This window comes from Lagopus muta, chromosome 1 (assembly GCF_023343835.1).
Source record: "Lagopus muta isolate bLagMut1 chromosome 1, bLagMut1 primary, whole genome shotgun sequence".
Classification (NCBI taxonomy): Eukaryota; Metazoa; Chordata; class Aves; order Galliformes; family Phasianidae; genus Lagopus; species Lagopus muta.
Window position 1 is genome coordinate 159,268,121 of NC_064433.1, and position 72,089 is coordinate 159,340,209.

Consider the following 72,089-nt stretch of genomic DNA (forward strand, 5'->3'; position numbering starts at 1 on the left):
GCTCACACTGGTTTCCATAAACGTTCATCATGCATCAATGAATGTCAGTGGGTGCAATTTTTTCTGCTGGGAGGAGTTCAACATCATATGTTTTGCTTCATATACACTTCCTTGTCTGATAACATTTTGTCATACTGCCCCTTTATAGCTATCTGTCATATGGCAACAAAATTTAATGGAATATTTGTGGGAAGGTTCAAACTCTACTGTCATGAACCGACATAATAAAAGAAGAAGCATTACTTTTGGAACAGCGTTCATATTTTATGTAGAAAAAAAAGACTTTCCAGAAAATCTAACAATCTTACAAGCTTGTACTTTTATCTTTACTCACCCTCATATGAAAATTACAATTGTATAATACAGTTATACATTACTTGATGTTATTAAAACCTGGTGTGCAATGCTCTGTCTCAGAATTACTGTATATTTTGAGAATGACCCAATATACTAATACAGGTACTTATAAGCCTGCTTTTTAAGTTTGTAGATCCAGTTCAGTTCTGAGATTCCCCTACCTGTAAAATTTTGTTGAAATGTATGGATGTAGGCTGCTACATTTCTTTATTGCAGTGTGAAATCTAACAAAAAATATGCAACATTACTCAAACAATCATCATTTTAATAACTTAAGATAGGAGCCCAAGCCAAGAGTTGAAGTATTTTGAATATTTACTATTTTGAGTGAGAGTGAGGTAATCCTGTGTATATGTCCATTAACTGCTTACAAACACTTATTAAATGATATATCAGTTTCTGTTTTAAAATGCTTGCATTATGCCTACATAAATAGGTTGAGAAGATCTCAAAATCCATCATATGAACTATAAAGTCTCACAAAAAATCATACTGAATATTCTTTATTGTGCTTGATAATGCATGAATGTGAAAGATGAAAAGAAAGGCAATTATCCTTTTCTTCATTAGCATGAATATGTCAGTGATTTGGCAGGGCTTGAATGCATGGAGGTAGTGCACTCTTCAAGGAAAGAAAGGTGACAAAAATCTTTGCAAAAGCTGGATTCCATTTTCACACTGTAGAACACAATGTTGCATGCTAAAACTGTATTTGGTATGGAGATTTTCTTTATATCTTACTTCAGGGACATACACCTAAGGCATGAAATAACCTTATATAGTATGTCCAAATTCCACTATTTGGTCAAGGACCATTGAATGAAAAGATCATAAATGAACATACATAGTAGCTGGGCTGATTTAATGAGGTTTCTGTTTTAGACCCACATTCTCAGGGTATAGAGTTTCATTCAATTGATATTGGAAGGAAGGAAGGAAGGAAGGAAGGAAGGAAGGAAGGAAGGAAGGAAGGAAGGAAGGAAGGAAGGAAGGAAGGAAGGAAGGAAGGAAGGAAGGAAGGAAGGAAGGGAGGGAGGGAGGGAGGGAGGGAGGGAGGGAGGGAGGGAGGGAGGGAGGGAGGGAGGAAGGAAGGAAGGAAGGAAGGAAGGAAGGAAGGAAGGAAGGAAGGAAGGAAGGAAGGAAGGAAGGAAGGAAGGAAGGAAGGAAGGAAGGAAGGAAGGAAGGAAGGAAGGAAGGAAGGAAGGAAGGAAGGAAGGAAGGAAGGAAGGAAGGAAGGAAGGGAGGGAGGGAGGGAGGGAGGGAGGGAGGGAGGGAGGGAGGGAGGGAGGGAGGGAGGGAGGGAGGAAGGGAGGGAGGGAGGGAGGGAGGGAGGGAGGAAGGGAGGAAGGGAGGAAGGGAGGAAGGGAGGAAGGGAGGAAGGGAGGAAGGGAGGAAGGGAGGAAGGAAAAACTTAGCTGAAAACAGTACTATAGAGCTATTTCTTAAAGAATATAAGCAAACAGTGGTCATGTTAGAAAACCCATCTCCATTAGGAAAAGTAACGATGTGTACAGAAGACAGTAATTCATAGATGTGGAAATTCTACAGAAAAACTTCCAGTGTGATGTTTTAATCAGTTGATACATTCATTTTTAATGAAACATTTTGCTTAGTTTTGGTTCATGTTTTGTCATAAAAACTTTCTGGTGTACTAATGTTGTCTATTCTGTTTTTAAACATGAGTGTATTACAGTAATGGCACTAGGACTAAAGAATATACTAGACATTATCACAGAATCCTAAGAAATACAGTGTTATATTCAAAAAACATTTTAATTAAACAGACAATTATTCATTTAATAATTTTACAAAATTAAAATGGATCACTGTGGTTATTGAAGATAAGCTTCTAAATTAGACATTAAAAGAAACAACAATAAAAATAGAAAGTGTCCACCAAAATTCTGCCTACGAAGTCTTGATTTTTAAACTGCATCAAATAGCAAGACAGAATTATCCCTCAGTACTATCTGAAGCTCCTAAGTATATAACAATCACATAATACAATCATATTAAATATGAATTTCAGATGGTACTGAAAATTAAGTATATAAAAGTTGCATATACCTTTGTGATAATCATACATACTGCCTAAAATAGGCAGTCTGCTTTTTCAGTTGGTGGCCACAGATTAATTATAAACTATTTGTTTTGATTTAATGAAGCAGGCAACTGAGCACCACACATGCACTCTCTATCCCCACACAGTGGGATAAGTGAATGATTCAGTAAAAATGTAAAACTCATAGGTTGGGACAAAAACAATTTAGTAAGACAGAAAAGAGAAAGAATCACATTGACAAAAGAATATGCAACAAGTGATGCAAAATGGAATTGCTCACCATTCACTGATGAGTACCCAGCCAGTCCCTGAACAGTGGCAAACACTTCCCTAACCAACTGCCCTCAGTTTTATTGAGGAGCATGACATCATATGGTATGGGATATTCCTTTGTCCACTTCAGGTCATCTGTCCTAGTTCTTTTCCCTTCCAGATTGTGTAAACCCACAGCCTCATTGCTAACAGCGCAGTGTGAGAAGCTGGTAAGTCCTTGATTCTGTTTAAGAACTGCTCACTACAGCTTTAACATCAGTGTGTTATCAAAATTATGTTCATTCTCACTCCAAAACATGACACCATACTGGCTATTTGGAAGAAAATTAACTCTATGCCAGCCAAAACCAGAACAGTATTTCAGTTCTGAAATACTGGTAATGGATTTGGTCAGAGGTATCTTCAGATTTACATCTGAAGACATTTATATAGAAAATGAAATTCTTGTTGACTGGTATTTGTTTCTTCCTTGTTTGCTGTTTTATGTTCATGGATAACATGATTAGCACAGTGTCATTTTTTATTCCTCCACAAAACATCTACATTTCACTAAATGAAACTTCATGGAACATGATCTCAATTTCACAGAAGTTGAATAGTTAATTGTAATCAAAACTCTACAAAACTCTTCAGAAAATATCAAATTGGTCTCTAAATTAAAAAAAAAAAAAAAAAAAAAAAGCAAAAAAAAAAGCAAAGAAACTTAACATGGAAATATATATATACTCAGAAATATCTTTTCCAACTGCTATCTCTGTACATTTTAAAATTAATGTACATATATTCTCATACAATGGAATTCTACAAAACTAAATTAAGAATCAAAACACAGTAAGACTGGAATATTGAGAGAAATATTTCAAAGAGATCTTTTACAGATATATATGTGAGGCTTTTTTCTAAACTGAACATAAATATTCATACAGAACTCCACTATTTGCTCTAATCATAAATAAAAGTTACAAATAATGCTCATGGATAGGATGAAAATTATAAATAATAATGATGATGAATAAAAATTAATTATTCCTCGCATATTATTAAATATCAGTGCATTAATTTGTAAAATAATCACAGAATCACAGAATCACAGAATTGTAGGGGTTGGAAGGGACCTCCAGAGATCATCGAGTCCAACCCCCCTGCCAAAGCAGGTTCCCTACACCAGGTAGCACAGGTAGGCATCCAGGCAGGTCTTGAACATCTCCAGAGAAGGAGACTCCACCACCTCCCTGGGCAGCCTGTTCCAGTGGTCCGTCACCCTCACTGTAAAGAAGTTCTTGCGCATGTTTGTGCGGAACTTCCTATGCTCCAGTTTCTGGCCATTTCCCCTTGTCCTGTCTCCACTCACCACTGAAAAGAGTCCGGCCTCGCCATTCTGCCCCCCACACCTTAGATATTTATAGACCTGGATCAGGTCCCCTCTCAGTCTCCTTTTCTCAAGGCTGAACAGACCCATTTCACTCAGCCTTTCCTCATAGGGGAGATGCTCCAGGCCCTTCACCATCTTTGTGGCCCTCCGCTGGACTCTTTCCAAGAGATCCCTGTCTTTTTTGTACTGGGGAGCCCAGAACTGGACGCAGTACTCCAGATGAGGTCTTACCAGGGCAGAGTAGAGGGGGAGGATCACCTCCTTTGACCTGCTGGCCACGCTCTTTTTAATGCACCCCAGTAAGCCATTGGCCTTTTTGGCCACAAGGGCACACTGCTGGCTCATGGCCAACCTGTCGTCCACCAGGACACCCAGGTCCCTTTCCGCAGAGCTCCCCTCCAGCAGGTCATCCCGCAACCTGTACTGGTGCATGGAATTATTCCTCCCCAGATGCAAGACTCTACACTTGCTTTTGTTAAACCTCATCCGTTTTTTTTTCTGCCCAGCTCTCCAGCCTATCCAGGTCTTGCTGAATGGCAACACAGCCTTCAGGCGTGTCAGCCAATCCTCCCAACTTCGTATCATCGGCAAACTTGCTGAGGGTGGCCATTATCCCCTCATCAAGGTCATTGATGAAGATGTTGAACAAGACCGGACCCAGCACCGACCCCTGAGGAACACCGCTAGTTACAGGCCTCCAACCGGACTCTGCACCACCAACAACGACCCCCTGTGCTCTGCCAGTCAGCCAGTTCTCAACCCACCTCACTGTCCACTCATCTATCCCACACTTCCTCAGCTTTGTTATAAGGACGTCATGGGGGACAGTATCAAATGCCTTGCTGAAATCAAGGTAGACTACATCCACTGCTCTCCCCCTATCCACCCAGCCAGAGACAACATCATAGAAGGCTACCAAGTTGGTCAAGCACGACCTCCGATAATGTGGGCGGTCCTGATAATTTTGGTTATCTGTATGCCAAATCTTTAAGTATTAGATAACGTATTATAGTTCAAGATGAGCTGACATGTTAAAAACATATTGACATAATAAAAATAAATAAAAAATCTATTTTCATTTAAAAACTCAAAAATGAAAGGTAAAGAAGATCATGTATACATTTTAAGTGTACAAAAGGGATTGCACCATGTTTATTACTCAGTAACGAAGATCCTATATAGTAACTGTGTATCTTGTTTCTATTCTCCCCCCGTCTACTTTGATATTTCACTTATTTATTGAGAGAATCTTGGGCAAAGTGACCATGAAATTGTATTGATTGATGCTCTGCTGAACATGAGCCAGCAGTGTGACCAGGTAGCCAAGAAGGCCAATGGCATCCTGGCCTGCATCAGAAACAGTGTTGCCAGCAGGAACAGGGAAGTAATCATCCCAATATACTCAGGACTGATGAGGCCATACCTCAAGTACTGTGTCCAGTTTTGGGCCCCACACTGCAAGAAAGACATTGAGGCCCTGGAGCGTGTTCAGAGAAGGGCACCAAAGCCGGTGAGGGGTCTGGAGCACAGGACTTACGAGGAGCAGCTGAAGGAGCTGGGATTATTTAGTCTGGAGAAGAGGAGGCTCAGAGGAGACCTTATTGCTCTCTATAACTACCTGAAGGGAGGTTGTAGTGAGCTGGGGGTCAGCCTCTTCTCTCATGTAAACTGGTGATAGAACTAGAGGGAATGGATTCAAGCTGCGCCAGGGGAGATTTAGGCTGGATGTTAGGAAATGCTGCTTTTCAGAAAGAGTAGTCAGGCACTGGAATGGGCTGTCTAGGGAGGTGGTGGAGTCACTGACCCTGGAGGTGTTCAAGGAATGTTCGGGTGCTGTGTTGAGGGACATGGTTTAGTGAGAGCTATTGCTGATCAGTGAATGGTTGAACTGGTGATCCTGTGAGTCTTTTCCAACCTTGGAGATTCTATGATTCTATGAAGTCTCACACATACCCATTGCATCCTTTTACTCTAGGTTTTAAGAAAAAAACACAATTCAAGATTGCCAACTAAGGATCAGCCAAAAGAACAGGATAATCCACCTGTCACCAAGTAGTGCATCTGAATATGTAGGCCAGGCAAACCCTGTCTTCTCTCTTTCACTAACCGTAACTTGCAGAGTACATGTGTTCTAAAGAAACAGCACCTAGCAGTACTGGATTTGGGCACATGTGCATGTGCTAAGAGATAGTGAGAATCAGAACATGCTGCATAGAGAAATGGAAAATCCCACATAGATCTTGATGCAGTTCTATACACCTTCTTTTAAAGACTGAAATAAATAACAATCTCCTTTTTATGCTCTTGTATGAATTAATGATTTCTATAATTAAAAGACTTTTTTAATTAAAGAATTTTTATTTTGTAAGTTCTTAGGAAGATTCAGTTGCAAATCTTCTTTAAAGTTTAAATTAGATTTTATTGCTCTTTCTATAGAACTGACCATAAATAATTAACTCTGCTTCATAAGAATTCTTTGACTTTGAATTTAACCCACTTCTCATCCTCCTCTGCATTCACTAGCATGAATAATAATAATAATAATAATAATAATAATAATAATGATAATAATGATAAACAATTCTTTGAATTTTTTTAATTCCAAAACTTTACATGGGAAAAACAAACAAACTGATTAATTTGCTTTGTTGCTGTTATTTTTTTTAAGGTACAATATAGTATATATTTCATATATACTCTATATATGTAGCATATATATTTTATATATATATATGTAGTACTCAATATAGTACTCAAAGAGAAAATAATGTCTGATATTTTATTTTATCTGACATTGTTACAGATAACTATAGCAGTCAGAATTAAGTGACATATGGCCAGTCATTGTTCCTATGGAAAGTCATGAAGGAAATCTGCATTCTTAAGCGTGAGTTGTCAGATATTGCTGTAGATTTTTACTCTCAGAGACGCATATACTTCCCCTCTTGGCAGAAGTACACTGAAGTCCAAGTCTGTAAGCTTGTGTCAATGACAAACTTGTTTCCATAACTTTTAAAGAACTGACTGAAATGAAGTTACTTAGAAGAAGAAAAATTATTTATGTTTCTACCACTATTAATTTGAATAAGAACTTGCTTTGAATAAGCTTTTACCATGTAGATACATAAAAAGTCATAAGGATTTACACAGTATCTTTATGATGCCATCCCTCAGAATTATGTTTGTGAAGATAATTTTATTCCAAGCTGGAATTCTGGATCAAGATACAGGACCATTTTTTTGAAAAATGGAAACCTTCCTACATGCTTTGAGTATCTCTGTCATTTAAGATTCTGAAATAACTACAACATAGCATTTATGAATTAATTATGTAGACCATTATTTTTCTGAATATTTGGAGCAATCTTGTAGTGTTCTCCATGTTTAATCATTAAATTATTTTTATTTCAGCTGATATAGTACTTATAAGACATTTCTACATACATGATGAGGTGTCACCAATCCATTAAGTCTGGAAATCTCAAAATTAAGCAAATTGTGAGAAGAATGAGGTGATTATGGTATGCATTAGTTATCTTCATTGTTTCTTTATTGTTTATTTTACTCTAGAATTACTAAGTCTCTCAAAAATTACTTTATAGCAAAAACACAGAAGTGGCAATATTTCCTTCCTAAACATGAATTGCAAACCAGCAGCTACTGCTTGAGAGCTGTAGAACTGAGAATTTAAGAGTAGATGCAGTCCTCATAGTATTCATATGAGAAAAATAGTCTCTCACCCTTCTTTTTACCTTCCCTCATCAGAGCACTCAAAATTTTCTCTTTTTATCTGTTTGTTTCTTTAAGTTATAATTTTATCACCTTCCAGATTCAGGAGATGTCTTTGTCAGATGAATTCCTGGGGATATAGCTCTTATCAGATGAGTCAGAATTGCTTAAATAACAACTGCAAATATTTTTTTATGTAGTAGAAATCTAGCTTTACCAGTAAATATCTTTTTAAGCAAACATAACAAAACATGTATGCTTGTACATTCATATTCCTGTATTTTATTTTCTATCAAATTAAGGTTTGAATTTATGACAATTGTGATCTGTGTATTTCTCATTGAGAATTAGGATCTTTTCACCCTCAGCTTAGCAATCGTAAGTAGCTAGGCATGACATAAACTCATTTTTCTAAATCAATCTCATTTTTTTACTGTTTCTGAATGTACATACAGCTCTTAGACACATGCAAATGTCCCACGAGTAACAGCATCAATATTTAGCAGTAGCATGTATCAAATTATCTGCACATTTTCCAACTATTTAAAAAAATACCTCAACAAAAATCTCACATGAAAATAAACCCTTACCCCTTTATTTTCATTAGAACCCTTTAAAGCATTCTTATTTAAATGATTGCATGAATGACAGGTGCTGACTAAGGAATGCATGAAGCACAGGAAGAAATAAATACAGAGTTAAAAGCATTCTTTTCTCCCTTCTTTGCTTTATTCTCCTTTATCACCTCTAATAGTAATTATACTAATAATACTTGTACCCTGTAGAGGTAGACAGTCAAAGGACTTGTGATAGGCTCTTAAACTCAGCAACTGCAATATGTGTATATATAGCTAGAGTCATAGAAGTAGGTCGTCTTAGAAAAGACCACCAAGGTCATCAAGTTCAATCTTTAATGTAATACTACCATGTCTATTACTAAATCATATTCTTAAGTTCCATATCTACATATCTTTTAAATACCAATGGGGATAATTACCCAATTACTTCCCTGGGCAGCCTGTCCCAGTGCTTCACAACCCTTCAAGTTAGCAGTTTTTCCTAATATCCAACCTAAACTTTACCTGGCACAACTTGAGGCCATTTCCTCTTTTGCTATTGCTTGTTGCTTGGAAAAAGGGACTGACCCCCACCCCGCTTTGCTACAACCTCCTTTCACGTAGTTGTAGAGAAGAATAAGATCTCCAAATTTATTTTTCTCTATTCACAACTCTGGGCTCAGCCACCCAGCCACTCTTTTTACTCAGCAAAGTATTCATACATTCAATCCACAACAAGCCTGTATTTCCAAGAGAACACTGTGGGAAACAGTGTCAAAAGTTTTACTGATGTCTAGGGAGACAACATGGTCAGATTTTCCCTCATCTACTAATCAGGTTACCATAGATCAGGTTAGTCAAGCATGACCCGCCTTTCACAAACTGGTGCTGTCTAAGCATGATCACTTGACTGTTCTGTATGTGCACTGTGACAGCGTTCAGAAAGATTTGTTCCATAAACGTCCCTGGCACTGAGGTCAGACTGACATGCCGGTAGTACCCTAGGTCATTCTTTCCTTTCTGGTAGGTGGATATCACATTTACTAGCTTCTAGTAAACTTGATAGCTAGTACTGTTGATAGGTGATGAAAAGTGCCTTGGATATTAAGGAGTTTTATCAGTAGTTTCTCGAAGGCCAGTCATCTTTCAGCAGAATTCTATAATTGTCTTTCAGTTTGTCAGTTCTATGGTACTAATTGGTACTAATCACTTGACTTTTACTTCTTCCCTTATCCTTGTTTTATTTTATTACTATTTTTTTTTTTTAGTGTTCTTTACAATAGCTAGCAAGGTGACTTTTTAGATTTAGAATGAAAATTATGTTGATGGTACATTGATATTTCGGTTATTGCTGAGCAATGCCTACAGAGAATTGAAGACTTTTATGCTTTTAATGCTGCCTTTCTAGTAAGGGGGTACAAGAAGCTGGGAGGAGACAGAAGTAGGACAGCAGACCTAAAATGACCAAAGGCATATTCTATATGATGTGATGCCATGCCCAGTAATCAAAGCTGCGATGAGGAAGAACATTTGGAGTCTCATCTCTAGATTTTTATTAATTTATTTATTTTATGTTTCTGCACAGATATGTTCATTGTAGCTCTATTCAGAAACCTGTAACAAAATTTTTCAGTAACAAAAATATTCAGATGCTTGCCTATTTGAAAGAGCATGACAAGCCAACACTAGTCACTGCATGAGCCTGCTGAATGTGGATTATTTTCACCTGCCATTGAGTTTCTGTCTGCTCAAATGCTCTGGGCAGCTCAGTTACACCTTGTCTTTTGCTGATAGGGACTTTCAAAAAAGAATGCAGTCAGATTAAAACAGTTTGCATATCTATTTTATTAATATGCATAAAAGCACTGTCTGCCTGAGCTGTATCTTGATTAAAAAATAAAATAAAATCCTCTAAGGATTACATTCTCTGTTCAGTGTAGTAGTAGGGTGGATGTAGTAGGGTGCATCATAGACATTTATTGAATTCATCTTCATCAAAATGTACTAAGCATAGAGACAAATGATTTTAAATTAAAGAAAAAACACCTTAGCATCACATTTCTTCAGATACATTGTTAGTGTAATTCTGTACATCCCTTACGCTGCTGAAATACTAACCATGAATGGAGGCAGGGATAGAAAATATTAGAAGAAGCAAACAGATAATTTTATTTGCATTCCCCCTTCCACTACAGCATTTTCAAGTTCTTCTCATTTTATTTTTCTCTTGATCATCATACAGTGAAATATAAAACATAGTGGTTGAGGTTCTTTTCTTTTTTTTTTTGTTATTTGCTCTGGGAAGAAAAAGCACCAACCACTGAAAAAAAGAACAAAGCAATTCAGCACCAAAGTTTAGAGTTACTGGCTGTATCATTAAAGTTGCAAAGTAATTTTGTGCATTCTGCTGAGCATGCCCTATTTTGTGAGGCATCGGATATTACCTTGGATATAAAATCTATCCCCTCTGGCGATTTCTGACTGCTTTCATTTTTAATTGTTATAGTCAGCTTTATAGAGGTGTCATGACATTTAGCAAAACCAGTTATAAAACCTGTTTGTTTGTCCTCTGTTGTGTGTGGCTGGAAAGAAATGAGTGCACTGACAGACCTTAATTGTTCTGATCAGTCTCACCCAAAACACCCACCCTTTGCTTATGAGCCTAAGATTGACAGTTAAAGTAAGACTCAAGATCCTGGCCTAGGTTATAATTTAAGTAAGCTATCCAGACCTATTGAATGCATTAAAATTTTTTTATTGGTTTATGCATCCATATATGAAAAAGATATTTGTATGGATAATTAGTACATTAACATTTTTCAGCAACACTTACTACCCATAGTTTATTTTTATTTTGAAGTTCTTCCTTTTCCCACAACAAATAAGTCAGCAATAAAAATCCTTAAAGATTGAAGTTTAAGTTCTTAAGGCAAATAAATCTTTGAAGATGTGTGATAAAGACTTTAAAGCAAAAGAAAAACCTACAACTTTGAAATAGACAAGTGTTTGCTACGGATTGAAAATAAAATCTATAACAATGTTAACATAAAATTAATTAAATAATCAATTTCTAATTGAAATTAACAAGTCAGTAATCACTATCATTAAAGAATCTAGTTATTCTTAATTTTCAATATTGAATAACTAATTTTTGCACATTTTTCCTATTCTTTCAAGCTTTTCTCTTCAAGACACAATAAGAGATACATCTACATAATCTTTGTGGGACATTGACTAGGTTGTCAATGGAAACAAAATTTCTGCACTGTAAAGGTAGATGTAATTCCTTATGCAAAAATTGGTTTGTAATTCAACACATTTTTAATGATTATTTTTCTTGATAAATACACAAAATACTTAAATTACTACTTATTTTAGTGATATTTCCAATAATGTAACGTATTATGATTACAGTGATGTCAGTAAAATAGCAAACACCCAGAACATCATGACTGAATTAAAATCAAAATTTTAAAATCAAAATTTAAAGTTGAATGTTATTTTGATTCTAATGGGACAAATATTTATACTTAGAATTTTGGAAAGTCTTTATGAGTTTCTGTAAAGTCACAGTAATGAAATTCACAACTCACATGTCCATTTCAAAGGTCAATTTAAACAAAGTTTAAAACATAGCATCAACTAGATACTGCAAATATTTGTCCAAATATATATCCAAGTAGTAAAATGCTTTCACTTCTATTTATGCTAGCAGAAGCTCATCTGACAGTACAGATAATATTTTTCTGAAAGTTTAAGACCCTCTATTATTTGCATGGTGTTTCACTCAATGTTCAGACAGACATTCTTTGAATTCTTCTAAAAAGATAGCGTTTCTCTGAAGAGAAATCTGTAGATGCTGACAAATCTTTAAACTCTTTGTTTTGTTTTGTTTTGTTTTTTATGTTTTCATTTCTGTTGCTGAAATTCTACAAGGTGAGTTAAACTGTTCATTTGACATCAACTGAAGCTGAAGATACATAGTCTGGTAAATATATCGCTTTACGCTGCATGATCTCTCACTAAAAATCATGACCAGCAAGGGCAAATAGCAGCATTTAACTTAGAATCATAGAATCATAGAATCACAGAATCACTAAGGTTGGAAAAGACCTAAAAGATCACCCAGTCCAACCTTTCACCTATTCCCAATAGCTCCTACTAAACCATATCCCTCAACACAACATCCAGTCTTTCCAGGGTCCGTTTAGAGTCTCATTTGATACTAAATATAATTATGCGTAGTCTACTACAGCAAGAATGATTCTCAGATCTCAGGTATTGAGATCAATCTAGGTAAAATCGTAAAATCCCTTATCTTCCACTTCTATTAATTTCAATAAAGAGGGAATTCAGATTTTTTTTGTTTGTTTGTTTGTTTTGTTTTGTTTTTTTAAGTCTGATGTGGATTTCTACACAGCCAAACAATCTCAGCAGTCAGCACTGCAGGGTCCAATGTAACTAAGAATCGTCTAAAACTAAGAAAGTAAATGAAGAAGCAGTCTATAAAAAGTCTGCTACTGTAAGCAGAAGTGAACAAATGAATATCTTAATTAATGTGGCTTTTCTTCATAAACTTATGCAGTTTGGAAGAAATTTTCATTTCAGACTACTATAAAATTAGAAACAATGCAGATTGTTTCAATTTATCTTTGTTAGAGTCTATAGAAAAATATTTCAAGATTTACTCCATAAGTATCCATTTATTTAGGTGATTCCATGAAGGAGGAACTCTATTTACCTATATAATTTAAATAAAATTTATTTCTGCCATGGATGTAAGATAAATAAGACTTTTACAGGGAACTTGCCTTTCCTTATGATCAACAAAGAAATTTCTACTGTGTGAAATAAATAACTGAAAAAATCTATACTACAGCTTAGCATGTTTTATAAATATTCAGATGTTAAATTCAAATTTTTTGTCAGCGATATTTTATATTCAGCACTCAATAAAAGTGGTGTAGTTTTATTTGTTTAAATAATTATACTTCATAGTTACAAACTTAATTAGGTAGGATTATTAGCACAGCAGATCATTTGCATAACATAATCTATTTTACACCAGTCCAAATTCCCTTGGTATAAAACAAAACAGAAAAATCTTAGTTTTATTTTGATATTTTGATCAGTTATTCAACACAGCATTCCAGTTACAAGAGAACAAAGAGAAAATGCAAATGCAAAACTAATTTTCTAGCGTAACATAGTCATAAAAAAAGTTGAAAAATGTGGACTCCAACAATAGTAATAATAACACTAATGACAATATACCCGCATGTTCTATTACTGTATTAGCTTTCACCGTATACCTTATCTGTACTTTTTATAGACTGCTTCTTCATTTATTTTCTGGGATGTTTCTTAGTTACATTGGACCCTGCAGTGCTGACTGCTGAGATTGTTTGGCTGTGTAGAAATCCACATCAGACTTCAAAAAATATGTCCATTATTAACAGCAGTGACTTTTTTCAATACCTTTTTTAAAAAACCTGAGTTAGTTATTACATCTTGCTGTGTAGATGTAGTTCAATAATAGAATCACAGAGTGACTGAGGTAGGAAGAGACCTCTGGCTGTCATCTGGTCCAACTGCTATCCTCAAGTAGGACCACCTAAATCGTATGGCCCAGGGTAATCTGTATGCAGTTATTGACTGTCTCCAATGAAGGAGACTCTACAACTTCTCTGAGAAACCTGTGCCAGTGCTTTGGCATCCACACAGTGTTTCTTAATGTCCGGATGGAACCTCTTGTGCTTCAGTTTGTGGCCACTGTCTTTTGCACTCTCACTGGGCACCACTGAACAGATCTTGGCCCCATCCTCTCTGCACCCCCATTTCAGGCATTTATAGACATTGATAAGATACCTTCTGAGCCTACTCTTCTCATGACTGAAAAGTCCCAGATCTTTTCATCTGCCTTCCTAGGAACTGTGCTCCAATCTCTGAAATGTCTTCACAGTCTTTCACTGAACTTTCTCCATCAGATCCATATCCTTCAGAAACTGGGGAATCCAGAATGAGAAGTGAAGCTGAAATTTAGCCTAGCAGTAATTAAAATCAAGTCAAATTTTAAAAAACAGCAGATAAAAGCTAACTTTCAGCGTAGCTCAGGGATAAAAATTAGATTCCTCTTCCTATACCCACACACACTGCTTAAGGCAGCCTTTCCAATAGTGTCAGAAACTTTTGCAATATGGTACAAAGCAAGACCATGACACATTACTTTACTCTGTTGATATTTCCATCTCAGCGTGTATATGTGTAACTTCTGTAGTCAACAGAACAAAATTTAGCATTGTCTGTAATGTATGGCTCAACACAAATACTTAATGTCTGATGGCAAAGAAAAGTTAGTGGGGTTATCCTGTCAACTATGTTCTTATTCAAATTAAGCATATCATAATTATTTGTGAAAAGTGAAAATTTATGTTTCTGACTGATGAATCACAAGACCTGATATGATTCTTTTTGAGAGGATATTTCAAATACTGCCATTTCTCATGCCTCATTGCCTCAATAATCTTGTGTAGTAAACTAAGCAAAACAACATTTTATCTCTGATCTTACTGTTTTTTGAATAGAACATTAAAGGGATGGGTTCATCAGTAGTACACTTAAGCTTTCTTATGTCTTTGTTACGTCTTAATTATGCTACCTGACAGCAAAATTCCTGAGTCCCTAAGTTACATCTCTTTTTAGTTTCCCCAGAGTGCTACAAACACTGTGAACTCTGGATAATGGTGTGGACAAGGAAGTGCCAGAGCCATGGAAAAGGACAAAGGAGATCTGAGTAGCAGCTTCGTGGAAGAGTAGGATATGTCTTTTTCAGAGCATGGGATCAATTTTTTGGCTCATGTAACCCTATTCTGGGTCTCACCACCTGCACTTATCCTGACAATAATCAATCATTTTATTCAGAAATCTTCTTTTCTTCCCCATGCCTGTTGACTAGTAATCTGCATTTTTCTTTAGCTCTTCTTTTGCACAGAAAGTTCATTGCTCTTGTTCAGAAATTGCTGCTTTATAGATGAATATTCGCAGCAGACTATGACTGCTCAGTTGTTAATAGTGCTTCTCTAAGATGCTATATACTCATTCAGTTGACTACAGACTGCTGAGATAGGATTTGATTATTTTTTCAGGATAATTTTGCAATTTCCAGGCAACAGTGATATCAGCATAAAAAATGAAGCTCAGCAAGGTCTTCATGAAACACAAAGAAAACAGTCTGGACAAATTTCTACTTAAATCATTGTATAAACTAACACTAATAGATTCAATCAGCAGCCTCTATGAGAAGGAATGGAAATATTTTTTTTTTTCTCTTAATATTGTTAATCCTGTTATGACTGTGTGTTAATGTCAGTCACATCCCTTTTATTCCTTAAATTTACCTCTGTGTCTTAGTTCTTTCAACCTTCCATCTAAACTAGCTAAATGATACAAGTAAGTACAAATATCTTTATTATTATTTAACTTATTATCTCTACACTTCCTGAGCCTCCAAAATGTTGTCCGCGAAGTAAATATAATCCTTTTTATTGTAGTTATTACACTGAAAAAGATCTTCCAGGAACATATAAGCTTCCAGAAATTGACAAACAACAGTATTATAATTACAGAGGAGGAGAACAAACTGATAGACAATTAGAAAAGCTTTAAAAGCATTTAGAAATGGAGAAGTCATCGCTCTCAGGCTCAGCTATCAATCTTATCCTCCATAAGGCCACAGAATCACCTTTTCCTTCACACTAGGTATGTCAGAAAGCATAAGGAAACTTCTGGCATAATTAGTTTTATTGTCTTTTCTCTCAGTCACTCAAAAGTTTTCCACTTTCTTTCTGGTTTTAGGGTTTTCATGTTTTTCTAGTACAAGTATACAAACAACTCAAGAACTGGAATTAAAAATACATAATAAATAAATAAGAATACATACAAAATAAATTTGTATAATGAATCATTAAATCACAAATTAAGTGATAGATAGGCCACCATTTCACTTGCTGCATTTCATGGTTATTAACAGTTAAAAACATATTCAGCATTTGTCTGCCATAATTTTCTTTGCTGTGAAAATAATTTCTTTCTTAACTATAGGACTTTTTATCTATTTCTTTCAGTGGTGCAGGAAAAACTGAAGGAAACAAAAACAATAATGTTGTCTTGAGAGTCTGAACAAAATGCAGTTTTAAATGAAAGATCACTTCCCTTATAGAGTAAATATTATCATATCTAAGAAGAGTATGGACCTTCAATAATGAATAGGTCTGTAAATCTGTTCTCTGTGTAATAATAATTTTCCTGCTTTTGGATCTGAAGATAAATTGTTAGTTATGGCTGTAATTTTGAATCTATTGATATCCAAAGTGTTAGATCTCGTTTTAGATGCACAATGCCAAAAATCTCTCTGAACAATAAAAATTTGATGGTTTTGTATGTACACTAATCAGTTTAATGAGTTTCAGAAAGCAATCAGTCAAGCAATTCTCTTTATTTATTTATTTAGCAAGTAATAAAATACTGTAATGAATATAATCTGTTAATGTAATTTGAAAAGCATCATTGTTCTTGTGCTGCAAAAAATGCAACATTGTTAAAAATTTTGGTATATGAATTTAGCTTCTAAAGAATGAGAAAGAATGAATTAGAACTACCAGTGAGTCTGGTTAAATAATCATTTCATAGTAACAAATAAAAATGACAGCCTTTTTTATTAAATATATATATATACACATATATGTTCTGTTTAATTTGATTGTCTAAACTTATTACTGTAGATTACAATTTTTTATTATCCCAACTGCAGATTTGGAAAGTAAGGAAATTTCTGCCATGCTGAATGGCATGTGTGTGTCAGTCCTAATTACATCAGCTGAAGAGATAGCAGGAGAGATTCCTGGAGAGATAACATATCTGAGCTAGCAATTCGCCTTACATAGTAGAAATTACCTGACCTGATTATTCACATTAGAGGAAAGTACTTGTTTAAAACAAATTCATTTTGATGGACATAGGACTGGACATGACTAAATCAACTACCTGGAAATGGAGCACTATATCATACCATTCTAGAGAAGTACTGAGGAGTTCTTACAAAAAATAATACATAGAGAGGAGCCTACTCAATATTTCTGACATTCACTGGAAGTAGCAAGACAGGCAAGGGTGTCCCTTTCTCTATTACAAAATGAATGTTATTCTCCAGAAATGATATTAACAGAAACTATGACTGATATTTTGCAGTGATTCAAGAAATTCCTGGTAAGGATCATCTCTCTAGATTATTTGGCTTTTTAAAAAAATCCCATTTCTAGAATGAATGAGATTATTACATGGACAGGAAAAAGAGATTAAAAACAGTCTGGGTATTTGCTATTTCAGAGTATATTTTCTATTTGTCAATTGCTTTTCTGTTTACTATCTTAGAATTGATGAACTTTAGTCCTTTTCAGTTGCCTTTCATTTGCATTGGATCTTCAGGCCTCATTTGTTAATAGTGCTGAAGCTGAAGACCTCAGCTTCAGGTTCATTTGCATTTCATCCTAGATATTGCCAAGAGGTGATCATGAAGAGATGTGCTCTTTGGCCTATGTACATTCAAGAAGAGAAGCAAGAATCTTTATTTGAAGGAATGAAGATTATAAAAGGAGATGGAAAATGCACGGTAAAATATGAATCAAGTCATTGATCATTAATGAATAGATCCACAATAATTTAAAAAATGAGCACTAAAGAAGTAGCTGAGATTTCTCATAATATAGTAGATCTTCAGGTTTGTAGTATCCAAACTCTAATATTTCCTTTCAGATTCCTGAAACAAGTAAAAATGTAATTATGTGAATGACTTGTATCATATGAATATGGTGTATTAAATTGCATGTCATGATTATCAAATGATATAGAAAAATAACCCGCATACTTTAAATTCAGTAAAAATAATTTGCCTTTATGTTGAATTAGATATCATTCTTTTAAAAAATATGTGTTATGTGCTAACTTAGACTAGATGAAACAGTCGGTAATTGTTCAGGTTCTAGACGGATGGATGTGATCAACGTAGCCAACACAATCAAAAGTAGGAGATATCTGAAGAAATGTGCACAACAGCCAGGAATCTTTATTTTGCTATGTCAAAACATAAGGAGAAAAGTCCCTATTCAACTCACTATGGGTTAAATTAAAATAATGTGAGCTGGTCATAGGCTGTTGTAAATATGGCACGCTGAGGAAGTTAATAAGCTCTATAAAATACAACATTGAATTTGAAGGGACAGATTTCTTAAGAATCTGGTAGAGTATTTAACTTTACACTGTGGGAATTAAAAAAAAAAAAAAAGTTTATTTGAGGCTATTTTTTCTCACATGACTACTATTGTTCTTGTCAAATCATTGAAAAAAAAAGTATGAATGAGATGTATCTGACTAAATATAGATGTATACACACAGTCTGATGTGTCTGACGCTGCATTTTGTAAGAAATAGATGTCTCTTTAGAATGTATTTCATTTAGGTTATTATATCTAGTTTATATTAGACATTTTCCTCACAAAAAGATGAATAATACTGTGAAAATATCTCCTAAGGAAAATAAGGGTAGCTAGTATAAATGTCTTCATTTGGTTAGATAAATTCCTTCCAAAAACATGCAAGAACTTCAGAGGGTTTTGTTGGCTATTGTAGAGAGAATAGATACCTATTTTTTTTATAGATCATTTAAATGTCTAACAATGTAACAGTAGTTACATTGAACAGAAACACAAATCTATTTATCTCTCTAATCTATCTAAATATTAAATCAAATCTATCTAAATGTTAAGCATCATCTGCTAAAAGCTTGGGAAATTTGGAGCACCTTGTTTCTACTTTCTTTTGCTCTGTCATAGAATTAATCCGTGCTTGCTTCATTCAGTCAGAGAATAAGAATATAAATGGACATTTGAACATAACAGCCAGGTAGATATTTGTAGGGGATGGCTTACACTTTATTACAGTGTGCAATTTTTTTTCTTCTCCATATTAAAACAGAAAAAAAATAGTGAAGGAATGGTGTGAGGCAAACTAAACCCCCATTAAGTTTTGAAAAATAAACATACAATGACTGTGAAGAGCTAAAGGGACAACTGTGACATTTAGTAATATAATTTCGTTTAAAAGGGATTTGTGTTACTTTTCAGGGTCTCTGTGAAAGTGTACATCATAATTTAAGGAGGGTAAAATGCTTAGTTATTGTATATTTGTATTAAACTTTTAATGAAGCACTATTAATCAGAAAAAAAAAGAATAAAAGGGGAAAAAAAGCAAAAAAGCATTAAGAAAAGCAAAGAATGTAAAACAAGAAGAAAAGAAAAATGGCAAAAAAAAAAAAAAAAAGAAAAGAAGGAAGAAAAATAAAAAATAAAGGAAAAAATAAAAATAGAGGAAAGGGGGGAAAGGAAGAAAAAGTTTAAAAAAAAAAAAAAGTAAAAGAAATAAAGAAAAAGATTAAATATATACAAGAAAAAATAAAGAGGGGAAGAGGAAAGCATGAAAAAAGGAATTAAAAAATCAGAAAAAAAATGGAAAAAAAAAGAAGAAAGAAGTAAAAAGTTGAAAGGGGAAAAAACAGAAAAGAAATAAGAAACAAAAGAAAAAAAAGAAATAATAACATAAGAAAATAGGGGAAAAAAGATAAGAAAGGAAAATAAAACAACAGAAAAAAAGAAAAAAAGTGGAAATAAGTGAACATCCTTTTGTTCATTCATTTGTAAGATCTTTCTTCCATTTGTTCATTTATTCCACTCACTTTCTTTTGTTTTTCTTTACCTTCCTCTAACTTTTCCTTCTCTTCTCTTTCTTTTATTTTTTGCCCATTTTTTCTCTCTCACTGTTTTATGCATTTATTATAAGAATATATACCTGTGTCTAGCCTGCATCACCTGGTTATTCCATTTTTATCTTATGCCAGGAATGTAATCTTCAACCAGACATCCTAAGGAGAATACATACTGTGACAATCTGCTGGGTAAGCAGAGTAATTTCATTATTTTTAACATATATGCAGTGGTAATGAATACTTGATGTTTCCTTTTACTCCTACTTATTTCATCAAATTTGAGTAGAGATCCATGAAAAGTTAACTAGAAAAAGAAAGAAATAGTGATACAGACTCATTAGCTTCTCATTTTTTTTTGGTGTAATTGAAGTTGCTGATAAGAACCTGGGACTCTTTTATGTTGTTGTCCTTAGATTAGTAATGCCTTCTCCTAATTTACTGTGCAACATAAATTTTTGTTTGTTCACTGCTTCTTGTACAACAAAATTATTTCTACATAAGTTACCTTGTCTTTAGAAACTGTGTATTCATGATGGTTTGAAATAGCAAAACTCAGCATCTGAGAGGAGAAAAAAAATCCCTTTTTCTACCCAGTGCTATATTCTGCTCAACATACTTCAATACCAGTAATTTATCATGAACAAGAATATCTTATAACTCAGTAACAATAAAACATTATAACTTTTAGGTGATAACTAATGATTTGGATGTCTACCTAATCTAAAATTCACTTTCTCATGACTTTTTCAGCTAATCTAGAGCAGACAGTGCAGAAAAAATGTAATATAGAAGTAAAGGTATCCCTACAGCATCTGAGTAGCTTGTTACTGCAGTCAGGGTAGATCATCCCTTGTAACTTCATGCAGATAATTACAGACAAATACATTCTGCAGTCTACATAAGTAAAAATGAAGCATATCTTCCTACTCTTGAAAATGTAGTAATTTTTCTTAGTCATTATAGTGTGACAAACCATAGAATTGTAGAGTGCCTTGGGTGGGAAGATGCCTCAAGGACCATCATAGTCTAGTTCCCCTAGAACAGGCAGGACTGCCAGCTGCTAGATCAAATACGAGATCAGGTTGACATCCAACCTGGCCTTAAACACTTCCAGGAATGGGGCACCCACAACCTCTCTGGACAAGCTGTTTCAGCACCTCACCAGTCTCAGTAAAAAACTTCCTCCTGACACCTAATTTAAATCTCCCCTGCTTTAGTTTACAATCATTTCTATCAGTATCTACTCTTGTAAAAAATTGATTTCCCACAAAAACAAATGTTTCGTTTCAAGTTGTTATTGAGCATTACTGATTCCAGAAACTTTGAGAGTAGAAATGGATGTTTGCTGAACATTTGATGTTCGTTGTGTCATTGAGAAATTCTTGTATATATCCGCAATTCCAAAAATTTTCTCATTGAATATGGAACTCATTGGAAGACACATGCTGTCACAATAATTACAAATATTACCTTTAATTTTAAAACTATATACAGTGTTATTTAATAACAGCCAGGTGAAGATACAGTTAAGATTACTTTAAAGCATGCTTTGTTTTCTAAATTTTGTTGCAGAAAAAAATGCTACCAAAAATCTGACTCAAATTAAAATCAGGGGAGTCTTTCCTGTTCTCTTAAAGTTACTGTTTCAAATTCATCCTACAGTTTTATAATTCTTTGCTCCGAGTTAATTTTTATTGTTCAGACAAAAAAAATATATGTATATACATAATTGTTGTGTATATTTTTTGTGTGTTTATAACCTTTTTGCTATGAATATTGCATTAAGAACAATTAAATCAGTGACCAAAAATTTCAGTTGAAATTTTCCCAAGAGAAAATTACAATTCCATTTCAGTTTTGGTTTCTTCTTTTATTTCATTTCCTGATTTTTTTTTATTTTTTATTTTTAACTCCTTTAAGGAGGTTGTTGAAGTGGATCAGAATGACAAATTCAGGTGAAAATAATTTTTGAATAATAGCTCACTGTCACTCCTAGGAAATGGAAGTTTTGGAGGAAACCAACAAATGAAATTTTCAGAACAAACAAATGGGCATACTTGTCTATACAATTGTATGGTTTTATGATTTTTGGTTATCGGTATTCCACATCATAACATCACATAGTGCACTGGGATTTAAAGAATTAATGCTCCAGTTCCAGGTACCTGTCCCAGAAGAGAAGAAGAATTGAATACCTCAGAGGTCTTAGCATTCAGAGAGGAGATACAATGCTTGGCAAGGCCACCTGACGTCCCTTTTTTGTCTCTTTCCTATCCCTGCTGCTTGATTCGACTGCACATCACACCTCAGCATTATGGTGAGGCCTTTCAACTTTTCAGACACTCTCTCATTATATTTGATTTTTTAGCTTTAATTCTAATTATATTGCACTATAGTGTGTTATCTTGCATTCCAATACCATATTTAGTAAATTAATTTGTTTCTCCTCAGAACAGTGCCGCTGTATTTAATTATTTGGAGTCCCCTCTTTCCCTTTTCTGGAGGCACAGATTTGTGAATCCCTCTGCCTCACTAGTCACAGAACCGGGCCAAACCAGCTGGTAAACTGTTGACAACAATATAAAGTTACTTAGACACTGGAAACTAAAATTCCGCATGGACATATAGAAGCAGCCTAGTATGTCATCAGAAATTCACTGAGATGGTTTGAGTAAAAAGATAAATATAGTTTAAGAAATCTCTAAACAGCAAGCTATAGAAAGTGGGAAAAGTATTTAGGGATATGTAGCTTTGTATTTTCTGTGTCCTTATATTTTTCCTTAGACATTGATTTAGATGGACATTTGGGTAGAATTAGCAGAATGCTATTCATTTCTAGCAGGAAATTATTAATAAAGCAGTTGATTTCTCTACTGAAAATATCATTTTTAATAGCTCAAGTTCTTCAGTTTATTTGAATTTTACTATTCCAAATTTCTGCCATCTTTGCCGAAAAGTTGTGCCCTTGCTACTAAGAAGGCTGAGTGATTTTGGCTGCATCAAGTAAGTAGTGTCAGCAAATCTAAAGAGGTGATCCTTCTCTTCTACTCAGCATTGCCGAAGACACAACTGTAGTACTGAGTCCAGCCATGGGACTGCCATTACAAGAGAGAAATGGACATGCTGGAAAGAGTCCGATTTACGGCTACCACCATGATTAAAAGACTGAAGCACATATGAGGATAGGCTGAGAGAATTAGGACTGTTCAGCATGAAGAGGAGAAGGCTCAAGAGTGAGTTAATTAATGTATATAAATACTTAAAGGGAGGGTGCATAGATGATAGATCTGTGCTATTTCTAGTGGTGTCCACTGACTAGTGATGGGCACAATCTGAAATACAGAGGTTCTGTCTAAATGTCAGGAAGCACTTCACTGTGCAGGTGACATAGGACTTGTACAGGTTTCCCAGAGAGGCTGTGGAGTCTCCCTCCTTGTAGATCTTCAAAAGCTGCCTGGAAATGGTTCTAAGCAATTTGCTCTAGGCATTCCTGCTTGAGAAAGGAGTTAGGACAAGATGATCTCCAGAAGTCACTTTCAACCATTTTGTAGTTCTGTGACATAAATTAAATATGTTTTTAGAACTTTGTGATCTACATTTTTGTAGTAAGTTTCCAACTTCAAGAAGACTTGAAGCCAGCCAGATTAGAATATTTTTCATAGGCACAATGGTATAATGTATTTTCTCATAGGAAGACCAGGCTAAATAAGATGCTAAGTAATTTACAATCCAGATAGGAAATATATATATACATATATATATATATATATATATATATTATATATATATATGTATATATATATATATATACATATATATATATATATATATATATGAGGAAGGAATATATATATATATTTATATATATATATATATATATATATAAAACTCTCTCTCTCTCTCTATATATATATAGTGGAGGGGAGGGGAGGGGAGGGGAGGGGAGGGGAGAGATGAGGCTGAATTGAGGTTTCATGGTGGCCTACAGCTTCCTCATGGGGGGAGTGGAGGGGCAAGCACTGTTCTTTCTCCCTGGTGACAGCTGCAGGACCTGAGGGAAGGGCATTAAATTGTATAGGAGTTGGATCAGGTTGGATATTAGGAAAATGCTCTTCAATTGGATGGTGGTTAACAGATTTCCTAAGGCTGTGTTTACAGTATGAATCCTGCCAGAGTTCAAGAAGCATTTGGACAGTACTCACAGATATATGATTTAAATTTTGAGTTGGACTCAGACGTCAATTTGGGTTCCTTCCAATTCATGAAATTTTATGATTCTATGGTATTTTCAAATGTCTTTTAAGAAACAAATGTCAGCATGCTCTGTGACAATTAAATACTTAAAACATAATCTTTTCCTTTTTGAGAGAAGATATTTCTGATGTAGCAAGAAAAATGCCACCAGTAAAATAGTCATTATTATATAGACAGTGTTCTTCCTCACCACATATGTAAACTGGGAGGATTTTTCTCTCTTAAAAAACACAGAGTACATAATCTCCCTCAGAGTCTTTGCATTACCAAGTGCTGCAAGTAACTCAATTCAAATAACCATATTAAGATACTGAAACATTTATGCATGGTTCATCTTTTTAGTACTTATTCCTAACTTCATTTATCTGCAAGATAATTTTTTTTATCAAAAAGTCTACCTTTAAATAGTTTCCTGAATTTTATCTTAAAAGCTTAGCAATATCAATACACTGCTGCTATACTTTGTATTATCTTTGGTGAATTAATCCTAAACAAATGAAGCATAGTCTTTACATTTAAATATTTCTTAATAAGTGTGAACGTTAAGTTTGATCAGAAAACTGAAGTAATTACTTGGTTTGCCTATATGAAGATTATTTTAATTCCTAACTTTATCCTGTCACACAGTGCCAAAATTTAATTTCAAGAAAGCATTATAACTAGATTAGCTGTCCTCTTTTTATAAATAAGTAGATAGATAGATAGATAATGTAAGTCATAATACATTTTGAAACTATTTTTATTAATACTTATATTCTGAAACATGTAAGAAGAAGCTACACTGCATTTATATGTCTTACAAACTTACCAGCAAATTACTAAAATAATTGCTTGGATTACAAAAGACTAGTAATTTTAGAGGTAGGTATAAATATGAAAACAATGTGAGGAGAAAATACGAGGATTTTACCATGGAACGTTATACACAACATGCTGAGAAAGCAAGTATGGTATTTACTTAGTGATCTGAGATTGGATTATTAAAGCATGCTTGTCCTGTTTTCAACTGTGACAGAGCTGATTTTTTCTTTGTAGTGTCTGGTATAATGCTATATTTCGACTTTAGGAGAAAAATAACGTGACAATATACCAATATTGTAGTTGTTGCTGAGCAGTGCTGTACTGAGCCAAGGGCATTTCTGCTTTTCATCTTTTTGTACTACCCTGCCAGTGAGGAGTGATGAGGGGGCACAAGGAGCTGGGAGGGGACAGAACAAGGACTGCTGACTTAAACTGAAGAAAGAGTTATTTCATATCATATAACATCATGAGAGAAAAACTTGAAAAAATGGTAGCAAGTTGGCTGGGTTGTCAGGTTGGGAACTAGCTGGGCGTTGGTCAGGGGGTGGTAAGGAATTGTGTTGTGCATCATTTGCTTTGTGATTATGTAATTTTTTAATTATATATTTATAATTGTCATTACTGTTATCTATGTTTCCTTTTCCTTTTTCTGTTTAGTAAATTGTTTTAACCTCAGCCTTCAAGTTTTACTATTTTTTTCTCAGTTCTCTTCCCCATCCCACTAGGATGGAGTCAGAAAATGACTCTGGTGCTTAGATACCTACCGGGTTAAACCAGAAGTATGCTTTAATAAGGTATGTTGAAATGATGGTCCACACTACCAAGGAACATTAAAGACAGAAAGACGGAAGGACGGAAGGACGGAAGGACGGAAGGACGGAAGGACGGAAGGACGGAAGGACGGAAGGACGGAAGGACGGAAGGAAGGAAGGAAGGAAGGAAGGAAGGAAGGAAGGAAGGAAGGAAGGAAGGAAGGAAGGAAGGAAGGAAGGAAGGAAGGAAGGAAGGGAGGAAGGGAGGGAGGGAGGGAGGGAGGGAGGGAGGGAGGGAGGGAGGGAGGGAGGGAGGGAGGGAGGGAGGGAGGGAGGGAGGAAGGGAGGAAGGGAGGAAGGGAGGAAGGGAGGAAGGGAGGAAGGGAGGAAGGGAGGAAGGGAGGAAGGGAGGAAGGGAGGAAGGGAGGAAGGGAGGAAGGAAGGAAGGAAGGAAGGAAGGAAGGAAGGAAGGAAGGAAGGAAGGAAGGAAGGAAGGAAGGAAGGAAGGAAGGAAGGAAGGAAGGAAGGAAGGAAGGAAGGAAGGAAGGAAGGGAGGGAGGGAGGGAGGGAGGGAGGGAGGGAGGGAGGGAGGGAGGGAGGGAGGGAGGGAGGGAGGAAGGGAGGAAGGGAGGAAGGGAGGAAGGGAGGAAGGGAGGAAGGGAGGGAGGAAGGGAGGAAGGAAGGGAGGAAGGGAGGAAGGAAGGGAGGAAGGAAGGGAGGGAGGAAGGGAGGGAGGGAGGGAGGGACACCAAAAGCCAGAAGCATAGTTCTATGACATAAATGAAAAAATTTGTTGTGTGATTTGGGCATACCTTCTATATTACCCTTTCACTGTACAAATATCTCACTTTACGTACAAACGTAGCAATAGGTTTCATTTTCAAATCTCACTTAATATTATCTTTCATTTTTCCTTCTGTGTGAAAATACTTTTCTATTTTGGGTCTGCTAAAAAAAAAATTACAATTAGGTTCACTGATTCCAAGTCTTGGAAAATTTCTTCAAAATACATCTATGATATTCATCCCTTTTAGGAGCAAATAACTAAAATGTTGTGAGTTGTCTTCATGATTATTCTATTAAAAGAAAAAGAAAGAAAACAAACCAACAAACAAACGTAGATTCATGTGGGAACAGAGGATTACTTCCAGATTCTCTCGAAAGCTGTATCTTTAAATTTCTCTGTAGCTTTTAGACCTATGCTTTTTTAGTGCTGAATATTTTTACTGCTTCAGCATCAGCACCAATATGAATATTTTAACTCTGATTTTTTGTCTTTAACTGCAAAATCATTTATATAGTTTTTTCTTTTCCATTTTATTTTATTTAAGTTTGTTTTATGTCAGACACATCGGAAATCAAAGATGGAAAGATACTTAACTAATGAGATTGGCAATGAGGTGGTGGTAGCACTTACAGATTAAAAGGCAGAAGGGAAATTTTCAAATGTAGAAAGGAAATTTTCAAATGTGAGTATCTAAGACGATTAACAAACTTTCTCTGGTCTAATAAAAAATAATAATTCTGGCAACCTATTATAGAAAAAATCTGTACTTTATCACTTATCGCTCATTTCTCATTTCACATAAAAAACGTAGCCAGGAAGTCATACTCAAAATCATTATGCAAGTAGAAAATGTATAGACTAAAGAAAATTCAGACAGAAACTGGAGGAACTCCAAGAGCAAGAAAAAAAAAATTAAAAAAACATCACATCTAGTCAAGTGTTGAAATTCTGTGTAGATATGTAGATATTTTGAAAAGGAATTCTCAGTTGTGTATTTCTCAAATAAGGGCACAGATTGCGGTATACAGGATCTTAAGCTTTTGCATTAAAGCCACAGATCATGAAGCATCGAACTACAGAGAAGACAATTACTTCAAGAACTTTAACATCAGTTTATCCGCATTTTTGAAAACTATTTTATTTTTCATAATCCTGACACTTGGCAGTGGTCAGACTTGCTTCTCTCACATTTGCAGTCCAAGAAAAGTGAGGTATCCTCCAAAAAGAAAATTTTTAATAAGAATATTTTTTATGATCACTGCCAAAAATTCAAACTATGTTTTGATATTTAGATAGATAATAAGCTAAGACAGAAGCTGGAAATCTATTGTGTTCTGGAAACAGACTTCTTGAATTGAGAATATAGCCTTCTTCAGACATGAAAGAAAAAAAACATGCCACAGACCTAATCTGAGGTGAGCCACCTAAACATAGTCCAAAGACCCCAGAGGAGGTCAGATTTGGATGGCAGCAGTTATCTTGGTTTCAGATATAAACTATAAAGCATTTTCACCTATACCCTGGCTTCTAAATTAAACTGGGGCAAAATAATCTATTCAGAATCCTAGAGAATCTCCTTAATATTCATTGTTTCCTAATGTCATTGCTTCTCTGCTTTAGGCTTGTATAATATTTTTCAATATACATGTCCATATATGATGTCCATATATGGAAAGAGTGCTTTAAGGGATATATTGCAGTGTAGAAAATTTGCTAACTGGTTGTACTTAACAGGCTGTCAGATTAAGATTGAGTTCCATGCAGTGTAGAGAAAGTTTTACTTTGGTAATTCCTCCACAAAACAAATGGAAAAAGCTATAGAAATCTGACTCCCTGATGAAAATAAACACTAAGATTTTGAAATATGACAAAGTATAAAAATGTTCTTGCAGAACACTTGCTTGATACTCTCAGAAAAAGGGGGGGGGGGGAAGGAAAAAAAAATTGCAAAATATCAAAAATAACAAAATTAAATTTCTTGAAATAAAGATATTAGTTTTGTTTCGTTGAACAGAATTATAAAAATTATGGAACTCAATGTTGGTAGTTATATTAAACATCACTAAATGAAATATTAATGCAATGTCCTTGTGTGTATGACTATGATTTGAACTTAGTGTGTTGTTTTTCTCCCTGACAAAGAAAAATAAAATCAAAATAACAGTTTCAGAGCAACTGTGATTACTCATATTTCCATTTATATAATCATTTATATTACTTGCAGAAGTGAAAGTATCAATCTTATGTTTCTATGTATTTTAAAGTTCAGTTCATAAAACACCATTCAGATTTCATGCTTTGAATAACAAAAAGATATAATCCATTAAAAGCAACTACAAATAGGTGTTTCAAAATTCTATTGCATAAAAAAGAGGTTATGTATTTTAGTGAGGAAGTGGATTCAGTATTACCTCTGTGAAAACAGAAGACATATAAGGAGATTTTTATTTTAAAGAGTAGTATGTGCTTATCAGATAATGATTTCTTCTTAGTTTCCTTCAATATCAATAATTTTACTCCTAAGCTTGAGAATAATGTACTTACAAACTAGTAAAAAAGATACAAAGGTATTTAATGTAATATTTGGCTCCCTGTCAAAAAAGTACCTTTTTTTTTTTTTTTTTTTTTTTTTTTTTTTTTTTTTTTTTTTTTCCCAGACAGCTGAATCAATCCTAACTATACTGCATATGTAACAATATATAAAATACTGGAAATTTTTGTTCCTTGGGAGATAAGATTGTAAATAGTTTACTAGTGAGAAAAGCACATTTTAGACTGACGTTCTTTTAATTTTCTGCCAAAAGAAATGTAAACACAGTATTCATATGAAAGTAAATATATTCATAATAACAGATACATTTACTTAGTCAGTAACCCAAGGTAATTAAGTAAATCTTAGCTTTATTGCCCACATAACAGACACATCTCTGCTAATCAGCAAAAGTGAAAATGGAACAAACAAAAGAAACATAGGAAAAGTAGCATTTAAGATTACATCTTATTTTAAAATTTGTATCATATAAGAATCACTGTAATCTTATATCAGTCATGCTTACATTGCCTACAGCCTCAAAGACTTCTTTGAAACTGACAAATTCACAGAATTTATTTATGTTTCCCTCTCAGAATAATTGGACTGTACATCTTCATCTTCAGACCCAGTTTGTTGTGTTTAAGTTCCTCAGGAAAAAAAAATCTTTTACCCTTAGAGAGCTTGTTGTTTGTTATGGAGACATTTATTGACCATAAATGAAGGACTGTGTTTCTAGCATCTGATGATTTGAGTTCCTACTATGGAAAATTGTTTTTTTTTTTTTCTTTAGCAAGCAACATCTATTGGTATTTAAGAATTTGGCAACGTTCTAAAATATTTGTTTCTTAGGTGACTTTAAAAACATAATAACATTTGGTTTATCTTCGTTTCAGGTTAAACTAATCTCCTTCTAGCTCATGAAAAATAACTTGTATCACAACAATTTTCCTTTGTTAGGACTTTTAACATGTAAAATTTATGTTTCTGCCAAATTGATATACAGGTTTTTTGGTGTATATTTTTATTATTATTTATTTTATTTTATTTTATTTTATTTTATTTTATTTTATTTTATTTTATTTTATTTTCCATTAGATATCTTCCTCATATATGCTAGTACTAAAAAGTGGATTTTAAGATGTCACTTTAATGAATAATAACTCATTCTAGAGAATTTCAATATATAAACACAAGAACAAAAGTAGAGAGAAAAGAGGGGCTGGGAACAAGGCAATATGAATGCCCAATATTTCCATTTCTTTTATATAATACACAGTCTATAAAATGAAAAGATCAATTCTTTTTTAATTTAATTGTAATTTACACCTATTATTTTTCATTTCAACTACTATTTGAATTTAGAGTAATAAATATGTTATGACTTACTGATAACTAAATGGCCACAGTTTACACGGACACATTATGTTGTCACATAAAATAGAAATTTATTCTTAGAAATAAATAAAATACATATATATATGTTCTGTATCATTGTTGTTTGCTGGCTAATTTAACAGTGCTAATATTTGGACTTTCCAGAAATATAATTCACTGTCAAGACAAAACAGAGTTTGTACGGTCAAAAGTATTAGTGGATTCAGAAACAGGAACTATACAAGCAGTGAAGGATAATCTGATATAGGATTCACTCTCAAAACTGATTTAATTTAACAAAACACTGATAGTGAAACAGGAATTTGAAGAGAAATATTTCTACCACACTACACAAAACATCATCTTATCTTTTTCATTCTGAGACTTTAGGAGTGAGAAAGTGATTTCTGTTCTCATTTATTCTCTTCTGAGTGCCCTAAGCTATCCTACCTTGCCTATCCTACTATGAAATTAGGCTTCTAGAAGCTTTTAATCCAGCTATAAATACTAGCAATATATCCGAATCCCTTTGGCTTCCTTTATTTCAGGCTTTTGTCCAGAGGGAAATCCTGTTTTCTAATGAATCTCTGACTGTCCCTACTTCCTATGTACTGATTCAATTTGCAGAATTATTTTGGTTTGTTTGCATGAAACTAAACTGGATTTTCTGTTCAAAGTATATGGAGAAGTCAAAACAGGTGTCTTCATTGTGCAATCAAGATTTGAAAAATGACTACTTACAATTACATTTCCATGCAGAATTTCAGTGCTTGAATATTCCCCCCAAATTCAGCAGAAGGAAAATTCAGTTGTTTTGCAAAGTATCAGTGGTGGAACATGAGCCGTAGTTTCTTGATTTTCTGATCAATGTTCAAATAAATAAAAAAGGAAGAACTGGCTTCTACATACATGGAGAAGGCTGAGGTGCTAAATGGTCTTCACTGTGTGACAGGTTTCTCAGATCTCCCACTCACATCCCTGAATTGCTAGACGGATGCTGGGCAAGCATAATCTTTCCCATTGTAAGAGAAGAGCAAGCCAAAGACCATCTCATGAGGCTGAATTTGTGCATGTGTATGCTAGATGCCATGCATCCTAGGGTCCTGAAGAAATAGATTCATGTATTTGTCTAGTCACTCTCCATTATATTTAAAAAGTTGTGACTGTCAGGTGACGTGCGTGGTGACTGAAAAATGGGAAATATCACTCCCATTTTTAAGAAAGAAAGAAAGAAAAATCAGGGAAACTACAAGCCAGGGAGCCTCACCTCTGCAGCCAGGAAGATCATGAAGTAGATCCTCCTGGAAACTATGATAAGACATACAAGCCAGCACATCTTCCAGAAGGGCTGATTGTGCCTGATTAATCTGGTGACTTTCTGTGATGAAGTGTGGACCAACTTTCAGTGGACCAAGGAAGAGCAACTGATGTCATCTACCTTGTCTTGTGCAAGGTCTTTTATATGGTCCCACAGCACATTCTTATCTCTAAATAAGAAAGATCTGAAGGCCAGGATTTTCACTGAATAAAGAGTTTGGATAGTCGCAGCCAGAGGCTATGGTCAACGGCTCTATATTTGGGTGGAGGCTTATGGTGAGTCGTGTCCCCCAGAGATCAAATAGTGGGATCAAGTGTGGCCTCAGAAAATTTTCCAGAAACAGTAAGCTGCATGGGGCAGTTGATACAACTGAAGAAAAAGTTTTCGTCCAGAGGAACTTGAACAAGGAAGAGTAGTGGGCCAATGAGAATCTAATGAGGTTTACAGAATCACAGAATAACAGAACTGTAGGGGTTTGAAGGTACTTCTAGAGATCATCAAGTCCATTCCCATTGCTAAAGAGGGTTCCCTACAGTAGGTACAACCATTTCCTAATGAATAATATTGAAGATTGTCTGTTCAGAATAATCATGATATAGGATCACAGATTTTTCAAATTATTTCAAACTTCAATGTCAAATTTAAATAAAATAGCAATTGTTAGCTTGCTTTTAGAAACATTTCCTTTAGTAAGAATCACACACACAATCAAACAGAACTGTAGGTGTTGGAAGGGACCTCCAGAGATAATTGAGTCCAACCCCCCTGCCAAAGCAGGTTCCCTACACCAGGTCGCACAGGTACGCATCCAGGCAGGTCTTGAACATCTCCAGAGAAGGAGACTCCACGACCTCCCTGGGCAGCCTGTTCCAGTGTGTGAGAATCCTTTGTTTTTTTGGCTCAAAGCTTGCTTCCTGAGGTTTTTCTTGTGATAAGACTCTGAGTGACTTGTCAAGGAGGCAAGTGATGGGTGCTAACTGTGTGACAATAGATATCGCTTTGGGAACATTTGAAAGCCCCTTCCTCCAGAGCTGCTTGCTCTGTAGAAGAGCGGATGAGAGTGCTCGGGAGTGTTTACTGGCGGAAGATCTGGCCTGTGACTAAACAGCTCCAGCTAGGTGTGGGAAAATTGGGGAATGATACCATTGTGTTCTGTGAGAAACAGGATGCAGATGGGCATCCCTGCTCCCTCTTATCTGCTAGCAAGGCCCGGAAGATGGGAACAAAGGAGTTTCTGCTGAGATCCCAGAGCCAGAAGCTGCCATTCCAAAGACAGCAGACTCGACCACTCTGAAACTATTGAAAAGGGGCCATCATCACCATGGTCGTCGTCGTTGTCCTTCGTCGTCGTTGTCAACAGAACAACTCTGCCTGACGACCCACCACTACTGAAGATCAAAGACGGAACTACGAACCACGCTGGATCCATGGTGGTGACTATGTCCCTCTCACTGCCTATAAAGACTCCTTGCTTCTTCTCTTCTATCTTCTCTGTCGCCCTCCTTCCCTTCCCCATTACCATAATCATAATAGTGTCCATCCTCCCCTTCCCCATTTCCCTGATTAAGATTTGTAATAAACTGGTCGGACCCACATTTGAACCGTTGCTTCTTAATCTCACGCTGGGTATACAGATATTAAAAGAACCTACTCTCCTTCCTATAAATTGGAGCGTGACATTTATTTAATGGCGTAGTCGGCAGGATACCCACCGTGAGAGTGTTGTCCTTCCAGATATAGTCTGAAATTTTCTTTGTGTGCATCTCCTGGAGTTGCATGGAGCGATATTTTTGAAAACTTAGACGTGAGTCCTTCTCCAGGAAGACCGCTCCGCATTCTGTAACTTTACAGTTTATGTGTGTACCTCTCGGGAACATATGAATTAATTTTAATTACGTGTGTGCCTCCTCGGGAAGACCTCTCTGAATTTTGTGATTTAAGTATCTTGTACCTTAAGTGTGAAATTTGGACCTTTTTGTGTGCTCCCCTCAGAGAAAGGGAAGAGTGCTTTGAGCATTTGCATTTGAAAAGTGTCTGTTTTCCTGGGGAGATAAGGAGTCACTTGAGCTTTTGAACACGTGTACCTCCACCTCCCTTAGTATAGATCTTTCATTGTATTAAGAAATGAGTAACAGTATTGCCAGTATGAAAAGTGAAGATGTGTTATTTGACCTTTTAGAGAAGCATGGTGCTCGTCCCTCTTTATCAGGGGTGGACTGGGCACGCCAAAATTGGCATAATTTGCAGAGTGTTTCATACCACATTAGTGTCTTACAGAATGAGGCTCGTACACGAGCTGGAAAAGGAAGGTCGTTTATTTGTGCCGTACTCGGGGCTGCTTTAAAAGCTGCCGTGGAGTTCCGAGATGAAAAGCATTCTTCAGAAACCCAAACTATACAAGCACTGCAGGAATCGGTTAAAGTAACACAATAATTGGTGAAAACTCTGCAGAATCAAATAGTGAACCTCGAGGAACAATTAGAAAGAGAGAAACGTAATTCGGCTTTGTTGCAAATGGCTTTTAAGGAACTGCTAACGTGTAAGCATGCCAGCCATACTGTCACCCATAGTTTGCCTCGAGAAAAACCTTTTCCTCAGGTGGAACTACCAGGAATGAAGGAAAGGCTAGATAAATTAGAAACTCCAATAGCCCCATTGCATCCTTTGATAAAAACTGAATACACATTCGATAACAGTGAGGATCTAGATCCTCAAATGAATGTTAAAGAAATTCCCTTCTCAGCCACTGAACTAGCAAAATTGAAAAAGGATTTTAGCCGCTCTCCAAAGGAATCAGAGACAAAATATGTATGGAGGGTGAGTCTCACTGGTGGCGACCAGATTCGGTGTGGACACAGTGCTCCGTCACCCTCACTGTAAAGAAGTTCTTGCACACATTTGTGCGGAACTTCCTATGCTGCAGTTTCTGGCCGTTTCCCCTTGTCCTGTCTCCACTCACCATTGAAAAGTGTCCGTCCTCACCACTCTGCCCCCCACACCTTAGATATTTATAGACCTGGATCAGGTCTGCTCTCAGTCTTCTTTTCTCAAGGCTAAACAGACCCAGTTCACTCAGCCTTTCCTCATAGGAGAGATGCTCCAGGCCCTTCACCATCTTTGTGGCCCTCCACTGGATTCTTTCCAAGAGATCCCTGCCTTTTTTCTACTGGGGAGCCCAGAACTGCATGCAGTACTCCAGATGAGGCCTTACCAGGGCAGTGCAGAGGGGGAGGATCACCTCCCTCGACCTGCTGGACACGCATGCCATTGGCCACAGAATGCCATTGGCCCTCTTGGTCACAAGGGCACTCTGCTGGCTCATGGCCAACCTGTCGTCCACCAGTACACCCAGGTCCCTCTCTGCAGAGTTCCCCTCCAGCAGGTCATCCCCCATCCTGTACTGGTGCATGCAATTATTCCTCCACAGGTGCAAGACTCTACTTGCTTTTGTTAAACCTCATCCGTTTTTTTCTGCCCAGCTCTCCAGCCTGTCCAGGTCTCACTGAATGGCAGCACAGCCTTCAGGCGTGTCAGCCAATCCTCCCAGCTTCGTATCATCAGCAAACTTGCTGAGGATGGCCACCATCCCCCTCATTGATGAAGATGTTGAACAAGACTGGACCCAGCACTGACCCCTGAGGAACACCGCTGGTTACAGGCTTCCAACCAGACTCTGCTGCACCACCAACGACGACCCTCTGTGCTCTGCCAGTTAGCCAGTTTTCAACCCACCTCACTGTCCACTCATCTATCCCACACTTCCTCAGCTTTGTTATAAGGATGTCTTGGGGGACAGTATCTAATGCCTTGCTGAAATCAAGGTAGACTACATTCACTGCTCTCCCCCCATCCACCCAGCCAGAGACAAAATCATAGAAGGCTACCAGGTTGTTCAAGCATGACCTCCCCTTGGTGAACCCATGCTGATTTCTCTTGATAACCTCCTTTTTTCCAGTTGTCATAAGCTTTTTTAGGGGGTTGGAGAATATTCCCTACAAGGAATGACTGAAGGAACTGGGGCTGTTTAGTCTGGAAAAGAGGAGGATGAGGGGAGATCCTATTGCTCTCTTCAAATATCTGAAAGGCAATTGCAGCAAGAGCGGGGCTGGTCTCTTCTCACTGATGACAGGTGACGGGACAAGGGTAAATAGCCTCAAGTAGTGCCAGGGAAGGTTTAGGTTGGATATCAGGAAAAACTTCTTTACAGAAAGGTTTGTTAACCACTGCAATAAGCTTCCCAGGGAGGTAGTTGAGTCACCATCCCTGAATGTGTTTAAAAACTTTTTGGATGTGGTGCTCGAGGACATGATTTAGTGGAGGATTGTTAGAGTTATGGTAATATGGTTAGGTTGTGGTTGGACTTGATGATCTTTAAGGTCTTTTCCAACCTGAGCAGTTCTATGATTCTACGATTCCGTGATTCTAAGATATTTTGATGCTTCATTAAGTTTGTTCATATGAATTCCCTGTACTAGATTTGACTGGGATAATGTTAACTTTCCCCACACTATTCCTTGCAGTGCATTTGTAACTAGAACGGAAATGATATCCCACAAATATTTTGTCTGTTTCTGAGCAGCACTGGCACAAAATCAGGGCTCTCTCCAATCTCTGCCGAAGTGAGTAGGATGGCAGTAGGCAAGAGGTGTGTGTGGGAGACGGGGAGGGAGGGCGGAAGAGAGGAGGGCATCACTTAGACATTTGATCTATACTGACCACAAGGACATTCTATGCTATATGATGTTACTCTCAGCATTAAAAACTGGGAAAGAAGGACAATACCACAATGGTGCAACTCCTCCATCTTCTATATTATATATTTGTACATTTTTTCAATCATTTTTTCTGATTCAGAAAAGCCTTCTTCATAAATGTTTCTTCTTGGAGTACTCTGCCTTTTGCTTTCACTGTCCAAATAGCTCTCCAATCCAAAAAAAAAAAAAAGTGTCTGTAGAGAATAGCCATTCTATATACGCTTTTCTGGCTAAAGAGGGTCACGTCCCAAGCATTTTTCTATCTTAATTGTAAGTCCCAAAGCAATTTCAGATATTTATCAGAAGAAAATAACAAAACAACAGCAAAAAAATCCAATAATATTTTTCTCATTAATATTTCAGATTTCCAGTCTCTCAACTTCAGAATTAACTGTAGTATTACAGGAACACAGGAAATAATACTGTATGCTTTCTACATGCATGAGGCCTGTGAAGTTCTCTAAATTAACAAGGATCAATCTTATTTTATCTTATGTTGTGGTTTAACTCAGGAAGCAGCTAAGCACAACACAGTTCTTTGCTCTCCCCCTCCCTCCCCCTCACTGGAGTGGAAGAGAAAAAGTAAAGAAAAAACAACCAGCCGAACGAAAAAAAACAACAGCTAAGTAGAACTCATGGGTTGAGATTAAACAGTAAAGGAAGAGAAAGCGAAAACAATTATAATAATGATAATAATATATATTTACAAAGTAAGTGATGTACAGCATAATTACTCACCACACACTGAACCATACCCAGCCAGCACTGAAGGTGTGGCTCCAACCTGACCAATGCTCCTCAGATTTTAAAGCTTCTTTCCCATGACATAGTATGGTATGGGATATTCCCCTGTCCATTTTAGGTCAGCTGTCCTGGTTCTGTCCCCTCCAAACAACTTGTGCCCCCTCAGTATCCCTTGCCAGCAGGACAGTACATGTTGAAACATCCTTGGCTCTATGCAGCCACTGCTTAGAGACAACTGAAATATCAGCATTGTTTTTCTCCCAAAGCCTAAACATACCATCATACCAAACACCATGAAGAAAAAAAATAAATAAATCAATTCTGTCTCAGCTGAAACCAAGACACTTATTTTACTGTAATTTATCTTATGAGCATTAAAGGTAAATTGCAAAGCATTTGACAAAGATACATAAATTAAAGTTTCTTCATATATATATATATTTCCTTAAACTATTACAGTTTCTCCTCAACAGCCAAAGAACGTGAACTAGAATAGTAATATATTTAATAAATATATTTACAATAAATGACAAATATACAGGGAAAAAATAATAAAATGATATACCATAAAATAATCTCATGATATCTACTTTTGGTTATTCCTGACAGAACTTTGTTTCATTCATGTTGCTTTTTTAAAACACTTTAATGACACGCACACCAAAATATTGTTCCTGTTTCTAACATTCTTTCTGACTGTCAGCATATGTAGTCTCATATAGATACTTGACCATGGGAATGGAAGATATTTTGAGTGGAGGAAATTGTCACTAGACACCTGAACTGATGCTCTGAACTGACTTCCACATATTTCTATGCAAAATAGTGATATAGACAAGTAAAGTTGATACATTTTATTTCAAACCACCTGTGCATTTTTTTTAAAACTATATATATAGAGAGAGCATATATATTTCTCATTCACTCTCTGTGATTTAGACTTACAGGCAAAAGAAGCCTCATTGACCTTGCACTTTTTCTACTATATTCTACTTTGAGGAAAATGGTTGATATATGCTTATATGACCTTGTTTCCCAAAGTGTGTCTTATAGTTTTGAAACTGACATTTAAAATTATGCTCTTTGAAAGCTGCATGTTATCAAATCAATTAGAAAATTTTGTTTACCTTATGGGCAACTGGCTGCCTATTTTCCATACTGAAATACTAAACACTGAAGCACTGAAGTGCTGCAAACATCTTAATTGTGACTTGATATTTAGTATTAAGAACTAGACAAAATCTTGGCTCTCTACACTGTCAAGAAATTGCATGATATGAAGTTATTTTAGAGCCTTTAAATTGTTTGGAGGGAGGGAGAAAAGGAGGTGATGAAGAGTGGGAAGAGAATGACAGATACAGAGAATATAATACATTTTTATTCATTCATCTACATTTTTTAAAGTAACCTATATTTCAGTGGTTAGAATGCTTATTCCAGGAACCTGAAAAAATAGACTTAAATATTCTCTGAAGAGGAATAATTTTGTCTGATCTCTCTTTTCCTAGGAATCACTTTTGATGAAAAATAAAATAGTAAATCTTGTATTTCACCTACCTTAAAGAAAAGTATGGAAATCAAACCTCTGACTTCAACACAAGATGGTAGTGAACTGCATTTAGCACCTAAGAGATTCTAAGCTGAATTGACTTTCTGAAAATGTCTGGAAATAACTGAGTGAAGACAGTGCATTTTACAAGCTCATATTTGAAAAATGACCTCCTCATAGAAAATTTCTCTTAGAATGAAATTACATTTTTTTTCCTAGTAGAGGTAAAATGTTTAAAATAGATATTGAAGAATTTGAAGAATTCATTTCAAAAGTTTGAAAGATTACTTTGGATATTTTATTTGGTTGCACTGATGTCACAGAAAGATCTGATTGAGGTGAAGGAAAGATATGATGGCTCTTTTGAGTACAGAAAGAAGAGTGTGGTCCAAACACACACACACAGAAAAAGTGTTCGGAACCTTAAGTCCTTAACAGCTTTTATAAATCCACTGTCAATTTTTATTCGCTGTTAATGCTCTGTCTCATTCCAATTTATAAGAGTGAGAGGAGGTTCTTTGATATATGTATACCTGATATGAGATTAAGAAACAACGGTTCAAATGGCAGTCCAACCAGTTTATTATAAGTCATTATCTATCAGGGAGATGGGGAAAGGGAGCCCAGTGACTACTATGCATTAGGGTGATGGGGAAGGGAAAGTGGGCAATAGGAAAGATAGGAAAGAAGCTAGAATTACTTAAAGCAGGGATAGTCACCACCAAGATCCAGCAGCGTCCCATTGCATACTGTTCCGATGGTCCGAGGCAAAAGCGCAGGGGAGAGCAGCAGCAGAGTGTCCAGCCTTAGGCAACAAGCAGGTACAGCAACAGGATAAGTCCAGGAGGAAGCGTCAGATCTCAGGTAGCAGGCCCAGGAGAGTCCATCAGCATATAGGCATCACATCATGAAGCTTACGATATCAGAAACCTCTTCTTCAGCATGCAGGCATCACATCATGAGGAATCTGTTGTCAGAAAACCTATCCTCACGGTTGTTGATCCCTCTTTTTATCCTTCTTCTTCTGCCAGCATGGCATTCTTGGGTACTTGGATAAGAGTCATGTGCAGCACCCCTGAGATGGCCATCTTCCTTGAGATAAGCTCACACAAAAGACTGCTTCCCAGCCATTAAGCTGTAGCTTATCTCTCTCATTGCCAACTTTCACCATAACTTGCCTGGACTTGTCCATCTATGTCCTCAGCAAGCTTTGAGACAATGGCGCAAAATAATAATTTATTACATACCCATAAATTTATTGTAGATATATTCTACCTTCAGAAATCTGGAATCCTACCCTTGAAATGGGATTTTCCTCACTCCATTGTGGAATTAATTGTGATATAGACAGTTTATACATTTAGTATAAATCTCCACTCTCTTGTCATTTATATTATACTGTCACGGTTTTATGATTTTTTTTAATATTATTATTTTTTTTATTGTTGTTGTTATTGGTATTCCACATCATAACATCACTAGCGCACTGGGAGTTAAAGAGTTGATACTGTAGTTCTGTGGAGTGATGATAGTTCTGGATACAGTCTAAGAAGAAATGAACTACAGCTCCCAGAAGACTTTACCATTGCTTTTCCTTTTTCCATTCAGAGGAAAAGATAAAACAGTATGGGAGCCACAAGGCTGCTTTGCTTTCTTTTCTTTTTTCTTTTTTCTTTTTTTTCTACTCTTCTCAGTGATGTATGTTCCCTAGCAATCTTGACTACAGCATTAGAGTAAGGCCTTCAGTTTTTGGACACTCTCATTTATTATCTTCAATTCCAATTGTATTGTATTATATTGCATCGTCTTGAATTTAGCAAATTAGTTTTCTTAGCTCATTGCCTCTGTTGTTTTCCGCCTCTGGGTTCATCTCCCTACCTTCCCACTTCCCTCTTTCCTGCAGCATGGGTCCATGGGTCCCCCTTCCCCATTAGTCACAGAATGAGGCCAAATCAGGGCAGAACTGTGTCATATGCCTAGTATAAGTCTATTGAGACAGAGACATTCTTTCATGTTTGTACAACAAACACATATAAATCCTTAGGGTACAAACACATAGCATTTGTAGCAAAAATATCATAAAGAGTGGCTTCTAGGAATTATTTTCAATATACTTTTGAAGAAATTCTGTTTTCTTATTAGCATTCTGTATGAATATGGGAAGAACACTGCCAGTGAAGGATATCTGGGAAGCTTTCCATCAGTCATATTAATCTCCAGTTCCAAATAAATAATTCCAGGTTAATTGCTGTCAAATATATATATATTTGTGTGCGTGTGTAAAGAATTTGCACTTAGGTGATTTTTGTTTGTTTGTTTTACAATACATATATATATATTGATGATTACATTAATGGAAACATCTGGAATTTAACTGAAACCATATTCACAGAGATTAAAGTAGTAATCAATTATTTAGATTAAAGACATGAAAGAGAATGTTAGAGTTAGAAGCTAGCATGTTGCATATTCTTTCAGGCTTCCTGTTAACAGTCTTAAACATAAAATCATGTATACACTTTAGATAATGCAATATTTTCAGAATTAATCATGGCAAATAAGGAAAATATACAATTAAGGTTACTCATGTTTAGAGGTGTCTATCTATCAGTGTGACTTTTAATTTTATTTTCAACCCACAATGTACTTGGATTAATATTTAATATTAAAAACATAAAAATAAATTAAAAAACACACACAAAAAAAAAACACAAAAAAAACCACAATATCTATCTTTGCTTTGGCCATTAGGAATTGAGTTTAATCTAGATTGGTAGAATTCTTTTTATATTGAATGAAAAGCTATGATCATCTCTAGAAAATTTTTAATTTTACTGATTTTAGGATGATTGGATTGCATAGTTGAAAAAAAAAGATTAAATTGTGAATGCTAGCAGACTGAAAACAATTGCGTACTGCAATTACAATTGCGTACTGCAATTATGGGTGTAGAGATGAATGTCCGAAACAGAATTTCTTCTTCTTGCAGAAACATTGTATTTGCTAACTACAAGAGGTGCAGGCTATTTGTAAAATCTGGTAACTCTTAAACAATTCTGACATGCATATTATATATATATATATATATATATATATATATATATATATATATATAATTCTCTAGCTAATAAATGAATAAAGGGAAATTTGTTATATTGTTAAAATTGTAAAAGAATTTGAGCACGAACAATGGGAAACACATGGGGTACCTCAGCTGTAACCCAAGGAGTCTGCTGTTTGCTCCAAGGAGCCATCCTAGAAACCATTCTAGAAACATGACCAGTTGAAGTGGAATACTTCCTCAAACTACACTGGGGTCAGATGTACACTGCAAGGATGACATTTGGCCTTCATCCCCACGACCACTGGCACGATCACCAGGAAGCACCATGCATGTGTGAAGAGTTAGTTGGGGGTGGAGTTTGGGTTGTAGAATAGGCACAGAATATTGTAATGGATTTCTAGAAGCAATTGTAATGACCACTCCTTGTCTTAAAAATACTATGAATATGCATGTATTCCTTCTATAAATAAAGATGTTTATCTGCTCTTGGTGCCAGGAAGGGGTGACCCTGTTGCATCCAGCACGTAATAAAATCACTTTACTTTATAACTTTATAACTACTTTGTCGTTTTTGAGTTTGATTCCACAAGTTATAAAGAGACATGATGTCATCCCCAGAAGGTCCCAGAACTAGACATAATGCTCCAGATGATCTCATAAGACTCCTCCTGGAGTATCATGTCCAGTTCTGGTGCTTCCAGCACAAGAAGGACATCAAACTTTGGTGTGGGTCCAGAGGAGGGCTGTGAAGTTGATCAAGGGACTGGAGCACTTCCCCTATGAGGCCAGGCTGAGAGAGCTGCAGTTCTTCAGCTGAGTGCAGAACAAAGCTAAGTAATACCCAGGGATGGATTTTGGCCAAAGGCACACAAAAGTGGCAGCTAGAAGCAGCAGCATAGCATGAAGTAAAGCACTGCAGTAAAGCAGAATAAGAAATCCTTTTACAAATATATCAATGGCAAGAGAAAAATCAAGGATAATCTCTATCCTTTAGTTGATGCGGAGGGGAATGTGACCACAGATGACAAGGAGAAGGCTGAGGTCCTCAACGCCTTTTTTACATCTGCCTTTAATAGTCAGACCAGCTATCTTCAGGGCACTTTGCGCCCTGATCTGGATATCTGGGCTGACACGCAGAATGTCTCCCCGGAGATCGAGTTGGAGACAGTTAGAGAGCTCCTCCTCCATCTGGACAGTCACAAGTCCATGGGACCGGATGGGCTTCATCCTAGGGTGCTAAGGGAGTTGGCGGGGGTGATCGCTAAGCCGCTATCTACCAGCACTCCTGGTTGACTGGAGAGATTCCAGAGGATTGGAGGCTTTCTGATGTGACTCCCATCTACAAGAAGGGCCCTAAGGAGGATCCGGGGAACTACAGGCCTGTCAGCCTGACATCAGTGCCAGGGAAGGTCATGGAACAAATCCTCCTGGGAAAGATCACACAGCTCGTGCGCGACGTCCACTGGATCAGGCCCAGCCAGCATGGGTTCATGAAAGGCAGGTTGTGCTTGACCAACCTCATCTCCTTCTACGACTGGGTGACCAGACTGGTAGATGAGGGAAAGGCAGTTGATGTGGTCTACCTAGGCTTCAGCAAAGCCTTTGACATGGTCTCTCACAGTATCCTTCTGCGGAAACTGGCTGCCCGTGGCTTGGACAGTTTTACCTTCCGTTGGATAAGGAACTGGCTGGAGGGCCATGCTCAATGGGTGGTGGTCAATGGAGTGAAGTCTAGCTGGAGACCTGTTACAAGTGGTGTCCCCCAGGGGTCAGTACTGGGGCCCATCCTGTTTAATATCTTCATTGACGACTTAGATGAAGGGATTGAGTGTACCCTGAGTAAGTTTGCAGATGACACCAAGTTGGGAGGTGGTGTCGATCTGCCTGAGGGCAGGGAGGCCCTGCAGAGGGATCTAGATAAGCTGGATCGCTGGGCTGAGGTGAATGGGATGAAGTTTAACAAGGCCAAGTGTCGGGTTCTGCACTGGCCACAACAACCCCATGCAGCGTTACAGGTTTGGGGATGAGTGGTTGGATGACTGTGAAGAGGAAAGGGACCTGGGGGTGTTGGTTGATGCTCGGCTGAACATGAGCCGACAGTGTGCCCAGGTGGCCAAGAGGGCCAATGGCATCCTGGCCTGCATTAGAAATAGTGTGGCCAGCAGGAGCAGGGAGGTGATCATCCCCCTCTACTCAGCACTGGTGAGGCCACACCTCGAGTACTGTGTTCAGTTTTGGGCCTCTCACTACAAGAAAGACATTGAGGCCCTGGAACGTGTCTGGAGAAGGGCAACAAAACTGGTGAGGGGTCTGGAGCACAGGTCTTATGAGGAGTGGCTGAGGGATCTGGGATTGTTCAGCCTGGAGAAGAGGAGGCTCAGGGGAGACCTCATTGCACTCTACAACTTCCTGAAGGGAGGTTGTGGTGCAAAAGGGTCTTGCCTCTTGTCCCAGGCAAATAGTAGGACTTGAGGAAACGGCCAGAAGTTATACCAGAGGTAGTTTACATTGGATATTAGGAGAAACTTTTTCTCTCAGAGAGTGGTCAGGCACTGGAATGGCCGCCCAGGGAGGTGGTGGAGTCGCCGTCTCTGGCAGTGTTCAAGAGGTGTCTGGATGAGGAGGTAAGAGATATGGTTTAGTAGCTTGTGGCATGGGTGGTTGGACTAGATGATCTTGCAGGTCGTTTCCAACCTTGTGATTCTGTGATTCTGTATGAAATGATACAACTTATTCATTATTCCCAGCTCAGCAGAGACTTTTCTGCAAGGAAGAGAAGACCTATCAAATGTTACACTGTGCATCAGTGAGTAAGAATGTGAGTTAAACAAGCAGCCTGCTGTAAACTCATTGTCTGGTGGTTAGATCCACTGTTATTCAGATGCACTACGATTTGTCATTTACTCAGTTTCATCCAAGTGCCTGTAGCACTCTTGTCTGTTTCTCACACTGATGTGATTACCATTTACAGCAGGACAGCATGCAACAGTTAAGAACTTTTCGAGAGTTTCCACTTCCACTACCCAAACGTATAACTCTTGTGTTACAAGGGCAAAGAGACACCTGCTGATTGGACAGCACAGAAACGTAGTTCCAATGCATAGCTGCAGTAGTTAGATAGAGGTCATTCTTGTGTCCTCCCTTTACACCTACTTAATGGGACATATCTTTTTAGTTTGGATCATGAGACTGTATGCAAGAGGTAAATACATGAGTGATAACAGTAAATTTAACAGCATATCAATTTTCTCCCTGTAATTTTTACCCTAAGATTATAGAAATTACTTAACAGTTTTATCTGCTATTTTATTAATTTATATTGTGTAGTTCTTAACCAACTCTTCACTGTCACTTTTGGCTTTCATTACCATTATTATGTTTTTCCAGATAATTGATTATTATAGTTGAAAACAACAACTCCTACAGGATTTTCCTGTTTCTCATACTGTGAAAAGTGGTAATCTTATTCCTACCTATCCATTGGCAATCATTAACTTGTGGTTACCATTAATACTGAATAAAACTTTCCTCTTGTACTAAGACAGTTTATTTTGGGTAAGGGACTCTAAGAAGGGCCGTCAAAAACTTTTTTTGAAATATGCTTCCTTAGTACACTCTTGCTGATATGCTTGTAAATTCCCTCAAAGAACTTTAATAGTTTATAGCATCATTTCTTGTTGACTGCATTATACTTGGCACCATCTCCACTAACTTCAATCTCTGCTGTAACATTTTCCAAGCACAGAAACCAGAACTGATTGCTTATAATTCTTTATATTTTCCTAGAATCTCTTTTACATTGTCATATTAGCTGACATTTAAAAATTGGTGACTTTTTCTAAATTCCTCTTCCTAGTGAAGAGTTTTCTAGTTAATTTTCTACAGAATTCATAAATAATTTTATGTTTCTAACAAACTATTAATGGATAGTTATAAAACTGCTGTAAAAAAAAACAGAATGAGTTCTATTCACTTATTTATTCTAAATACATTCTGACATTCTTCTTCTGTAATACAGTTCCTCTATAAATTCCTCAGTTTAAACATTCTTCCTCAGTAACAACGCAGAAATTTTCTATCCATGAATGGTCCTTATGTTACAGAACAATCTGTTTCCTATTCAGACTCCCTGTAAGATTCCTGCTTCTGCTGTGATTAAAACAATTTTATTTAGCAATATTTTATATCTATGGAAGTTTCAGCTCAAAATCTGTTTTTGTCTTGTCTCATATCAGAATTTTGCTGTTCTTTATTTATTCAGTAGAAGGATTCATCTACAGTTTTATGAGATTCAAAGGACAAAAAATGACTGCAAATGAATTTTTAAAATATTATATATAGGGCAACAATCAATTAATAGATTCACTCCCCAGGACCTCTAAATTTATTTCTTGATACTTTATATGTAATCACTATCAAGATCCCATTTTACTTAGTTTATGATTTGGTGCTATTACTTGTAGTAACATAAGGAAAAGCATTATTAAAGTGAATGCATGCTACATAAAGAAAGGGAAGATAATAGAAACACTTAGAGAAGAAATAAACATTTCTAAAGAAGAGAGCTGGATGAGTTATGATTAAATTTTATGCTTTGATGCTTTTCAATTCTCTGAAAGCTAGTGATAATAAAGAAAATTACTTCTTATTCTGATCAGCAGCTTAAATGAAACCAATATGGCCTAAATAATCCAACCTTTATATGTTAGTTAAAAGTGCTTTTATCTCTTAGGGCTAAAGTGGATAATGAAACTTGTTACTTAAGGAATTTATCAGTGACAGTGGAAATTTTGATAATTTTGTGTTGCACATGTAGGGTTTCAAAATTACGTATGATTAAAATGTTGTTGCCATGGCTAAGAGGGAGTCCAATGAGCTGTGAATTAATACCATCAAAGGGAACAAAAATGGAATTAATAGAAATTTCTTTTTCTCTTATTTTCAATTAGTGATGAAAGAGAATTTCTTTTTCTTTTCCTAAGTGCCTCAGAACATATTTTAAATTGTCTTACTAAGAAGAAATACAAATAATTCCTTAACTTTACAGTCTGTTTAGATAAGCTGCAAAAATAGCTGCTGTTAGATAATGGAGAAAGATCTTTACGGAGTTTTGAGGTTTAAAGCTGACATACATGTTTTAAGCTGATATATATGGACAATTTAATGTTAGAACCAGAGTAACTTTCAGTGTCATCTGGATAAAGAAAGATTGTTGGTTAAGGAAAATGTCTTAAATTAAAATTTGTAGGTAACAATTAAGGAATACCAGGCATCAAATACCGTGATCTGAATTCAGAAATATTTTGTCTATGAGGTAAAACATGGACTTCAGAATGCGTAAACACTATGCCTGCAGTTATCTAAACATGCACCAAATTATCTCTTTCCTGAAGGACCTTCACCTTAATGGATTAAGTCAAAGGTGCAGGTAAGATGAAAAGTACAAAGCAATTTCTATTATATGCTGAATATATTGACAGAATAAAGAATAAAACAAAAACACGTCCTCAGGCTCAGTTCAGTGAGGTGACTACCAAAACGTCCTGTCTTTAAAATTATTGGCAATTACTTAATTATCCAGGTAAAAATATTTGCAGCTGATGTACAAAATGATTATGAAATATGAATATACTGAATATTAGATATTTAAATGTGTTATCTTTAGAGTCATTCTTTATCATGGGTGTCCAACCTTTTGGCTTGCTTAGGCTGCATTGAATGAAGAGAAATTGTCTTGGGCTGCTTATATATAGGTTGCACTAAAACACCACTTCCTATTTGTTTCCATGGAAATCACAAATAGCACAATGATACTATTTAATAGAATACGTTCTCAGCTACAAAACACTATTTTTCATCATAGTCACTGACATTTGCTATGCATTTTTGCCAGCAGTGCACACCCTATACTCGAATTTCATTATCAGAATGAAATGCATGGTTGCATATGTTTTGCTGCTCACAGAACTGCGTTTAGCCAGTGCATCAAAATGCACAAAATTATTTGCCATCACTTGAGTTAGCAGTACACTGCTCCCCCATTTTGTTCTAATTTCAGCCCAGACAGTGCTAATAGAGCACTGGCAGTTTCATTTTTTTGCTGAGCAGTGGTTGTGTTTCTAGAGCTGGCACAAGAAAAACTTGAAACAATCTGTCATTTTGATGGCACCAATTGTAGACATCCTAGGAATTATGTAATACTTTGTCAGAGACCATGATATAACTGTGAATTGGCTTAATTGTGAAACACTGGTCACTATTAGTTAAAACTAAATGTGATATGGCAGTTTAAACTAATTTTAAATCAAAAACCAGTAATAAACATCACAATCAAAATAGTACCTCATATTTACGCTAATATCAAATATAAATCTTAGCTCTGTGTATTTCATTCTTGAAAGACAGTAATATGACTTCATGTTGACTGCTAGAACAATTGCAAATGGTGCCTGCAGGGGTGAACAAACTGGTGATTGTAGCAGGCATACAGTTTTTCTTTTTTATGAGATACAAGGAAGAGATAGCTAAAGGTTCAGTCTTTCCCATCTCATTATGAGGAGGGTAAGAGGTGACTTGTGTGTTTCTGGCCTTTGGACTCTCTTTCTCTCCATCAGAAACACTTGAGAGCAGATATCTGCCTACAGCCACAAAAGCTATTAAAAATTACAAAAGCTCAGATCAGCAATAGCGTTCTACAGTTCAGCCAGGTTTTGCAGTTTGAGAATTGCAAATGTATTATGTCTGCTGGTATAAAGTAGTGCCTTTGGGAAAATATTCTGAAAAATACACAGGGGGTGTAGTCTGACACTCAAGCAAGGAAATAGAGACTTGCTATAGTAACTATAATGTAAAATTCAGTACTTTTCAAAAGTGACCCAAGCATTTAGATGTCTAATCCATATGTGTGAAAAATCACTTTTCAAAATACTCAAACTCCTAATGTACTTAGAATATCTCTTTATTAGCATTTTAGTTACGGCATAAACATTTAAATAGATCTCTCCATTGTCATCTTTCACCTCCCTGCCTTCCCACCACCCCACCTTACTGTATAGAGTGTATACCTATCATAAAGCACAAACCCAGAGAGTAAAACATGATCTCTTCCACATGAAAGCACTCCAGGAGGTGAATTCCAGGAAGACACAGAATGTTTACTAATCCTGAGAAGAATCTTATTCCAAAACAACCTCTTCTCTACTCCACATTCTGTAGTCTAGTAAATAATTTTTGCCTTTGTAGCATTAAGAAGTGAGCCAAGAGTTTTCAGGACTCCAAGGACCTATCTGAGTTTTTCTTGGCCTGAGATGGCACTAGCTTGTCGCAGCAATCCTAGAACACCATTTGTGACCATTTGCCATCCTGCTATAGCTGAATATCTGAGAATACACAGTGAAGCTCTAACATCCTCAGGTGCCATACTACAGTATACAGCAACCCCTCAAATTAGTCTGTATACAATATTCCAGCTTAAGATCATAACCAGTGAGAAAGTAGACAATGATAAAAAAAAACCTGTCAGCAGTTTACAGGCTAGTTCAGTAAAATTCCATGACTGCAGATCTGTGCCTACGGAAAGGGGAAACAGGGAACCCCAAATAATTGAAAACAGCAGCAACCATCTGAAGAGAAACAAAATTAATTTACTAAATATGGTATCAGAATGCAAGATAACACACTAAAAAACAGTATAATCAGAATTGAGGCTAAGAAATCAAATATAATGAGAGTGAAAAGTGGAAAAGCCTCACTATAACACTGAGGTGAGATGCGCAGTTGGGTAGAGTAGTAGGGAGGAGAGAGAGACAAAAAAAAAGGGAAGATATTGTGACCTTGCCAGGGGTTATATCTTTTCTCTGAACGCAAAGTCTTCTGGGGTATGTAGTTCTCCTCTTCCAGACGGGTGCCCAGAACTGGAGCATTAACTCCTCAACTCCCAGTGCACTATATGATGTTATGCTGTGGAATACTATAACCAAAAATCATAAAACCATGACAAAAACATGTAAAAATAGCCTGAAATGTGTCTCAGGTATGTGAAATAGCTTTACTACTAGTTGTGGTGTCCTGCTGCAGCTCACTCAGTGGAACACTTCCCTCTCATTCTTGACAGAAACATTAGGTTAAGGACTCCTTTTCTCCAAACTAGACAACCCAGATGTCCTCCAGCTCTTCGACCAGCTTTACTTCCCTCCCATGGGAGGATGTCATAACACTATTTTTATAGTATAAGTATCTTAAAATATATTAATATTCATAACTACTTTTTTTTTTTTTTTTTTTTTTTAATAGATATTGTGGAACCTTGAACTGCACTCAGTATTCAAAGTTAGTCTGAACAAAAGTTAAATATGGTGGGAGAATCGTCTCTTTTGACCACTAAATTAGTATACTTTTTGATATGATTGACAGATTTCAGCGATATCATCAAGTTCTCAATTTTTCAAGACCTGGATGTTTATTCATTTTCTTACCAACAGAAACTTGCTTAATCCCAAAACTCTAATTTTAAAAGTTTGAAAAGTATGTAGTTAGATAGTTGTAGTTAGCATATGTGTGGCTTAATTTATTTTATTTTATTTTATTTTATTTAGATGCTTATGCACAAGCAAACAAACAAAAAACAGCAACAACAGAGTACATACTTAGAAACTTGCAGAAGCTTAGAAAGTAAAAATTAATTAGTAGTGTCATATTTCATGGCATGTAGGTTCTTGTCCCTTGCCTCACAAGTTTCCATAAAGGTCAGTAATTCATGTTGTCTGTAGTAGTGGATGTCAAGGGAAGCTACAAGTTTATTGCAATTTCAATCACAAATCTAATGAGTTATACAATATTAGGATCTTATTTAAGTTAGGCTAAATTTGCTTATGGCTTTGTTTTGTTTCATTTGCTTAATTTGTTCTGTGTGCTTGCTGTTGTAACTTCTGTTTTTTATTTGTTTGGGTTTTTTTTTTTATCTATTTGTTTTTAAGATATGTTGACAGATTGGGTTCATTCCAGCAAGCTGTTTTAGGTAAGATTTTACTTAAACAGGTTGGAACCTATTTCATATTCTAAAACACATACACATGCAAAGCTACCACTGTACATTTAGAAGCACACTGTACATTTAGAAATAGAAAAACAATTGTCAGATCTGTAGAATTTCAGCGCAGATTTGGCAGACATTCTGGCTTTTCCTGGCAGTGTTGAATGTATTCCAATTTTGTTTTATTTTTTCTGTGTGAACTAGGCCCAAAGCCAATACATATTCTCACATATGGGGAATGTTTGGTACAACCAGATGTTAAGAGATGAATTCTTCTAGCATTGGCATCTGGGTCTGGGTCTGCTCCCTTGGCATACTCTCCTCTCTGACTCCTTGATTAGTTCTGCTGCTTTCTGCTTTGACATCTGTTCAGCTGTCTGCAGGCTTGGTAAAATTCTGTTCTGCTTCTTTATCTTTCTGGATGTCATACTTCTTTGATACTCTTAGGAGCATGTATAATTTAAATTATATTCCATTGTGCTGGCTAATAAGGGAAAGTGCAGATTTGCGAACTGATCCACAGTAAGAAACAAGCCCTCAAAAAAGAAGGGAAAGATCTTGAAATATCTTTATTTCGTCATTGTAAAACTGTCACAAACATATTAGCACATTTATATTTTCTGACATTTTATTTTATTTTTAAATAATGAGCAACCATACTGCATCTGCTTTAAAGAAAATCAATTATTACTTAAACTGCAATTGAAAAATCCATCCCTTTAAAACAGGATACTCAGTGATGATCAATTCAAATAATGATCATTCAAATAATTTCTTTTTGAATGAAATAGATTTACACATAATGCTTTATTATAGTTGGAGGGAAAAAAAAAAAATAAGGAAAAGAAAAGGAGGAAAAAAGACCTGAGGAGGGAGGAGGATGGATAACAGATACATTTCTTGCCAGTATTGTACTCCTAAACTTAATGTGATGAACAGTATGCAATTGCAAATCCTTCCTGTAACAATTATAACGTGAGGATTTTATGTGATTGAAATACAAGAGCAAGTTAATGTATGTTGTTGCAAAAGTACAAAAGACTGTTTTTTGGGTAAAAACAAAATAAATGGATCTTTGCTTGTTTTATTTGTTTGCTCTTCAAACATTTAGTGTCTGCATTTTTCTCAGATCGCCATCCCTTTATTTTTGAATAGAACTGCAGCATCTTCTGTTTCTCAGCTTAATCCCCTGTAGAAGCAGAAGAGTCTGTTCTTACAAAACTTCCTCCCTTTGGAATTAGTGATCACCTGAAAGATACAATGTCTCAGACCTTCTTCAAGGAAATATGGTTTGCTTACACACAAGAACGGAGTAATCATGAAGGGAAAGGTTAAAGAAATTCTTAGAAGAGACCATCAAGAGTTAGATAGGTTTAATTTATATCAAGTATTTGAAATACTTTAAGAATGGAATCGGTGTTTTCTTTTCATTTCTTTTTCTCAGTAATAGAAGTGAAATATTTTATTTCATTTTGTTTAGTATAAGAGATTTGTTTGTGGTATGTAAAACTCATTTGTGATTGTTTCTTTCACTTTTAGTAAAGTGCCTATTTCTTTTCTTAAATGTAATGAAAATATTGTGCCTACTTCTCATCTTATATTTTGAGGCAGAAAGTGGGAACACTGACTAGTTCCCTAAATAAAATAAAATTAAAATAAATAAGTAAGTAAGTAAATAAATAAATAAATAAATAAATAAATAAAGTCAACAGCAAGACTGGTTAGACTATTCATTTCTCTTTCATATTAATTGTTTGACTAGAAATAATGAACAGGTGTAACCTGAACGACATGGAAATAAAAGCAATAAATGATGTATAAATTTTAAGAATTAGAGGATCTGAGGGACTAAAACTGGAGAACAAGAATCTTCTTTATAAACAAACAATCAAACAATGTAACAAAAACAAAAACAAATACAAAAACAAAGCAATATTTAAAAAAAAAAAAAGAAAACCCTAACTGACTATCAAAGATTAAACTGGAAAGATAATTTGAAATATTGTACTAAGGAAACTAAAGAATCATCTCAAAGATAACACTGTAAGCAGTCTGCTTTGGAAAAGTAGTACTCTATTTATGTATAGATTTTAATATCATTTCAGAGTAATAAATATACAGTGAATCATATAATTCTGGGAGTCTTTAAGTAGCACAGAAAATATGTTGTTAATGATGTTTAAATTAGGTTTGCCTACACATAACAGCTGACAGATCTACTCATCTGATAACAGATCCAGAGGAAAAACAAAGGTATGTTATACTTGTCATTGCTAAGCAACAAAGACCTTTGTGATGAACTAGTCATAGGAAATAAATTTATATCAAACTATGTTGATATGATGTTGCTGAATTAAATGGAAAGATACTGATTACAAGAGGAAGACTTTTGATTAACACTGTCATGTAGGCAGCTTTGCTGTGCTACGCATGATAACAGATTTAAATTACAGCATAAGTCAAGCTTAAATGCTCACACAAAAACAAGATAAATAAAATAAAGTAAAATTAAAATAAACTGAAATAAGGAAGTAATAGAATTCTTAGATTAAAAAATGAATCATTTAGATTTGACTAAAAAAAATTCATGTAAAATTTTAATTCAAGTGTTTTGTTTAAATACCGACAGGTAATTGCATCTATGTGAACGTGTAGTACAATCTGTCTGAAAACTCAGTTTGTGATCTGAATCCTCCCTCCATCACTATAAAAGGCAATAAAAAGTCTACGCCTATCCTACATAAAATGCATTATGAGGATTTAATTGAAAATTTTTGGAAAAATAGTGTAAACTACATCACAAGATCTGGATTTCACATTCAACTTGTGGAGAATACGGTAGCTAATCTATTTATGTTATTCTACTCAATCTATCATTACTTTACGTTACATTAACCACACACAATCCACCTTGCACACATAATCAGGTATGGGTTTGCTAAACCTCCGCATCATTAGCTACAGCCAATAAGTCATTACTATCTGATTGTTGTTCAGCAGACTTCGTGGTACGAATTGGTGGTCTTAGGCAAATGTTCACAACTGAAAGAGTTAGTGCTGCAGTTGATATCATTTATGTCATTATTGCAAGGATAAGCAAATTATTTACAAAGTGAATCACTCACCGAATTATACTGCGACTTATAATGTGGATTCTGCAGCTAAACTTTGTAAACTCAAATGATGCAAAGTGGTTAGTTTACCACAATTTGTGCTTAAGTACTGTGTCCAGAACTATCAGTCTGTTACTATAAGCTCTAGAGACTTGAGAGGTGTTAAAGTGAAAAGTGCCAAAAATGTCAGGTTTCACACATCTCCCATGTCCCTAAACCTCCATGTAGGGATTGGATGTGCAAAATCTCTCTCACTGTAAGTGACGATCAAGTCTCAATCTGCTTAATGAAACCAAACATTTACAAATCTATGATACTCAATGACATACATCCCAGAGTCTGAAGGAACTGTCTGATTTGTCAAGCCACTCTCCAACATATTTGAAAATTTGTGTCTGTCAGGTGAAGCTCCTGGACAAAATGATGGCAAAAAGGGTAATAATACTCCCACTTTTAAGGAGGGTAGAAGACTCATGGAACTGTAGGCCAGTAAGCTTCACCTCTTTAATTGGAAGATTATGGAGCAGATCCTTCTGAAAGAGATGTCACATACAAGATGAGGAGGTGATCTGAGGCAACCAGAATGGCTTCACCAAAGGCAGATTATGTCTGACCAGTCTGCTGGACTTCTACAATGGAAAGGATAAAGGAGGATAAACTGGTGTCATATACCTGGACTTGTTTGATATGTTTGACATGGCCCTACACCATGTTCTTATCTCTAAATAAAAAATAAATACAGATAGATAGATTTGAAGGTTGGAAAATTCAGTGGATAAAGAACTAGTCACAGTCAGAGGGTTGTGATCAAAAGCCCTAAGTGCAGTAGAAGGCTGGAGTGGTATCTCTCAGGGGTCTGTCTTAGGACCAGCACTTATTAATAGCATGGACAACAGGATCATGTGCACTCTCAGCAAATTTATACATGACACTAAGTTGTGGTGCTTTTGATACAACCGAAGGGAAAGATACCATCCAAAGGAGCCTGGACAAGCAAGAGTAGTGGGCCCACATTAACTGAAGAACTTACATACGAAGCTGTATTTTTCGTGGCATTGTGCATCTAATTTCTTCTTCTGCCTTTACTTCCCATTATTTTCAATGCAGGTTCATAGGAGCACCTTTTTTAGACCTGTAAATTGCAGTGGCTTTTTTTTCTTATGTAAGACGAGAAACTCAGCATGTGAAGGAAGTGATAAAATATTTCTATTGGCACTACTTGAATGTTTCTTGGCTGAGTAGAGATACATCACGATACAAAAAGAAATAAAATACAAAGAACTGCAAAGAAGACATTAAATGAAACGTTAGAGAATGAAATTGTTTCTACTTGAAAAGAAGTATCTATGATATATGTGGCAATAACTGTGAACAGACAAGGCAACAAATGAAGAAGTTAGAGAATGGTGCAGATAGACATTCATGACAGATGTTTTGAAGAAGCCAATGAACAGATTGCCAGACAAGTAAGTCATAGAAGACACTGATAAATGTACTGCAAGGGACAACTTTTCAAAGATGGTCAGAGAAGGAGAGAAATGAGCTTGTATTATGTAAATTTACAAGTCTATTTTTAGAATCTAAAATAGTTAAAAAGCAGTATGCAGAATGAGAGAGGAAAGTCACACTTATATATATATATATATATTCAGGCATTCTGAGTGTGTTTCTTTGTCAATAATAATTCTCCTTTGTGTTACACTATACTCCACAAAATGGCTTCAGCTTTACAGAAGTGCTAGAAAAGTCAATGTCTCAGGCATGGATATCAGGATATGGGTCTATAAGTATGCATCCTACACAAGTTGTGTAGGGTGAGGTAACTTGACACAAACATATATTGAAGATACACTGAGGAAATAATTTGGCACTAAGTATAGCTTAGGAGATATTTATGCATTTCATTTTAATCAGAAAAACCCCAGGATTTGTGATAAGATTCTCAGAGATTAACTTTTTTTTTTTTTTTTTTTTTTTTTTGAGCAATTAACTGAGATCATTCCATAATTATGTTTCCCTCTTCCTGTTACATACATGTTTATAACTTCTTTTGTCATACGAATGTACAGAAACACAGTCATGCCTAAATATAGACTTTTTTTTTTTTTCTTTTTCTTTTTTTTTTTCAGAACATTGGTTTGGTTTAGATGAAGAATGCTAACTAAGCCAGCATACAGAAGGGAAAAACTCTCAACGGGAACACTGGGTTTTATGTGGAAAAGATGAAGATATTTTTCTCTGTAAAGAAAAATATTTCCCTATATATTTTATAATACAAAGTAGCAATGATTAACATGAGACTAGAACATTGTCATGCTGTGTTCCCCCATACCATTATAATCTAGGGAGTTCAGATTTGACTCTTGGTAGATATTTATGCAAAGACTGCTCCAAATGTTATGTCTCCTATTTTCTTATGTTGGCCCAAGATGTCAGAGGCAGATGTTCATATCACAACAGTAGAGGCTGAACTTTCCCACTGATATTCCATTCAATTTTGTTGCCATGTGACAGCAGTGGGGCAGTCTGACAGAATGGCATTTGACATGGGAGTGCATATGAAGCAAAGGTGTGGAACTGAATTCCTCATGCAGAAAAAAATTTCATCCATTGATATTCATCAGTGTTTGCTGAATGTTTATGGAAACTCAACAATGGATATGAGGACAGTGAGGCAGTGGGTGGAACATTTCAGCAGTGGTGACAGTGATGTGAAAGACAAGAAATGTTCAGCTGTCTCAGCACAAAATGAAGAGCATCTTGATCAGCTCATCCACACAGATTGGTTAATGGTTGTCACTGTGTTGCAAAACTGTTCTGCAGATGAGAATTTGCTCTATGGAATAGCATTATTGTACTCTTAGAATATGTTGTAGTTTCCATTACTTTCAGAGAGACTTACGCCTTAAAATAAAGTCACTATAATTGAAACTTTTATTTACATCCTCTAACAAGGAACTCATGCAGGGAGTTTCAGTAGAAATGTATCTCACTTTCACTTGGGAGTTTTCTTTTTTTTGTTGTAGTGTCTGGTATGATGCTATATTATAGCTTTAGGAGAAAAACAATATTGATATTAGATTGATGTTTTAGTTGTTTCTGTACACTGCTGTATAGAGCCAAGAACATTTCAGTTTCTTTGCTTCTCGTACTGACCCACCAGTAAGGGAGGCTGAAAAGTTGGGAAGCAAGACAACTGATCTAAAATGGCCAAAGGGATATTATTAATAAATTTCAGGTTTACTGACACTGGGATTAAATGATAATAAGTCATTCCCAACTGAAAAATGTACAGACACACAAATAAATAAATAAATAAATAAATAAATACATAGAGACTTAAAATTAGATATCTAAATCATGCATTGTCATCAACCTCACCCGTTACAGTTTTGACTGCCTATGCTATAGAGCACACTGCTGGCTCATCCACTAGGACCCCCAGGTTCTTCTCTGCAGGGCTACTCTCAAGTCTCCTTCCAGTCTGCATGTATGCCTGAGATTCCTCCAGCCCAAGTGCAAAACCTTGCATTTTTCTGTGTTGAACCTCATTAGATTCACCCAGGCCCATCTTTTGAGTCTGTTGGGGTCCCTCTGAATGGCATCTCTTCCTTCAATTGTGTCAACCACACCACTCAGCTTGGTGTCATCTGCAAACTATAGATCTAAAGATGAAATGTAAAGCATGTAGATTAAGAATGAGAGTAAAATTGTGATACTGTTACCTAGCCACTATTAAATTTTTGTTTTATTAGCTCGCCATTTTAATTCTTTTTTTTTTTTTGTGATAGTCACATATTTTTCAATTTTGTTTTTAGTTCAGTTCTCATTTTGTACGAGTCATGTTTATGAGTAACTTTACACATCTCCATTAGTATTCATGTTACACACATTTACAACATGAGAAGAATCCCAAGAAATCACTAAGCAGTAAACAGAAGGCAGAAAGATGACAAGTGCTAGGTAAAGTTAGATTTCTTCTTTTTTCTTTTTTCTCTTCATTACTTGCTTAAGAGCTTCAGATGCTTTAGCTGGTAAGTTAAAAGTACTATTAAAAGCAGAAGGAAGAGTATGTTCTGTCTCTCTGTATCTATCTCTCTCTCTTCCTTCCCTAAACATGCCTGGGGAAGTTAATTAAAAATATGGGTTTGAATATTATCAGTAAAACAGCATGTATTGTGTCCTATATGAGAAGTAATCTGTTGTTTCTGTGCAGCAAGTCTATACTCAGGTCAAAAATTTTCATTGTGTAGTTATCACAAGAAGCACAGAACTGGCAGTGAAAAGCATCAGTTTTTGATTTTTTGTTTTGTTTTGTTTAAAGCAAAATGTTCTTAGGTAATATTTTTACAAAAGGGAAGAGAGTTCTTATTTAAGAAATAGTGATCATGCAGGTGTTAAAAAAAGTATTTAGCTTGTAGATAAAATGTCACTCTGAGCACAGAAAACATGGAAAACACATTTCAGAGCTAAAACAAGCATAAAAGAAATAATAGAAAATGTCATTGTTGCCTTATGCCTATAGAGAGAAAGTGTGGAAAGATTTTTAATTATAGCCTTTACAAGTCAGTCAAATGAGTGTGATTAACATGAAACTATACCTTCCAATATAATATTTGACAATCTTCATTGAAACCTCAAAGCAAATATCAACATAGGTCAAGAAATCAAGGAACTGTGTCTTCATTCCTGAAAAAGAAAAGTCAATGTATCAGCACTTATTTGACAGTTAAAAACCTTGAGTAACACAGCAAAATTTTGTTTAACTGAGAGATACAGCTCAACAGTCCTGTTTTTGTATCTTTTGATTCACAGTGTTCTCCAGTAGTAGAAACACAGGAGCTAGGTGACTCTTCTAAACAACTCACTTTATTTCTCCTCCTAAATCCTGGTATCAGCAACCTTAAATATATGAAAAAATATATATATTTCTAATGGTATGATATGTTTAACTGCAGTCTGTTTGAACCTTAGTGGATATTATAATGAAATAGTCAAATAATCTGGCTGAGAAAGAATATCATTCTCTGAACACTAATCAACAGTTCATAATTTTTTACTTACTATTCAGTGTATATATTTTTAAGAAATGAGATTGAGAAAGATTTGAGTACTGCACTTGAGAGCAATTTGAAGTGATAAATTTTAGTATATCCTTCCACTATAATTTCCAGTACTCTACAATATCATAGGATTTTTCAAGACTGAATGTCCATTTATTCACCCATTAATGATGGTAATAATTATCAGGTCATAAATGTCAGGTCTTTAGAATCAATTACTCCCTGCACCTCACCCCCTCAATTCCAAAGTGAAAGTTTTCACAAGTCAAACTTTGAAATGTTTGTTTGTATATACTGACAGTACTAATGCTGTTAAAAAAATAATCTCTTCAACTTGCACTTTGAAATCTTACTGATTTTTTCTTCATTTAAAATCTCAAAATTGCATAAAGGTGTTTGTTTGTTTGTTTGTGCTTCTGTATCTCTTCAAGTCCTGCAACAAAGAGGTGTAGTTCAATTAAATATCCATGATGATCCATAAAACAAACAACTTTTATCTGTGCAATTGCATACATATAGTATTTGTTACAGTTTCTAGGACTCCAAACAGATTGTTGCCCTGTTCAAAATGCGCATGCAAAGAAAATTGAGAAGTGTTTATATCATCAAACTTTTTAGTTGACATTATCAAACTATTAGAGAACTGATCCAAAATTTAATTAACATGGAAGCATTTTTTTTTAATTGTAATCTTACAACAATACACAGAGATTTTTCATCATGATTCTCATTTTAGAAATGAAATGTGGTTTTGGGTACATCTGAGACTTGATTCAAAGAGGGTACTGATTTAGGATGCAATTTGGTCACTTACTTTGCTGAGAACTGAAGTGGTTTAATGTTCCGGTCTTTATCTATCACACCTAGCCCTAGACACCAGTAGCTGCAAAATGTAAGCCAACTATCTACCTCTTTGTTTAGCAAGTAGTGTTAAGAGATGCAAAACTTTGGGAGATGCCATATCCACTATGAGAAAAAATGGAGCTTTACATGAGTGACATCACCAGGTCCAAGAAGATCAGATCAAACCTATCAGATATAGTAAAAGAACAGCAATGGAATTGCTGAGTAAAATTGCTGATGAATGAATATGAGATGTCCACATAGTACATGTTTCCGGGATCTTACCAGAACTTCCTGAGCTGAAACTATGGATGGAATGCCCATCAGCAGATGGAGCACTATAGCTGTTTCTTGAGAGTGTACATTTATCTAGCAGTGACCTGAAAAAGCTCAGTAAAGTCAGCCAATGATAGCTCAGCACATAGGGGTGATTAGGAAGATTGATTTGAAAAAGTATCCTGGTACAAACTAAAGAATTTATGTGGAATTGCTCTGGAAGCTTGAAAAAGAAAATTGTTTACCAACACGGACAGGAAATTACACAGCAGAACAGAATTAAATAACTCTTCTTCCTAAGTTTTGTTTTTTTGTTTTGTTGTTGTTGTTGTTGTTGTTGTTGTTGTTTTACATTTAAACTGGAGAAATGTGATAAGTTTTAGAACATTATTTCTTTCTGATTTCTGTCTAATCAAAGTAGTAAAAAAGTCTTATCAGTCTTTTCAAAGCTATTTGGCTCCTTGAAGTAACAACTGGTGACTAATAAGTTCAGTTGAAAGTAACTTTGCTTTTCCAGTTCTGTTCTGAAGAAGTGGAAAAGTAGAAATGAGAACAAAGCTTACCAATCTTTCCGTAGAAAGGGAGGAAGATATGAAAATTATGAGAAGCTACCAATATTGACTAACTTACTTTATAGACATTAGATTAAAAATGCAGTTCAGTTTCGCTGAGTAGGTAGTAGTAAAACTTTTCCATATTTCATTTCTATGTCTAGATTATCAATGAAATTTTAAAAAATATTAAAAAAATTAACAGAGATTGTTTCACTTTACCCTTCCATCATTTTTTTTTCAGTTTGTCGCTGGTTTACAGTCTGGTTCGTCCTGGTTCTGTGACTAGTGGGATGGAGGGATTTTGCAAAATCCACACCTCTGGAAAAGGAAAACAGGGGACCTCAAAATAACTAAGCAGCGATCTGAGGAGAAACAAACTAATTTACTAAATATAGTATTGGAATGCAAGATAACACACTGAAATACAGTATTATTAGAATTGAAGCTAATAACTCAAATATGAGAGAGAGTGTCTGACAGGTAGATAGGCCTCACCATAATGCTGAAGTGGGATACACAGACTGGTTAAGCAGCAGGGAGAAAAGACTGACAAAGAAGAGCACATCAGGTGATCTTGCCAGGGGTTATATCTTCTCTGACCACAAAGCCCCCTGGGGTATATAGTTCTCCTTCTCTTCCGGACAAGTGCCCAGAACTGGAGTATTAACAGTTTAACTCCCAGTGCACATGATGCTATGATGTGGAATACCAATAGTCAAAAATCATAAAACGATGACACAGTTACATAATAAGTAATAGCTTTGTGGATACAACCATACACTTTTATTCTTCAAAGAAGAATATTCTGTCACATTAAATCCAAGAGTTCTGACATTCACAATAAAATTATGAAAATTGTACAGACTATCAAAATCAAAACAATGACATCTTTATAGTATAAATTCACTGTAAGTAATTTAATTAAGTTAAATACTTATTTGTATTTAATGTGTAGTGAGACATCACTTGAAAAAATCTTCAAGGATAAAAAGAAAAATATTATAAACAAGTAGATTTTACTACATAGTTCAGAAAAATAAAGCATTATTTTGCAAATAAAACACAGAAGACAGTTTGAGGGAACACTCTTCATGCTGGTATTGGCATAACAAGACCTCTGAGGATGCAGCTTTTTGCAATCACTGTTTTATTAAATGTCAGAAAGTGTAATGTTGAAGGTGCACGTTTAAAGCTCATGTAATGTAGCTTTCCTTACACAAGTAACCTTCACAAAAATATCTTCCAAATCTGCTTGTTAAAAGATTTATAGCATCATGCAATTTTTAAGCCAGTGAGTGCACTAATGGCTTTCCCTGATGAATCCCACAGGAGTCATGCTGCCTGGAAAATGCCAAAGTATCGAGCAGCTCTTAAACATCACAACTGTGTGCAGGTTGATAGAAAGAGTTCTAGGGCATAGAAGATAAAATATTAAAATGTATGAAAGTCTTATGTCTAAAAAATTAAAAACTTTCTACATTTTGCAGTATTTAACAAATATTACATTTGAAGAGTTTGGATTCTTACAGGTGATATATCTTCTACCTGTAATTCAGTCCTATATATTTTAATGGCTATTTATATATACGTGTTTCTTGGTAAAGTAAATCACACTTTTCAAATAATATAATGAAATTTCAATTAAGCAATTTAAAATTAAATTATTTTTGAAACATCTAAAAGAATTCTGGTAATATTTCTTCGGTAGTGTTTGATAACAGTAGAGTGTCTTCTTCTACACTCTAATAATACAGTTCTCAACTATACATATGAGGTTCATTACTAAGAAACTACTGAAAGAAGTTACTGTTCTAATTCACTTTTGATAAAATAAAAGTAATATCATAGAAGAGACACCACATAAAACACAAGACCAACGAGGCTCATTGATTATGCAAAAATTCTTATAATTATGAAAAAAAAACAAAAACAAACCTTTTTTTACATCAAAAGCAAAATATGTCATAGCTAAATGAGGACTAATAAAGAATGGAAAACAAATTCTATCCATACCATATTTCAATCAGTATCATTTGAAATATTTTCTATATAAAATAAAAATATTCCAAAGTTCTTTGATTTACATTTCAGAAAATAGCTTTCAGATAAAGCTCAGTATTGCAAGCACAGGCCTTAACAATAATGCTTTCATTTTAAAATTCAAATCTATGGATGATTTATTTGATTATTTTTGTTTGTTTGTTTCATTTCAGTTGGTTTGAAACTATTAATTCTTCAAATACACTTCAATTTCCCTTTCCTTAAAATATACACATATATATTTATATCCATACTTCGTGTAACTAATTTGCAAGCTAAAACACCAAGGCCTTAAACTGAGATTTGTGATCTATGAAAGTGTATTGGAGAACTGGTATATGTATTCAGTTGAATGACTCTTGTATCCACTGACCTTATGACCTTAAACTACAGTCCAGTAATTTTTTTGCAGGTGTATAAGCTTTGATTTCTACATATGCCAAACAAACAAACAAACAAACACAATCTATCAATCTATTACCTATCAATATGGTAAATCTTAAATTTAATGAAATTTCCCAGAGATTAAAATATTTTCAAAGGGCAATAATTCATGTTTTACATAGCTCAATTGTTGTCTGGAATCTTGTGTCTCTCTGCTAAATGTTGGGTAATAGCAAGACAATGAGCATATCTTACTGCCTACCCTGTAATCGAGGTGAGTGACGTTATTAGATGTCTGCGTTGTTAGACCATTTTTATCTGCTGTAGGGTACATGGGGTAGTGAAGGTATCCTGCATCTTAACCTGCTTATGTTAATTAAAATATGCTAAAGAAGGTTTTTAAGATTGTTTCATAATTTGTTTGAAAAACATTATAAAGAACAAAACAAGACCAAGAAGTATGTAAGGGAGAGCATAAGTTTAAAAGATAGTTTGATAAGACAGATAATTACTTTGAGTTCCATCAGTGTTAGATCAAAGCTCACATTCCTTAAATAGAACAAAAAAAAATCTGATTAGAGACAGGTCTTCCTTGGATCTTGTAAGCTTGAACAAACCAGAAACAGGGATTTAGAATTAAGCTACTGTTAGAGACAAAGTGTTTCACTCCTGTTTTGAATACCTTACTCTCAACAATTTTGATACTTCTTCTCTTAATATTTTTTTTGCTTTGATAGTAAGAGTTTGGAAATTTAATTTAAATGAAGTGATGTTTTGGAAACATAAAGAGAAAGGAAGCACGGAGAAAAAAAAAAATAAAGACAAAAAAAGGGCAGTTTTCTGGGTGTTGTTCTTGATTTTCAAGTCTTAAAATAACTAAACTATACCTGCATGCTTACATGTGCATTCCTCTGTATCTCTGTGTGAGTGTGTGAGTGCACACAGACATTGGGAGATTAATGCTATCTTGTCTGTTTAGAGGTCTTAAATATTTTTATTGTTTTTTTGTTTGTTTGTTTGTTTGTTTTCCCCAATGAAAAGTATTTTCTTAAAGGCAAGAAAAGCCTGAAAAATAACATTAAATGTCAAATGCACTAATATAAATTAGCCCACAATCAATATTTCATACTACTTAATACCTTTAACTTGCCTGGAATTTCACTGACGGTGGAATATAAAACGTGAATAGGGATGCACCTGAAGACTTGGAGAATCTTCAGGCCTTCAGAAAACATGAAAAATTATTTTCAAAATATGTTTCTGTTTCCTCCTTTGAAATAAAGTACTCCTTCCTGAGAAAAGCTCTAAATGAATGCACACTATCTGGAAAAATACAAGTTTGGTATAGTCTTTTATTTTTCCAGATCCTTGACAGAAAAAGTTGCGTGAAAGAAGAGATGTGATTCTGTGATTCTGTGGGTCAAAAGAAAAATCTGTTCAGTAAATTCCCTGACTGACCTTGAATTTAGAGATTGTAAAGTATAAAGATGCCAAGTAAAGAAAGTTGATTCTGTGAACAAAATACTTTGCATCTCAAAGTACAGACAGTGTTTTTCAGCCTGGCAACAATTTAGAAGTTTAAAAAAATATACATTCCTTTGCTGATGATCAGAACTTTCAGTTAATTTACTCTAAGTTACAGTAGTATACTGAGAATGTTGTTATGATAATACAAATCCCATTAGTCCAGCTCAGAGTTAATGAAAAGTTTCAGGAGTTTTACACTTTCATGGCTAAGAAAATGTGCACAACTACATAATTCAAGAGAACTTCCTGGTAGTTCTTTTGGGTAAATTTGAACCCGGAGTACTATTATTCTGATTCTGCTACACACATTCTAAGTATTAGAAAAGTAAAAATCAGTAGTTCTTACCAACTGTTTGTTACAGTTGCTTGCCCAAATACTTTTTAATATATTTTCATGTATCTTCATATTGTCATGTATTTCTTTGTATTTGTATTCTCATGTATTTCTTTGTTATAGCTAGGGAAAAACAAAACAAAATAAAACAAAAGCAAAACAAGCAAACAAACAAAAATTAGGACATTACATTTGTAGAAATGTTTAATTTCTGACCTGGCCAAAATTAAGAATCAACAAATATCTTTTTTATGAAGTATTTTCCCTTGAGATTTAAGCACTCTATTCATATTCAGTATTTGAATAATGATTAGTTATTCATGCAAACTTATTTGAGCTCAGCAAGAGATTTGATGTTCACCCTGAAATAATTTTGAAGTGAGTACATTCCAGTGCTCTGGTAATCAGATGCATCTTCTGAACAATGCTTTCTTGAAATATTTTAGCTCTATACCATTAAAAGGCTGTACTAGAGTGTTTAACATGAAGTATACAGTTGTGAGTATTGAAATATTATATTGGAAATAGTTCAAAAATATCAGTAAAGAAAGCTACAAGTACTTGTAATGTCTCATCCACACTTCATCTTGTCAAACTGATAGTGTTATTCCAGGGGACAGTGATTATGAGAGGTACAGGGTAAAAAAAATTAATATTAAGGATTAAAATTTAAATGCTTAAAATATATTATGCACAATGCGGGTGGGATAAATCCAGTTTCCAGATCCACCTTTCATTTATTCATATCAATTCATACAGATTTTGGATAAGAAGAGGCTCTCACTGACTTTGTGAAGACTAAGTATACACCTCCAAAGCAGTAAGTTGAATAGGATCTAAGTGTAGGGATGCAATCAGGAATGCTGAGGCCTAAATGGAACTGAACTTGATAAGCAATGCCAAAAAGAGTAAGAAAGGCTTCTAAAGGTACATAAACCAGAAAAGGAAAGTCCAAGAATGTGTGGTGCAGTCGACATGTCTGAGGAATGAGACACCATCCAGAGAGAACATAGACAGGCTTTAACAGAGGGCCCAGGAGAACCTGATGAGATTCAACAAACCTAAATGCAAGATCTTGCACTTGGGTCATGTAAATCCAACTATCAGTACAAGCTGGAAGACATAGGCATCCCTGCTGAAAAGGATTTGGTGGTACCTGTAGACGATAAGCAGAACATGATCCAGCAGTATGCCCTCACAGCCCAGGAAGCCATCTCTAACCTGAGCTGCATTAAAAGCAGCTTGACCAGCAGGTGATGGAGATGATTCTGCCCCTCTGCTCTGCACTGAGACTTCAGCTGGAGCACCATGTCCAGATGTGGAGTCCTTAGTACAGGAGAGACAGACCTGTTAGAGAACATCCAGAAGAGGGCCACAAAGGTGATCCAAGGAACTGGAACACTTTCTCTATGTGGACTGAGAAAGCAGAGGCTGTTCAGCCTGATGAAGAGAAGGTTCTGGGGAGACCTGATAGTGGGCTTTCTATATCTAAATGGGGACTATTAGAAAGGAGGGGATATATTCTTTAACAGAATCTGTTGGGAAATAGTTTCAAACTGAAAAAGGGGAGATTTAAACTGAATAGAAGGAAAAAGTATTGAACGACAAGAGTAGTAAAGCACTGCAACAGGTTGCCCAGAGAAGTGGTGGATGTCCCATTCATGGATACATTCAAAGTCAGGCTGGACTAAGCTCAGAGCACCCTGCTCTAGCTGTAGATATCCCTGCAGATCCTCCTGAAGGCTCTACTAAGGCACATGGAAAATAAAGACAAGATGATTGGTAGTAACCAACAAGGCGTAACGAAGGGCAAGTCATACTTGACAAACTTGGCAGATTTTTATGATGCAGTTACAGAGCCAGTGCATAAAGGAAGAGTAACTTGCATCATCTACGTGGACTTGTGCAGAGCATTTGATGCTGTCCTGCCTGACATTCTGATCACCAAATTGGAGAAAAGATGGATTTGATGGATAGACTACTCGCTGAATAAGGAATTGGTTAAATGGTTGCACTCAGAGAGTTGCAGTCAACCACTCAGTGTCCAAGAGGAGACTGGTGATGAGTGGCAGAGGTGTTGGGGCTGAAGCTATGTAATATTTTACTAGGTGATATTGTCAATGGCATCGACTGCACCTCCAGCAAGTTTGCAGGTGACGTCAAACTGGGTGGTGTGGTTGACATGCTAAAGGAAAGGGATGATATCCAAATAGATCTCGACAGTCTTGAGAGATGGGCCCATGCCAATTTAATGAAGTTCAACAAGGCCAAGTACAAAGTCCTGCACCTGGGTCAGGGCAAACCCAAGCCCAAATGCAGGTTGGACAGAGAAGGGCTTGAGAACAGCCTTGAGAAGAAGGATTTGGAAATGTTGATTTGTAAAAGACTCAATATGAACCAGCAATGTGCACTTGCAGCCCAGATGGTAATCTGCATCCTGATTTGCATCAAGAGAAAATGGTTGGCAGGTTGAGGGAGGTGATTCTGCCCCTCTATTCTTCTTTCTTGAGATCCCACCTGGAGTACTGTGTCCAATGTTCAGGAGCCTGCAACACAAGAAGAACATGGGGTTGTTGGAGTAGGTCCAGAGGAAGATCACAAAGATTATCAGAGAGCTACAGCACCTCCCCAATGAAGACGGGCTGAGAGAGCTGGGGCTCTTCTGCCTGGATAAGAGAAGGCTTCAAGGAGACCTTTTAGCATCATTGCGGTACCTGAAGGGGGCCTACAGGAGAGCTGAGGAGGGAGGGGCATGTAGTAACAGGATGAGGGGAAATGGTTTTAAACTGGGAGAGGATAGATTTAGACTAGATGTTAGGAAGAAATTTGATAATTGTGAGGGTGGTGAGATACTGCAACAAGTTGCCCAGTGAAGTTGTGAATATCTCCTCCCTGGAAGCATTCAAGACCAGACTGGATGGGATTTTGAGCAAACTGGTTTAGAGGGAATTATCCCTGCCTCTTTGCCCCGCTGTCCCTGCAGGGGGGTTGGAACTAGATGAATTTAAAGTTTCCTTTCCAATCCAAACCATTCTATGATTCTATGATTCTATGTACTACAGGCAAGATGGCCAGTAACAGAAATAATCAAAGCACTTATTTTGCAAATTTCTTCTTAAGTATAACAAAAATTCAAGCTATCCATGTACTACTGAATTCCACAGTTAATGTGTTCATACTTTCTATTCTACCAAAATTTGTTTTCCGGAACACACCAGCATAAGTATAATCCTCTTGAGAATTTTCCTCTTCCTTTTCATAAAAGATCAGTATAATATCCATCTGGATATCCCTAATTTCAAGGGATCATGTACAAATCCACAAATCCACACAAAACTATGTGAAGTTAATCTGATTTTTCAAATTAGATTTCTGACTACACATACATAATGATAGACATTTAAATAGCAATTGTTCTGAAAAATATGCCACATTTGTTTCTTTCTCGGTTCTTTAAAGAATTACTGTGAAATATTTTTATTCCAACATGATTAGGCAGGCATTCTGATTGAAAGAAAATGTGTGTATATATATATATATATGTAAATTTTAATTGTTACAGTAAAAATGATAATTCAAATTTGAAAGAGTCACTTAAAAGTTGGATTGTTTCTGAAATTTCATCTTTTTCTGCATTTGCCTTATACTAGTTTTTCTCAGACTCTTTTCTCATAGTCATGACCCTATGAGTTGATAGAGGGCACCCCCATTTTAATAACTTTAAATTATCTCCCATTCCTTTGGTCTAGACTGATGAGGAGCTAAAGTCAGCTGGTTTAGGGAATGGTTTTAGTGCTAGAAATGTTTACAGAAGTCTGTGTGAGCTATTCACAGTTAACTTCTATTCTATGAAGGTAAGATACAATTAAACTGAAGAATTGAAGCATATTTGTGAGTCATCGCTGTAAAATACCTTCCTATGTCATGATAGACATAATTACATACTTTTATTTTATTGTTGTAAAAGAGATCATATTGGAGGATCCTCAACATATTTTCAGCAGAAGGTCAGATAATAGAGCTGATATGGTAGATCACATGAAGTTTCACTTCCACTTTCAGTGGAGTGAGGGATTTTGGAGCAATTTAACAACTTACAGTTAAGAAGGCAAAACCAACCAACAAACCAACCAACCAAATACAAAACAAAAATAAAAAGACAAAACAAACAAACAAACAAACAAACAAACAAAAACAAAATAAAAAACAGCAACAAAAAAACCCTCAACCAAAGAACCTTAAAAGAAGTTCTATCAAGCCCACTTATTTATATTTCAGTGTTTACTGCTTACTTTTGGCATCCAAATTTTATCAGTCATTTGTCTTTTGCATATTATCTCTTTGATGAACAGAAAGAATACTAAAGGAATGGGACTGTTGACAGTGTTAATGTAGACACCATTTTCTGAACATCAGTGACCTGTAAAATGAAGTAGAAGAAAACCAATTTAAACGTATTCATAATACATAAAAGATGAGTCAAGTTCAGATGTTCTTGAGGAAATGGACTTTTTGAATTTCCAGCAGTGTGCTATGATGGCATTAAAAGTGCTCAATAAATTAAATTCTCTCTCTTTTCCTCTCTCTCCCTTTTATCTCTTTTTCTTTTATAAACCGTTACAGCTGAACTAGTTGTCAAAAGTAATATCTTTCAATAAGGTATTAATATGCAGAAAGTTTTACAACTGACAAATATCCTCCCACTCATGAAATTTTGAAATTATAAAAAACTTCATATAGACGAAAAAAGAAAGTGGAAGACTAGTTGAGTACTACTAGACTGTAGTAAACTAATTTTGTCAAAAACCTTAAACTTTTTTGCTTTTCTTTAGCAGAATAGTGACAAATGAATTTTCCTCAGAAGTAGCAAAATGAAAATAAAGAACTTTTTACAAATTTTACAATGCTTTCATAACTATATGTTATTTATGGAATTGTAATTTTAAAAATAAAAAAGTTTTAATTTCCAGGTAATTAATCTAGCAGCTTTCACTGTGGGACAAATTATGCTTTCTTTAGAGTCTAATACTAATCATGCAGTAAGTTTTAATAATTTATTTATTTTATTTTTTTTTTCACATTCTGAAAGTCCATACCATAGAGAGAATGAACTAATTCTCAGAAAAGATCTTCCTTATCCAGTGATAGGAGTTACTAATGCTGCTATTTTTTAAAGCACCAAGAAGGACAAATTAAGAATATACACATACAATACATCATAAAAACATCAGGAAACATGCAATTAAACTCAGGAAAACTTAGTAATGAATATATGAATGAACAAAACCTGTGATCTCCCATAGAAGAATAGTATCATTTTTCTTTAGATCTACAATTATTTTACATTTTATCCAGTGAAAAGCAATTTTAATGCCAGGCAATTATTTTTGCAGACCTTAGGAAGATAGAGAATAAATGACACTTTACCTTTAAAAAATGTAATAGTGTTACTAATACGTTTCCAAGTGAAGTGCAACTGCTAGGGATCAATTTAATATGTGAAAACATGATTTGCAGATGAAATAATCAGATACAGGGAAAGTCCTTACTTCAACCATAATGTGTAATGATTTATAACATAGTGAGGATGTGATCATATCTGCATGATGTAGGAAGTTGAGTTTTTTTACAGAAACACCTGATATATGTGCAGATACGATTATTCAGAACTGTACAGGTATGTGTATTTATCTACAATTCACAATAAGAATAATGGGAAGAGCAGCTCAAAGGACAGAAAGAAGAAGAAAATAAAGGAAAGAAGAGTAGGAAAGGAACCATTTGAAGTATCTGTTCAACTTGAACATTTTACTTTTTGAAAATCTGAGTAAGTTACGATATAGCAAGATGAACCTAAATGCATTTAGCCACAAGCATCAACGTATACTCTTCATAAAATATTTTAAAATAACATAAAAACTTATATTACCCTTATTGATAGTTGCATGGCAACATGTTACTATGATTATGATATTTTTATTTCCACTTCCTCCTCTTTTGTTAGTAGATATTTGAATGAACGATGGCATTAAATACTTTCAGTTAATATCAAAACCAAAAATTCCTCTACTTGTCAGCTTTCATTAATTCATTCTGCTTCAGAGAAATTGAGAGAATTTGCTAGGTAAATTATCTCCTGCTTTGCTTATCAGAAGACTGTTTAAGATAAGAATTCTGATAACTATTTAAGATGAATATAATGCCCTTAAATTCAATACTAAAAAGCAGAAGGAAATAAGTGATAGTGATGGGACAAAAGGAAATGGTTTTAAACTAAGATGGGAAGTTTAGGTTAGATATTAGGAGGAAGTTTTTCACACAGAGGGTGGTGACGCACTGGAACAGGTTGCCCAAGGTTGTTGCGGATGCCCCATCCCTGTAGGCATTGAAGGCCAGGCCAGGCAGCTGTTTCTGGGCAGCCTGGTTGAGTGCTTGGTTACACTGCACACAGCAAGGGGGTTGAAACTAGATGATCTTTTGGGCTCTTCAACCCAGGCCATTCTATCATTCTACATTTATATGATAAAAATTCTCTTTTTCCAATACACTATTCATACTAAAATATATTTAGTAGCTGAATGTTCTGATAGAAAGATTTTTTATATTATTATTATTTTTTCATGTGAAAGTCCCTTAGATTAGGACAGACAGACAGACAGAAGTAGAGAAGTGAGATAACAATGTTTTAAGATTCACTGTAGCAGTGAGATGTGCTCTATAGAGATGTACATTCAAGTATAGCCTCAGATCATACAGATAATTAAATAGGTGGTTTCATTTTAACTCATAGTACATACTGGACTTTCACTACAGTTTAGTCACACTGCTG